Source organism: Mauremys reevesii, linkage group 13 (genome assembly GCF_016161935.1).
Source record: "Mauremys reevesii isolate NIE-2019 linkage group 13, ASM1616193v1, whole genome shotgun sequence".
Lineage (NCBI taxonomy): Eukaryota > Metazoa > Chordata > Testudines > Geoemydidae > Mauremys > Mauremys reevesii.
The window spans coordinates 41,609,592-41,665,518 of NC_052635.1; the positions used below are offsets into that span (position 1 = coordinate 41,609,592).

The window sequence follows — 55,927 nt, forward strand, 5'->3', positions numbered from 1 at the left end:
TAAGGGTTGGCAATACTTGATACAGTCCCAATTACTTAAAGAACAGGAGCACTTCTTTTGAAGTAAGTTACCTGCACAAAGTTAAGCACATGCATAAGGGATTGCAATATTAGGGCCTGAAGAGAGAGACAATATAAAAACTTGTGTGTATGTGCATGTGTATCTAAAACAGGAAATGATATATAAAAAATGTACAATCTGTACATAAGTATATATTTGGAAGAATGTAACAAATGTAAGAATATACAGTATATGTAGTTTGAGCATTTAGCACCCGTAAGAAAGTTAGAATGTTATACTGAATATTTGTAAGTGGGTAACACAAGAATAGGGCTATATAATAATGAAACATGCAGGTTTTATATAATATACATTCTTGTATTTGTATACATTTGACACATGAAAGACATAATACGCACAGTGTCATTATGCAATTAGGCAAGATATTTAATATATGCAAAATATTATACAGTGCATCGAAATACATGGAGTATGCAAAACTACACAAAGGTCATAAGAAACACAGACACATTGAAAGCAGGGTCTATAATATATACAAAGTGTGCAAAGTGTAGGACAGATAATAGATGCAGTGACATGTGAATATGCAGCACTCGATGTAAAACAGGCATCAGTGCAATCTAAGCAGACTTGCATGTAATAGGGTGTGTCACTTCCTACAAGCGTACCAGCAGCAACCAAGCTTGGGCCAGATTTCTCCTCCCTTATTTGCATAGGCACGCCCTCCTGGAACGCCATTGGCCAGCAGGCTCGCCAGTGACGGTCGGGCCTGTGCGTCCCGGGCCTGGCATCTCATTAGCATGTGCCCCGCCCCACCGGCACTGATTAGGCAGTTTGGGGGTTGCCAGAGCCTCGCCCGGCTTTCCGGTTGGCGGTCTGGGCTGTCACTCGGGGAACGCTGGGGGCCGCACTTCCGCCTTGGTGTCAGCGGGTCTGGGCCCGGGGCTGTTGCGGGACCAGGTGAGAGGAGGCGCCCGCGGCCTGCGCCCTGGCGGGGCCTCCGCAGCCGGGGCCCGGGTGGGACCGCGGGGAGGTAACTGAGCCTCCCGCCCGGGGAAAACAGGCCCCGCTCTGGGCTCCCTCAGCGCGGGGCAGGGACCCTCCGCCGCCCGGCCCCTGAGCGCGCCGCCTGGCGGGCGGGGGAGGGACCCCGGGCCTGGGGCGGAGACCCCCTCTCCCTGCGGGGGGCGTGGGGGAGACCCGCTACCCGGGGAAGGAGCCCGGCAGACGGGGAGCCCCTGGAGCAGCCCCAGGGGGAGGCCCGGATTAGTCAGTCGGGGTGAGGCCACTTGCTGCCGCGGGCAGATGGGGAGAAACGATCCCGAAAGGCGGTTGGAGGGCGGAGAGCCAGGTGCGCTGCCCGGGGAGCTGAGCCGTCACGCAGGAGAAACGGAGCTAGTCTGCGTGCTTCGGGGTGACGGGTCACTGCTTTCCCGTCCCGTCCCTGGCAGAAGGGGCTTCCTTCCTATAGCTGCTTATTGGTGGCTGGCTTAGGGCTCCATCTGTATAAGGCGGTAAAGCTGAACAAATAACGTTAGACCTAAATCGTATGGCTAGCCCCTTTTGCCCCTAATTTACATTGCCGAGATGCACTGAGTCTTACCACCATATGGGGCCATGTGTTTCACTACACATTCTTCTTTAAACTGGAAGGCTTCTAATCTGGAGGCGTTGGGAACAAGAACGGGCGGAAGGTGCTGAAGAACCTTTTGTAAGGAGAACAGCTGACATCCTATGTCAAGTGGGAACAGAGTTCCGTTCCTGTGTGACTTAGGGAAGGAGAGTAAGGCAGGGAAAAGAGCCTGCTCTGCTCCTATAATATGCAGAAGTGGAGCTTGGTTTCAGCATGATTCAGGAGCATCGGGGTGCAGATTGCCTCCTGCTTGAAGTTGTCTTCCCCCCCCAACTGTCACTCACAGTCCTTGTCAGTACATACCCCTTGATTCTCTATTATTCCAGCTTCCCCAGCATCCCCCTCTTGCAGAGCATCTGCAGAGTAGCAGGCAACCTGGAAAATAGTTGAAAAAGGCTGTTTTTATATTTCACAGAGGTTTGTGTGGCATGTTAATAAAAAAGTAAAGTATGTGGCCATTTGTCTAACATGGGTTTTAATCTTATTTATACTGTCTGTTCATGTAGCTTGTGAACTCCTTGAGGGTATGGTCTGTCTTCCTGCAACACTTACAGGCCTGAACTTGAGAACTGCATGCCTAGAAGCACATATGGTTTTGTGTGTGCCTGTGTCAGTCTTGCAGCACCAATGAATATCAGCAAATGTATGTATAATGCTAATAGATATTTTCTTGATTAAAACATGTTTTGTTTAAACCTTCAAGTAGCAGAAGTGAAGGGGACATTGATCTGCAGTGTATTTAGGATCAGAGTATCACTGTTTCATCTTTTCCCCTATCTGTCTTGCTCACACGTCTCCCTTTTTTCAGCGTTGTCTGCACCCCCAAGAAAAATGTTTCAGGGATACTGATTGCATGAATGGCTGTTTCTTTTACTGATCCTTGCAATAGTTGAGCACATCTACACTGTGGCATTCACATTGACACCTGGGGGCAGCCATATGCGTCACATCTTACAACTGTTCTGGGACTCCTGAAACACCACAGTGTGCTTGCTGGAAGCAGGAGTTTTTTTGGCAACTTCCAAATTTGAGGCATTGTGAGGCAGGGATAGTGATAGGAGGACTGGTTGAAGTAGCACTGAAGCACAAGGCATTATAAGCTGTTGTTTCTTACAGTGCCTTTTCATTTAGTGTAGACAGAGCCTTCCTCAAAATAATTATTCACTCAAGTTGTGTGAGTGACTCTTTGTAATGGTCTAATAGGAAATGTATTAACCTTTGTATCTTCTTGTTCACTTAAAGCAAAATAAAGTTTTATAGCTCCTGAATTTTAAATGAAGGTGTGCTGAACGTAATGGACAGTGAATCTGGGAAGACTGATGAGTTGTTCTCTGGGCTGTACAGTGAGAGAGTTGAGCAGAAACTGACGTGTAGCTGCCTTCTGACTCTTGAGGGAAGTTTCAGGGAAGCTGCCCATCAGCACACCTCAGTTGACTTAACTTCAAAAGGCAATCTGATGATGAATTCTGAAAAGGAAATATTGAAACAGCTGCTCTCAATACATATGGCATGTATTTCATGAAGCAGAAGACACTGTTTTTCCAAAATTAGTTCCTTGGACATGCCAATGCAATTTCATAAACAGATCGCAGAAGTTAAAGGCACAAAAAGCTAATTAGATTACAGATTCCATCCCTGGGGATAGCTGAAGAACAGTCATTATTCTGGAGTAATTTACTGTAGATTGGACTCCTAAAAGAGATGAAGGATGAGAGTCTTGAGACTGATCCAAAAGCTTAATTGTGTGCATTACTGGCTACATAAATGTACTTGGTTTAATTGTTGTAGCCATTCAGGGTTGCTTTCTTTGTTGGATATTTATACTTGTTTTCTTAGTTTCATACTTAAGAACAATTACCATGTTCTCATTAGCTTTCCACAACAGTTCAAAATAATTTCTTACCTTAGCTGGCAGCTTTTATAAATAAAACTATAATGCTACTTGCATGTCTCTCTTTTTTTTTTTCAAATGAATGTTGTACTTCATACTCATCAAACTAAATACAAAATAAGCTTCACAATATCTTTCATTTAGTGTCTCAAAGCACACTCAGCAATCTTTTTTAGCCTTAAGACATTGTATAGTATTTAAGTAGTTTTGCACAGATATAAATATATTCCATATAGATAACTGCTTGAAACCAGGATTTGCACATAAGTACTCTGAAGTTTTAAGTGAATAACTCATTTGCATTTGTCTTGTAAGGCAATTTGCCCTTGAACATACCAGTGTTACATCAAACTCCTTGTTATTTAAGACTTCCTATTATACGTCAGCATTCTTTTCTTGTCCTTCAGTCGATATTGATTTTGTCACCTGATTTATTAAAATACCTCTTGAAAAGAATTTTCTGCTCTAGATACTTAGACACCATAGTGTCACAGATTCTTAGTATGTTTGTTTACAATTCTTGTCATATTCTCTGCAAAATAACTAGTATGTGTGATTTTGCATTCTGTGTGTTTGCATTAATTATTATTTTTCCAAAACATGCGGTAAGTATACTTAGAAATCTGAATTACATTTGTAATTCAGAACAGCCAAGATTTTTTTTTTTTCTAAATTAAATGGGTTGATGACAAGCTTGTCACAGGAACTTCCTCATCTGGATGAAAGAAATGTGAAGTGTGAGCAATGAGAGAATTGGTAAATCTGCTTGTAGACAGAGTTTATTGGAAGATGCAGTATTTTGAATACTTTCTGGAGCATAATGTAAAAATTGATTGTAAATGAATGTAGGATTTTATACAAACATATCTTGTTTAAAATCTTCTGGCATGTATTGCTGTGGATTCTGCAGTGTAGGATATTGCCCTCAACCTTCACTCTTTTAAATAATTCATTTCCAGAAAGAGTGGGAGGACAGAATAGTTTTTCTTTGTATTCTAAAAGAGTCAACATAGCAAATTGTATGCTAAACAATTAGAATGTGTCAAATGGGGATTTAATATTGGTCTCAGATATGCTTTTAAAAATACACTGTGAGCCAGGTGTACAAAACTAATGTCTTAATTTTCAGGATTAATGAGGTATAAGAATAAACTGAGCCTGTTTTTTAAATTTGTTTAATCATACTTTTATTTTCCCTTTATTTTAGAAAACAAATCCCTGGCCTTGGCAAATTCTGCAAAGTATTTCAATATATTTTACTGTGTACAAGCATTTGATTTTATCACCTGCTATAAGTACTCCAGTAGGAGGTAAGATAACTAGGAATTCTAAAGTTGTCTAAAAATCTAATGGTGTTATAAGCTTATTTTTTGTCCCAAATTTTCAGTGGGTAGGAGACCACTTTCACCCACAAAATGTACGAGTTTGAGTACCTCCATTTTGTTGTATTTGCAGATACAGCAGTCACATGCACATGTGGCTAGTGGTGCATGCAGTTGCAGAAATGGGCATGCACTTCTAAATTTGGTCCTTTCCATATTATCGTTATCAATATTATAAATCTAGGAATCAAAGTTTCAGATGTTAGATATCTCTGTTGATGGTAATTGTGGTGTTTATTCAGTAGTATTGGTAAAGAGATATGTACTGAAGGGAGAGTTTTTTGTTTTGAACTGATTTTTTTTTTCTCGAGGTTTTTCTAGAAATTTTCAGAAATCAAGTGTTGCTAAACAATTGTTTATAGTAAAACGAGAGTGTTGTCTACTGTACCTCTAGAGTTACAAATGAAACTACAATACATTTGTTAGTGACTGAGTGTCAGGGTTATTGACACTGTTGCAAACTGGTTAGCCAATAAAGTGGACTAAAAGTAAGAGGAACGGCTTTTTTATTAAAATTTTATTATAAATAGAAAGATATCCTAGGTCAAGAAGTTAAACTTTCTTAATACTTTAATTCTTGAAGACCACAAACATATTAGACTGATTCCCGTTTACATAAACATCTGTGTTATGAATATTGCTTTTGAAGAGATGACACCATAGTAGAAACTCTGATTTTACTAATTTTCAGTAAGTTCTCATCGTGAAGCACTAAGTAATCTATCTGTAGGACTGTTTGCATGTGTTAGTGCTAGACAATTGGGTTCTGTCCCAGTAATTGCTGATGTGTATATAGAAGCGTGGTTGTTTACTGGTAGCACTTTGCACTATGTTGGTAAGTCGCTAGGGCTACAACAGCTGACTTTTTTTGTATCGTGGCTATTTTCATGATGCTTCAAGAGTAGGTCTCCATGGAAATGGCTGATAGTGGAGTACCTCGTACAGAACAAACGTATGATTGGATATATATATGAAGAGAATTGATGAGCAGTGGCATTATGCTTGATGAGATGCTTCTGGGTGCTGATGCCTATAAACTAAACCTGTAACTACGCTTTACTGTTCTGTGTTGTTTTCTGCCTTGCTGTTATATACAGTAACTGTTCCTGTAATCCTTAAACTTTAATGGTCAAGTAATGGCATTGGTCACAAAATGTTAAGTATGATTAGGCATGATGCCATGCTAGCAAAATATGTGAGCAAATGGGTATGTTGCTTTTCTCTTTTACTGAACATGCTAGAGTAAGTGGTATGCAAATGGTAAGAATTCAAAACCATCCCGTGGATTATTTGCCTGTTGCTAAGAGCTCAGGATTCTTGTGGGCTTACAGTGAGGTGCTTACGTACTGCCGCAAAATGGGTGGGTAGTCCTGCTATTATACCTCATGTACCAATTGCTTAATGCTGTTCTGCTTAGGATAAAAGATCTATTCTTCTTTTAAATTTGTCTTTTGAAAGCAAATTGTCCCCAAAATGGTCATTATGTAAATATAGCTCATTGATTCTTTTTTAAATTTTTTTTTAAACAGACATCATTATTATGACTCTTTCTTAGGGAGTTTTAGCTGACATGGAGAAGGAGGTTGGCAAACTTGGAGTTTTTTTGTACATTTTGGTGCATTTAAAAATATTGTGTTGTGTGTTTTTAAGAAAAAGCGTAAAGGAGGGACTCAGTGGCATATGAGATTAGTAAAGGTATATAAGTCTAGGGCAGGTTGGCGTTGAGACTGAACTGCCCTCTCACATCAGATATGGTCTCTGCATGTCAGTGTTGAATCACACTGATGACCTCACGAGTGTGTTGGTGAAACTTTCAGTGCCACTGACTGTGCTTTACGTTACTTGCTTCCATCTCTGTTTACAACAATCCAGCATCATTCACAGTTAGTGAATTAATTCTATTTCTGTTTTTTTTAAACTACTTTGTGTGTCGGGGGGGAAGACAATGTTCAGGCTCATTTCAGACTGTAGGATAATATTATAGTTAAGGATACGATCCATGGAAGTCACGGATTCCGTGACTTTACCAAACCTCCGTGATTTCTTCAGCTTCGGCTTTCAGCAGCTGCAGCCGGGGCTGTTTGCCCCGTCAGCTGGAGCTGGGGCTCTGCTGCTTCCCAGCGGTGAGGCTTGGACTGTCATTGCACCCCCCCCCATGGGGCTCCAGCTATCGTTCTCCTCTCTCCCCACCCCCCCAGTTATTTTTAGTAAAAGTCAGGCAGGTCACGGCTTGTCCGTGACTTTTACTAAAAGAAACTGAGACAAAATCTTAACCTTAATTATAGCCATACTTTTGAACAGATCTTTCAGCATTTAAATCCCCAGGTGAGGTGGGAATGGGAGGAAGGCATTGTATAACAATGCCAGCAGCATTTCTAGTGTTCCCTAAAGAGTCTCTACGAAGGGGAAGGGTAGTGTACTTGCTTTTATAAGTAAGGGTATGGCCACACTTGCAGGTGTGCAGCGCTGGGAGTTACAGCTGTCTTCGTACAGCTGTGTAGGGAAAGCGCTGGTGTGTGGCCACACTCACAGCTACCAGTGCTGCAGTGTGGCCACATTTGCAGTGGTGTTGGGAGTGGTGCATTATGGGCAGCTATCCCAGCGTTCAAGTGGCAGCAACGTGCTTTTCAAAAGAGGGGGGTGGGGTGGAGTGTGACAGGGAGCGTGGGGGAGAGAGAGAGAGTGGATTTTTGGAGCCGACACTGTGTATCAGCTCCCTGCCTTGCAAAATCTGAAAATTTCCCCGACCCCTCATTTACTCTTAACTGCAAACAGCCTGCAGACCAGATAAGCAGCTGCTCCAACGGACTCCCTTTCTCCCCCTCCCCGATGCTGTTTCTCTCCTCAAGCAAACACTCATCCCCCTGCCTGCCTCGTTCACAGCAAGGTAGTGGGTTATCTCAATTGATTGTTCACAGTCAGTTACAGATTGATCACAGCAAACAAGAGCTGTGTTGTTTTTTAGATAAGCAGCTCTCGGAGCCCCGAGTTCACAACAAAACAAAGAAAGGCATCATAACAAAACAAAGAGAGTAATTTAGTTAAAAGCATTCTGGGATATCTCCTAATACCCTGGAGGCCAATAACAGCGCTTGTGTGTGGCCACACTTGACGAGCAGCGCTGCATCACCAGCGCTGCACTAGTTACACCTCAAGCAGACCAGCTGTACAGCCAGCGCTGCAGCCAGGGAGTTGCAGCGCTGGATGTGCCTTGCAGGTGTGGACAGTTACTAAGTTGCAGCGCTGTAAAGCCTCCACCAGCGCTGCAACTCTCCAGTGTAGCCAAGCCCTAAGGCAGTCAGACAGGAGCTTTCACTAGACCATGCAAAGCCTTCAAGATAAAGATCATGGACTATATTCATTGCTTTATAAGAAACAAATAAACATCCCTTGCTGTAAAAGTTATGTGGGGAGTAATTTGGCTGTGGATTTGTGAACTAAATACAGACATTGGTTGAAGGTAAATACCTAGGAAAATCTTGCAAAGACTTGCATGATTTGTGACAGGATGAAACAAATTTAAATTTTAAGTTTTGTCAGTAGAAGTGGGAAGAAAAGACATCAAATTAAGGTTCTCTCTTGCCATACAAGGGAAATTCTTTATTAATATGACCTACAAGTGGCTCAGAGATAACACCACATGTACAGACACTAGGCTTGTTCTGATGGAATTTACTAGCCAACTCTTATTGTACCACTAACCCATTAGCAACCATTTCCCCCCAAAGGGTAATGCACAAGATAATTTCCTCTAGGAACCAATAAGGGACCATGAATTTTACAATTTAGTGAAGAAATGTGAGGTGTGTGTGTGTGTTTTTTTTTTTTTTTTTACAGGATCAGTAATGAGGGATTGGTTTATCTGTCTCATCTCTGTAAGTGTAACATATACATTGAAAATAGTGTTCACTAGGGGCTTTGTGAATATAAAAAACAAAGTAACATCATGGGCGTTAACATTTATTGGGGAGGGCAGTACAACACTACGTTATTTCTCAAGGGAAATCCATAGGGTAAGGTTAAAGTTAGCATAATCCCAATACAGTATGGCTTCAGATGGCAAAGGAGTAAAGGTGAATGTAAGGTTCAGAAACAACAGGGCAGCAATGTCTTCTGATGAAATATGACTGAAGGTCTGCATACCTAGGAGAGGAAAAATTGATCATAATATTTTGTATGGAAATAGCAACATTTACAAGTTGATAGAAAGATTTGAAATCCATTGGAGGGCTTCAGGAGATGCAGAAGTGCACCTTTGCTATACCTCCTGGAAATGAAAAGGTTGGACAATGTGTTTTATGGTTTGGAGGTCTCTGCTTTTGCACTGTGGCGAATCCTTGATTCTCTATTTGTGCATCAAGTTCATGCATCTTCTGTGTAACATCCTAACATGGTTGATGGTTGTCCGCTGTTTTTGGTGGTGCAAGGAACCAGGCAGTTCAACAGTGGGTTCATCATGAGGTATTTGTTTACATCAGAGCCTGCCCATAGCATCTGCCAGGTGTCTTCTGGGTTGAAGTTAGATGCAGAATAGCTTCTCCAGCTGCTCAGAATGGTTGGCTGGACTTAAGATGAGCGTGAGATGGGTGAACAAGGTTATTGTGGAGTGAGAGGTTTTGGCTGGCTTTCTTGTGCTTGTGCAGTGTTGCCATCTCTCACCGCATGGTTGGAGGAAGGATGTTTGCAAGGAGAATTTGGTAATGTGTGTCTTTGTAGATATATTTGGCTGACGTGTTGTACGCCAAACTTTCAGAGATTTATTAGCAGCGTCACCGCCACTCACCACATCAAGCATTCTAGAAATGAGATTGTGAACTAAATTATCAGTTTAATAATACACTCCATTTGTATGGCACTCAAAAATGAAGGGCCTGGAGTACCTAATCAACAATCATAACAAATCAGGTTGAAGATTAGATTTTTATAATAGAAATAAATGCACCCTTCAGAAAAGATTAAAAAATGGCAGAGGGCCAAAATTTCAGCTGGGCTTCACCTAAACCATCCCCCCCCCCCCCCCGAAACATACATAGAAAACACACAGAAGCACTTTACATTGCTCTCCATGTTGGACTTGCCTGTTTAATTTCTCCAGTGCAGATTATGGTTGAGAATGTTGTTGCAGTCAGACTTCGAGAGGAAACAAGTCTAACTTGCTGAATAATTCCTCTTTTTTGTGTTTCACTAGATATCTGCATTGCTGTTTTCTGGTTGAAAGAATAGTGAGAGTGTGATGATAGCAGCAGGCATTGAAATAGTCAGTTTTAATCGGTGAACTTGTAATGCTGTTTTACACCTAAGATTAATAGTTATTGAAGCTTTCATTTAGAGAGGAACACACTAGGTTTTGGCACTTTCAGGAGAGCTGTAAGAAACAGACATGAATATTTATTTCTATTCTTTGAAATCCAACTGGTATGCTTCGGTTGAAGTGGAATCTGCAGGAATTTGAACCCCGGCTGTCTTTCCAGGAATCCTGTTGTATGACTCTTATTCTTTGTTCTCCTGGTAGCCTTTATATTAACATGAAAAGTGTCCCTTGCAGTTGCACTTTATAAATATGGGTTGTCAGTTTGTGGTGGTGAAGATGCTTTTTAAGAGCAGTGTAACTCTCGTGGCATGTTTAGGCCAGCCAACGCTATTTGTAACTTTAAAGCCTGACCAAACTATTTCTGCTAAATTATCAGTTCGTTACTGTGGTGGCTTTTTGCTGCATTAACAAAGGGAGAAAGAAGTTTAAAAACAGAATATCTTTCCAGAGGTCACATGATTTTAGTAATAACTGACATAGTATTTATACAAAATAATGAGCCTTAACAGAACCTTTTCCACTGGCCTTTGTGATTTAAAGAGCAATTAAGTCTGTTTTCCTTATGTGATGTGCTCTACAAACAGGACACCACGATTATGTTCTAACTCAAAAGGTTGAATAAGAAAAAATACCTGTCTAAGAATTAATGTGACTTTTTAAACTTTTTTTAATGTTCTTTAAAAGTGGTTTGATCCTTATTTCTAAAAAGGAAAAAAGTACATTATCCAAACTTGGGATTAAATAAATGTGAAGTTATTCCCTAGAAAAGGGTAAGGCCCTGATCTTGCAACTTGTTTTGCATGGGCAGAGCCCTGCACTTTCACTTATGCCAGTTGATTTCAGTGGTCAGGCCTCTTGGAACCAGTTGCAATGCTAGAACCTATGTAATGGTTTTACAGTGCTTTGCTCAGAGGTACGTCCACAGGTACCCGGCTATGCCAAAGTGTACAAACTCCCAGATAAATTGCTGGAAATGCATTGCCATTTCAGTTGTGTACCTTGCTTTGATCAGTGGGAGTCAGGTAGTTTAAACCTTGCATCAACCTTTACAAATTTAATACTGAGTGGAGTTTGTGATCACATGACTAGTGTTTGGAATTTGATTTCAGTCCCCTAAGTGTTCTAATTTTTTAGTCACTTGGCACTAGAATTCTTATTTCAAGATTGGTGTTTGCATTACTAAACTGTGCTCTAGGGCACTTTGATATTTGTGATATCTTGTTTAACCTGTTTGTAGTTGGTTTTACAACACCATCAAAGCACAAGGCTTATTTAAGTGGGACCAAAACGGTAATCCTCTGATCAGAAGATACTATAACCTCCTGTAAACTTCTGGCAAACAGAGATGGAATCCATTCAATACTATGATGGTTTGCATGGGAAAGACCACATGACTGTCGCTAGCGTGGTCTTGTAAAAAGTGACATAAGCATCAAATTATTCCCACTCTGGTTTAGGAAATATGATACTGTTGAGATGTTCTGAACAGCTAGCCCATCACAGTATAATGAGAATAGGAACGAAGAGGAACTAAACCTCAGATCATTTAAAAGTAGTAAGTGTCTAAGCTAAATTCACAAAGGTGCCGAAAGGCCAGAATTCCCTGCTGCATATGGGTTATTGAACAGGCAATATTTAATATTGATATTGAATCTTTCAATTGAAAGGCTCCCAAAGTGCTTTAGAGCTGCTGTACATACTTATCATTCAGCCACCATTGGGAATGGACAGCAGCAATAAACGGAGTCACTGAACAACAGTGGGGGAGGGGAATTATTAGCATATGATACTGGTGGAAAACCCTACGTTTAAAACCTCTGTTTCTAAAGTGTCTAAACTCTTTTCTGAGGTCCCTCAAATCACCAGTTGCTAACCTGCTTAGCTTCAACTTTTGACTCTGAATAGTTTTGATTTTTGCAGCATTTAGCCTTGCCACCAGATAAAGTTGGATTCCTGTAATAGAACAGGAAGCTCATTCCAGCACTAGATAGGTGTTTGTGATGTCATTGGCTGCTGCATGGGAAGCAGAACCCAGGATTTGGCTTTGACAGGTAACCGAAGGGGGCAATGCCTTCCGAAAGGATCTGTAACTTCAGTCCAGCCATGGGTAGTTCTAGCTCTTTGGGCTCTAAACTTTTTTTTTTAAAATAACTTTATCAGCTTAACATTCCTCTTTACCCTATTCTTGGACCTGCTTCTCATTTGTACTGATGTAATGCCATCAAAAAGGGAACTGGATAAATTCATGGAGGTTAAGCCCATAAATGGCTATTAGCCAGGATGGGTAAGGAATGGTGTCCCTAGCCTCTGTTTGTCAGAGGATGGAGATGGATGGCAGGAGAGAGATCACTTGATCATTGCCTGTTAGGTTCACTCCCTCTGGGGCACCTGGCATTGGCCACTGTCGATAGACAGATACTGGGCTAGATGGACCTTTGGTCTGACCCGGTACGGCTGTTCTTATGTTCATTGACCTCAGTAGGGGTTACCCCTCCTTATCATGTTGTATCTGGATAAGAGGCTGTATTAGACTGTGCTTTGGCTTCAGCTTGCAGGCTTTGTTCTGAAAGATCCTTTTTGATTTTTTTGAGAGAGTAACACTGTATCAAACCATTAGTTTGACCTTGTTGTCTTGTCTTATCTGCTTTCTATTTCAAAACCGACCAAACCACTTCCCTACATATCTGGGCTCCAGTTCCCTTACTCATTATCAAGCTGTATCCCAGAAATTTGTTTTCATCAGTTTATTAACCCCGACAACATATTTGGCTATTAATTATGGCACCACAAAAATGAGACAGCTGGGAGCTGAGGAGAACAGGAATTGGAATGGCTTCTTGTGTGACCCTGGACAAGTTGCTTAATCTTCTTTTGCTTTGTACAATCAAGATTAAACCTAAGATTAAGACCCCGCAGAAGACTGTCAAGAGGGAGCCTGGGCAGAACAATTCAAAATGTCCTAGAGTTCAGTGGATGAGAGAATGCAGTGGAGTAGTGAAACCAAAAACTTTCTTGCTACTTTAAAAAAAAAAAAAAAAAAAAAGTTGTAGTTGGACAGCCCTGGAGGCTGAGATCCTATCTACTCAGAACAGGTAGAGCACACTGTTTCCTCTGTGGCATGTAGCTCACCCTTTGTTTCCATTCCATCCTTGGTTGTCAGCGAGGATTGTGATCTCAGTCTGGTTCTTGGTGGACAGTTGTCTAAATTTCTAATAATTGATTGCAAATAAATCCAATGACCCCCCCCAGCTTCCAATGACTATATCTCTGAACTGGATGCATACTTTTGACCTGGAGTTAAAAGGTGCTAAACCAGTATCTTGAGCCATCCAGTTCTTTCCCACAACATTTTTGTATTTTTCTTTTGCAGCTCTTTTTTTGAAGTCTTTGTTTTTGGTTGCACAGCAGGAGAGCTTGCTGTACTTGAAAGTCCTGTATGAAGTGTAAATGATGATCTCTCTATCTTGTTTTATTCCAGATAAACAGTAATTTCGTCTCAAGCTTGCAACTGAGGGATACTTCAGGCTTTCAATGTTGTTAATACACAAGACTGCTTTTTAAAGTGAGTCTGCTTTTCATAAAGTGTTACATAAAACTTCAGTCTGTTACTTAAACAATGAGTGAAAACTGGTCCAACCTTTGCTCCTGCTTGCAAATGCAACAAGATGGAAAAAACTTTGACTCACGATTTTTTTATACACTGACATTTATGTTGAAATACACATCACTACAACTTCTATATTGGCTCTAAATAACAGAATTCTCCTTCTTGCCTGTTCAACAGAACACAGACTGGGAGTGGGTAAGGGTAGAGGTGGACGTGCCATGTTTTCAGTGGGTAGAAGCCCTGTCTTGCACATGAAAATTAGCACAATTTATAAGTACAACTGCATGCCATTTAAAACTGGCATATTACACCGTATGTTTGCTGTCACTGTTCTAGGTACGCAGATTTTGTTTCTATGTAAAACAAGCACATACTTTTAACATGTTTAGCACAATGGCATACAACTCTGCTTTCAGTAGGTCATCATGAACATGGAGTGGATATGGCATATAGAATGTTTAGTTTGAAATTGAGATTTTTTTTTCCCCCTTTCTTTTCTGCTCTTGCTCACCCTGGTGTGTGCATGTGTATAATAAAAACTGGCTTTAGTGAAACATGTGTAGGCCACACAGTGGGAAATAACTAATTCAATGAACATTCTTAACAGTGTTTTTAATAAAATCTTTTTGGCCTTTTGAATATTTCTGTGTTCAATGGATGTAGGTAACTTCTTGAGTTAGGAATGTAATGCAAAACCTTTTAAGATATTGTCAACATGGAAAAGGAGGAGAATGGTCTGAGAGCTATGTCTTCTACAAACACTATATATTCAGATACAGGGAGAGAATATTCAGTGTAAACCACACTAAATAACAGACTGCTAAATTTACAGCAAAGAAACATATTCTCTCTTAGCGCACCCCCTTACCCTCAGAAAAACCAAAGGAACCCTTAGGGGGGTTGGTTGGGTATGACTACACAACAAAGAAAAACCTGCAGCTGGCCCATGCCAGCTGATGGACTTGCTGGGTTCGGTCTGTGGGGCTCTTTCATTGCTGTGTAGACTTCCACGTTCAGGCTGCAGCCCAGGCTCTAGGACCCTGAGGGGTGGGTGGGTCCTAGAGCCCAGGCTTTCTCAACTAGTTGTAATTCTCTCAAGGTTGATGCTTTCAAGTTCGTGGCCTACATTACTACAGTCTAGATGGGAAGCAACAAAGGCGTGTTTCACAGAGGACAGGTGGTCATCCACAAGGGCATTCTGGCCAGCTGGAGATGGCAGAAGTTGTTACTTGTAGATATGGCTATGTCAACAGTCGGTGTTGAACAGTTCAGAAAAACTCCTATGTTGCAGGCTGCCTTGATGAAATGTGGTTCTCTCTCTCTCATTAATGGACTCAAGGCATGTTTTCAATTGGGTTGTCTAAGGGTTAGATGACAATGGTAAATACATTGACACCTGTCTGTGGCAGATGTGACAATATCCTGCAACATTCTGGACAAACTCTATTGAATTATGTTAAATCTTATATTTTTAGGAATGCATTGTATTCAAATGCAAATCCTAGAAATATGGGCCTGGAAGGGACCTCAAAGTCATCAAGTTAAGCCCTTTGTGCTGCGGCAGGACCAAGGAAATCTAGACCATCCCTGACAGGTGTTTGGCCAACGTGTTTTTAAAAACCTCCAATGATGGGGATTCTGCATCCTTTTCTTCCTTGGAAGCCTATTCCAGATCTTAACTCTCTTATATTAGAAAGTTTTTCCTAATATCAACCCTAAATCTCCCTTGCTGCAGATTAAAACCATAACTTCTTGTCCTGGCTTCAGTGGACATGGAGACCAACTGATCTCTTCCTTTTTATAATGGCCCTTAACTTCTGTGTAAACTGTTAGCAGGTCCCCCTTTGGTGGTCTTTTCTCAAGACTAAACATGTCCAGATTTTTTTTTTTTAACCTCAGGTTCTGAGCTGAAGCACTGGTGAACTTGTGACCACAGGAGAAAGCCCTGTGTGGAGTTTGAAGGACTAATCGCCAACCAAAGCCCTTGTTGGAGTAGGGGAGTGATCTCTAAGTTTATTAGCATGCATGTAGGTTCTTTTATTGTTTTTAATCTATTTTCTTTGTAATGCTTTTAATAAAAGTTCTTTCTTAGAAAGAACTATGTGGTAATTTGTGACTGTGGCCGTAATAATGTGTACTAGCTCTGAGGAGAGAAACAAAGCAAGGCCTGCGTTTAGGCAGACTGTCTTTTGCTGGGAATATCATAGTATAGTCAGAGAGCTATGCTGCCTAGAAATACCCTGCTCAGAGTGGGGAGAGAGAGGCAGGTCTCCACCCAAGAGAGCTGTGGGCTGAGAAGCTGGGAGCCTAATGAGTGCTTTTGCTGGACCATAGAGGGGAAATTCAGGTGCAGTTGCCCTGAACTGTGGCACTGTTAGTGCTACTGCTTCCAATGTTGCTTCTGCTGGTAGTGAATTATGGCCAGGGTATTCTTGAAATATTGGTAGCTCTGCCATAGACTCGAGAGGGAGCATATTATCCTGTTCTTGTTTTAGCTGAGCCAAAGATATCTGAGCTGGTTCTTCATCTTGACCCATGAAGTTACACTAGAAAATAATCCTGAATGGTATCAGGGACAAATGCCCATATTTGGCTTATGTTAGCCTGCTACTCATTTTTCCCCTCCTCTAGGGCAGAACACTTATTGATTAGGTTAGAAGAAAATTTTTTTAAGTGTCCCTCTGATTTTTTTTTAAGTTAATATTTCTAGCTGTCTTGTTCCTCTATGTACCTTCTTGCACCTCCACAACACTGAAAGTGGGAATGGTTGCTGGGGGTGGAGTGTCTTTGTTTGAAAAGTGTGTGTGAGTCAGATGAGCAAGCTGGTAGCTGTGAGCAATTGATAACTAGTGGAGCTGAAGCAGGTATAAAGATCTATAACTGCACAGATTCTAGTAGTGCCCAGGAAAAAAGGAAGGAAACGTTAACCAACTGAGTTTGTTACTACATTCCTGTAGACATCTCAAGAGCAGCAGTGGCAAATAATCCTAGACTTGGGGTGAGGGACTGTAAATAAGAACTGTTGCTATGGGTGTATTACTTTTAAGGGCTGAGTGGAGGCTCTGAGCAATGATTATGGACAAGGGGCGGTGCTGAGACCAATACCAAGGCATATAACTCAGCAAAAAGAAGGGGAGTTCTGAGGAAGTTCTGGGAGAGAGAGACTTAAGTTCCTGGTTTTTGAAGTATGCCTACGCAACCCGGAGCACTGAGCCTCTGAGCCCAGGTCAATAGACTTGCATTGCCGGTCTTGTCTAGGGCTCTAAAAATAGCTGTGTAATGTTGCAGCTCAGGTTCTGAAGCCTAGGGAGGGGCTTCACAGCCCGTGCTGTCCGCACACCTATGTTCAGCATGGTAGCACAAGCCTGAGTCTGTTGACGTGGGCTCGGAGGCTTGCTGTCGTGGGCAGCCATTGGCGGTATAGATGTACTTGACCGATTGTGACTTAAGAACCTGCCTTGAAGTAATAACTTCAGTGAGCTATAGAATGGTACTAAACAAACTGGAATGTTCCTCTGTGGAAGTTCCTGTGTCTGAATGAAGAGCAGGAAGGTTGCGTTTGTATCGCGAGTTGCATGGTTTTTGTTTTGGAGGAAAAATTAAAGGGATTTGAAATGCAGCTGGAGTCACTTCAGCAAGAAGCTAAACTGGATAAGAAAAACAGAGCTATCCCAAGACATTACAGGTGAAGGATCAAATGGCAGTGGTTTTGTTAATCCAAGTGGAAGTGCCAGAGTTCGTTTCCCCCCAGAAAACTGCTCCTCTTGCAGGTGAAATGGGGTCTTTAGTGTCTGCGAATAGTCAGGACTTCTAGTTCTGTCTTTCTTGTATTATGTTGTTGTTGTTCAGTGCTAGTGTAATGTATTAACTTAGTGCATGTTTGATTAATTATTGAATCTTTAAGCCTTCAGTATTATGAAAACTGCATATAGTACAAAGTATCTGATTTTTCTGCTTGGGCTAAATTGAAACTGAACCAAGTGTAATGTTTTGGATACATAAATGCCGAGCAACTGAAATAAATCAAATCTAGCCTGTGCATCAAGTCTACCTGGTGGATTTCATACACCTATGATTTGTTTGCAGTGTGTTTAGCTGCACTGTATGTGAGAGAGCAGCATTATCTCTCTTCCTTATTCACTCTTGCCAAAAACAAAACCACCAGCTGGCTTTATCTTGGCTTGCAGCCAGTTGGTGCAAGAGTTGAGTCTGGCAGTGGCTGACACAACCGAGTGCCTGGACTGCGAATGACTTTCCAGGTCTCCAGAATGGAAATAGCTATGTGGTGCCATGCTTTTCTGCGGAGGTGACTTTCAGGGTTGATAGTCACTTTTCCCTCCCTGGCTCCACACAGAGTAGATCCTGGGTGGTAAGTGTGCTGATAATCTGTTTTGCCCTCTAAGAGGGCAAATTTTCCTCTACCAAACACTTTTGCCCTTTGCTGCTACTTGACTGCCCTGGCTTCCATCCGCGGTATGAGACCTAGCTTTGCTGCTGGCCTCATTTTAAATACAAATATAAGTAAATTCAAAAATAGTGGGTTTTGCAATTATTTTTCTTAGTATAAAGTCTCCAGTATAGACTGTAAAGCCAGTGGGCAGTATATAGTATAAATATATAGAAAATGATAGTGTGGATAAATTGTTCTGCCATTCCTTACAGTAGTAGATGAGGCTGTATTGCCCATCTTTGGAATGATTTGATTTTTTTGATTAAAGAAACCTATTTTGGATTTATATTCATTATCTCTTTCCCCCCCCACACTGTTATTAAATGCCAGTGGATATAAACATAAGGATTCAAGTGCCTAGGTTTTCACTTGTCAGGGATGGGGAAACTGGAGGATATGGATTTTGTAAGGTTTTTCCCCAAAATAAGCAATGTGAAAGCACTAATATTCTGTCTCCCCCCCCATCTTCTCAAATAGATCATCTAAAGTGTCTTGGTATTTATGAAGGAAGATTCCATTCTACAAAAATGTTTAATCTTTAAATCCAGCAAAATGATGCATTAGAGGAAGCCAAGTTGGCGGTTCAAAGATTTCATACTGAAGGATGAATAGTGAAGAGGAGTTCTTTGATGCCATTACGGGTGAGTAAAAGCCAAACTGCAAAATAAAATTAGTTTGTATGTGCTTGTGGCAAGCCAGAGTATAAAATCTGTTGTTAGGAAATCAAGCACCATCACCATTAATCTGTGAGGAAAACCATTTAAAGAGAAGAAAAGGGAATCCTTTTATTTCTGGTTTGAGCCTGGGAGGAACTTCTTAATGCTGTCTCTCCCTATAGCCTTGAATAAATCGTTTAGCCCCTCTGCCTCAGCTTCATGATCTGTAAAATGGGGATAAACTCACTAGACTGGTGAGGCTCAATGTTTGTAAAGCATTTTGAAAATGAAAACTGTTACGTAAGTGCTGAGTGTTGTTTTAACTTCAGTGGAGAACTTGTCCCACGGTGCTGAAGTGGAAAGTGTTTTCTAGTTAGAAATTCATTAATATAAAACAACACTCCTAGTGTAAGGAGCCAAAATCTTTGCTGTTCTGTGTTGCCCTCAGAAAAGCAAACATGAACCGCTTGACACCTGAGCATTGTGTGTCAGTACTTTCCTTTGAACTAATGAGGAACACTGGTTGTTTGTAATAACCTTACATGGTTTTAAAGGTGAACTGAAATGCTTTTAAAAAATAAATTTGTTTTAAAAAAACTTTTAAAGATCGCAAGGTATTAACCTCCAACTTCCTGAATGGTTTTTCAAATGTTGAGGAATGGGAAATATTGGAAGCTGGCTGACTCCGGTGATTTGCTCCCTCCTTGCTGGAAGTGTGGAGTCATGCATTGGACCTGAGAACCCCTCTAACCCTGTGCTTATCTTATTCTTATGCAAAAAGATGATGGGAGGGAGGAAAAAGTCTAGGCAAAGGAAGCTCCAGGTCTTGGGATATGTCTACAATACAGCAGCACAGCTGTGGTGTAGACGCTGCCTACATCAGTGGAAAGGGTTTTTCCATCTGTGTAGTTAATCCATCTCTCTGAGGAATGGTAGCTAAGTCAATGGAATAATTTTCCTGTTGACCTAGCTGTGTCTGCACCAGGAGTTAGGTCGATCTAACTGCATCATACAGGTCATGAAACTTTTCACAGCGCTGAGTGATGTAGCTAGGTCAATCTAATTTTTAAGCATAGGCCAGGCCTAGGCCCTTTAAAGGGATGAGGCCCCATTCCAGATCCAACTGTTTTTTTGTGTGGGCTTGGAATCACAGTGCTTTCAAAGTTGGCCTCTCATGATTCAGGGAGCTGCGGCTGTATGGCTTTTCCTGTTGTGGGTTTTGCTGCTTCCAGACCTCTTCTCTCACTGGCTGCTGTCTTTCCCTCCAGCACACTGTTCTGGCATAAGTTTCCCTGTCCTTAAATTTCTGGCATGGTTTAGATGGGGAGCCATGTTCAGTGCTGACTTTCTGTGGCAGGTTTTCCTGCTCCCCCTTCGGCCCCTAGTGTTATCTTACCAGTAGCAGACTGTCCTTCCCTTGCTGTCCTCTTTCCCCGTCTAGCCATGTGGTTTGTAGCATGCTGCTCTCTAAGGGTAACCTTCCAGCTTGCTAGTCTGGACTGCCTGTCCCAAACCCTGTAGAGCAGTGGTTCTCAGCCTGCAGGCCATTTGTGGCCCAGTTAGCACACAGCTGTGGCCCATGTGACATCCTCAGGGCCATACAAATTGTATGTGTGTGTATATATATTATTTTGGGTGGATGTGGTCCACATAAAACACAGAGAGCTGCATATGTGGCCCATAATGGTAAGTAGGTTGAGCACCACTGCTGTAGCGTATTGGAGTGAATCCCAGGACTTCTGTTTAGACCCACCTGCTGGTGTGGTGGTGTCTCACCAGTGTTTGGAACAGGCCCTAAGGCAGGAGTCCCCAAAGGGGTGCCCGCGGGGACATCTAAATGCACCCGCGTCCTGGCCAGCTGTCGAGTATCCGCCGAAATGCCGCCGAAAGCAGCATCCTCCACAGGCGTCACCGCCGAAATGCTGCCGAATTCGGCGGCGATGCCTCTGGATGACTCCGCTTGCCGCCGACAAGCAGCGTCATCCAGAGGCATCGCCGCTGAAATGCCGCCGAATTTCGGTGGCATTTCGGCAGATGCTCGACTGCTGCCACGGTCCTTCATCTGGTGCCCGCCAGACGAAAAACGTTGGGGACCACTGCCCTAAGGTCTTTCTGCAGTTGTCTACCTCACCTCTTTGTGCCTGCCCGTCTTTTTGTTGCTCCCAGCCCTGCAGAGTGTGCACCTGCCACAGGCTCCCCTTGTTGGGCCTCTTTAGGTTCTGGTGGGTCTTGATTCTAGCCAACCTATCAGGGTTCTTGGTTGGTCCACATGTCCCTGATTTAGATCTATATTCCAAGGAGTGCGTGGTCAGACTGATCTTGATAATTCTGTGGAGTGTCCAGTCTGAGATGAGTTTGAAGTGATCATTTCTGGATTCTGTGGGACCTGAGACCCTCAAAGCTGGATGCTCTTAGCAGAACCAGCAGTCTGCTCTTTCCATGGATATGCTCTTTCTCCACTGATCTTGCCACTAAAAGGGCAGATGTGACCTTCAGATGTACAGATGTCCATCTTGTAGACCACTGTGCTGCCTAAGAGGACCGGGATACACTTGAGTTCCTCAATAGCCCAAGTTATGTTGTCCTTCCTCCTCATATGAGGAACTAGTACCAAACTCACAGGAATCAAGAGCCTCTCTGCAATAGTGACTGTGACTCCTGCCTGTGTTTGTGTCTTATCTCCTCCCTGTGGACACTTGTTTTGTGCAAGAATGGATGCCAATCTGCTGGGGTGGGGAATCTACTTCTCTGTCTGTGGTTTTTCAGCGGGGGAACAGACTGTTCACCGGGGACCTGTGTGATTAAAACTGCGTGTTGCTCACTTGTCCTTGCATATTTTGAGAATTCCTCTTTGTGACACCTGTGTCCTGAGTCATCCTCACTAAGTGAATGGTTGTTGCACATGTGAGCAGGCATCAAGGAACCCAGAGCTTGTTACTTGGAGCACAAATTTTCTATCTTGTGTTTCTGGGTGGAGAATAGTTTCCTTGCATTCAGGGATGATATTAGGGAACTTTTATGCACATCAGTAGGATCCACATGGGCTAGTTAGTGCACAACACATTGGTGTGCATTAGAATTTACACCCCTGCTAGTGTAAACTAAAGCACCAGGTAGACAAGCCCAGAGATTCTTCAGGAAAATTATGCAGGTCAGGGAACGGGTTACTTTGATCACTCACTTCTTGCCTAGGTTACTGTGCTTGTTGGCTCTGTCAAGCTTGTCTTGGACTCATTAAGGACTTCTAGGCCATCTGGACCTGCTGTGGTGAGACTCTAGTCCCTTCATCAGTTCTGCCAGACTTCAGGTCAATGGATCAGATGTGTTGAGTGGAAGAATTGCCATAGAAAGACAAGAGTTCCTGGCTAGTTGCTGCAATGATTCCATCTTTGCCAAAAAGAATGGTCTTGTTGATAGGCTCTTACCTTTATTCCAAGGGTTAATCCTGAATACCATGAAATCTCCTTCAGCTGTCATGCAAGCACTAATCTCTCAGCCTGGCGTGTACCTGAACAGGTTGCTCTTCTCCTCTTACTGTTAATTGTTCAGCTTAAGTCATTTCTCTCTCTCTTTTTTATTTTTTTATTTTTTTGGGGGGGGTGGGGAGGAGGGACTGAAGCATCAGCTATTCAGTTGCTGGTTCATTCATGGTTTTTACCATCTGGATCTGACTATATCAGCACTTTCTGCCTCTGATTGTGCGTTCAAATTGTCTTGTGAAAGGTAAGCCCTGCCTCCTGTTGAAAGTGGCTCAATACAACCGCAGTCTGTAAAAACTTGTTTTCTTTCAAAGGATCGGGGAGTGGTGACCTCTGACAAAATACAGTTACCATAATTTGTATTTATCATGGTCTGCCATTCAGGTTCTCTCCCACCTGCCCTCTCTAGGTCTGAAGGCTCTTAATAGATTACATCATGAATTTGATTTTCTTCCTGTCTAGTGACTAGTACCTGGAGTTTAAGCTTAGGAAGCTGATGACTGATAAAAGGGGAGGTCTTATGTCGTACATACTCTGTGACTCATGGAATACTTTGCCTCCTTGCTTCCTGGTAGGTAGAGGTATAGCATAGTTTGAATGGGCTCATTTTCCTTTGCAGGATGGGGAAGAAGAGAACTATGAAAAACAGAATTACTGGTAAGTTATTTTTCTTTAAACTCTTGAAATGGATTAATTTATGACCGCGTCTAAATATATGTTGTATGAATGATTTTGGATCTACAGTTTTTTTTTAAAAGCATTTTGGTTCACCTTTAAAACATATAGTTTGGGAGTTGTGTTAGAGGATTAAGTTGATACTTTGCCACTGCTGCCTTCACAATCTTCTTATTTTTTCCCCTCCAAAACCCCACACCTGGTTTATACCTTACACCTTTTTACTACAGAATGACTATCCTGTAACTAATCTTTATCTGGTGAATGCCTCTATGTTTTGGAGGCATTACTTAGTGATGTCCAAAGAAGAGAGATTTCCTAGAATATATTCTTTCAAAAAGTCCCACTCAAATGTTGTTTATCATTCCCCTCTCAGTAACATGTTCTGGATTTTTTTAAAAAGCCACTTTTAGCTTCTTTAAGCAGTCCTACAAAGTCTTCTACTCCATTTTTAAAATTCAAAATTACATGCAGGGACAAAATTTGGCTAACAACTGTAAAACTTTCTCAGCTGACTTGCAGTAGATAAGCTTAACAGCTTCTGAGAACTGGTTTAGAGTACACATGGAGTCGTTGCCATATTTAATGATTACCTACCTGTGCTTCCTATTTTAAAATGTAGATAAAATTAAGTGAAAATAAACTCTTAAGAGAGCAGATTAACCTATTTCTGACATATTTAAGATAAGTTCTACCGGAGTTGGGGTTGAAGGTTTTTTGCCTGTCCTCAAAATTTGAATATATTTGTTTTGGTATTGTATAGTCATTGATGATGACCGGATGAAATTATATTTTGTTCTGTGTGTAATCACCCTTTCTGTCTGAACTAAATACATGTTGACGTATGAGAACAGCATGAGTGACTCATTTACTGAGGTGAAATAGAATGATTGGTATGTAGACACTGGGACACTCTTTCAGTTATTCTGAAATAATTATTCCCTCAAAGAAATTGCAAGGTTCTAGGCACAATCAAAGGTTATATAATTCCACAGTGAGATGCTTGTCTGATAATCATACCCTTGTAGACTGACTCAGCCTTTTATGGAGCTTTCAGGGTTTTTTTTAAAGGCATGTTTAACTCATTGGCAGTAGCTGGTAAGAATTATAGTATTCTATGAGATTTAACTACACTTTTTTTATTATAAATGAATGTCCCTTTTACTGTGGACTGGCTAATGATAAGCATGTGTTTGAGACAGGTGTTCCAAAGTAGTGTTTATTTTAATCATCTGTATGTTACATCTATTATTGTTCCCAGTTAAGTGTTAAATCCCATTGGGATGAGTTTGTCATTACATAATTACACACCTGGGAGATTGGGGTGTAGCAGAAGGGATTAATGAGTGACCTCATCCTCTGTGCCTTATGCTAATTATGAAATAATATCACACCACCGATACTTCCCTCTGCTTCTGAGATTGCTTAAAATTAGCATGCTGGGAATGTAATTTTTTTGTTTTAGAATTGTATAGCTTTCTGAAAGGAATTGCACTAATAGAATGAAAGCACTTCATGGGAGCTAAAAATACAACTTCTGCTTTAATAATATGAAAATAATAGCTCTCCCTTAGTTTATTAGTATTAAAACCCTTTTTTGTTGGACTAAACTCAGAGCAAGTTAAAAGCTGAATTACCCTTGTCCTAACCTGATTCTTATTCCGAAAGCCTGATCTAAAGTTAATTGGACTCTTTCTCATATAAGCAGGGTGAAGGTTGCCAGTGTCATATTAGTTCCGTCCGTGGTGGTGGTTTGTTGTTTTTAAATTTTGCGGGTGGAGTTGTGTTAGAGGATTACCTAAAAGAGACAAAAGAGGGAGGGGGAACATGAGAGAGGGTAGGAGTGAATAGCCATTTGGCATAGGGAAGAGAGGGCCAAGGGGGAAAACTGCAAAAAGCACTCTGGCATCAGTGCACTGCTTCTGCAGCTGCTCCTGCCAACTCCTGTCTCTGGCTGACTCCTCCATGCAGGTTTTTTAATCCTAGACCACGTGACTGGTGAAAGGAGACAGGGTGATGCGTGGGTTCTAGTTTTCATGATTGGTTTTCATCCCCAATGAGCTCCTGTTCTGGTGGCCCTAACTGGAGAAGGACATTTGATCAGTTATGTGTGCTCTTCTATTCACTGAAAAGGACAGATGCTTTAATCTTGAAAGCATTTGGGATGTGTGAGAGGTTCTGTTTATACTGATGCCCTAAATATCGATTAGTGAGTTGAAGGAAGTAAAAGTCTTGATAGGTGAAGCATTTCTGCTGGCAAACTTCCTGTAGAACAGGCTGTCATACAAATTCAGGAGTTCTATTTTGGGTGTTTTTATCTGACTTACATTTGTAGAGTATGGATCAATGGATGCACTTAAAGTGCCTTCATTTTTTATTTCCCTGTAAAATGGAGATCAACGTCCAGATTTCCCTCATTCTCATTTTTAGAGCACCTACTTTTCCCAATATCACAATTTAGAACCAAGTCTAAAAATGTCTTTAAAAAGACCTGTATAATTTACACTGCTTCATTGCACTTCCTTAAGCACTCTTTCAAAATTGTTACATCACAGCATCCTATATACCATGAATTTGTGAAATATTGCTGCAAATCGTGTGTGTGTGTTAGTGGATTCACTCCTGCAGTATGAGACATCTTGAGCCACAGCTGAGGATATGCCCCTTGGTAATAGATGTGGATGGCACCAAAGAGGTCGCATGCTTAGTCATAGAGGTTGGGCGTGAGGTGGGAACACATATTGGGGAATCTGGTCAATTTCCGTTCTGGTGTGATGGTTCTTGGGGTGCCCAGGACTAGGTCTGTGAGTCTTGTTACCCTCCTGCTTCTAGCGAGAGAGACTTGCTTGTGCATAACTAGGTGTCCGCTCCCTGATGCTACCAGCCCATCAGCCATCCAAACAATCTTCTCTGGGCTATGCTTTTCTTGTCATCTTACTAGATTTTAAAAAAATGTGTATTCCTTATTTCAGCATTTGTTTCTTTGTATCATTTCATTTTATAAAGAAACTGTACACAATAGACTTAAAAGTCAATTACGTATGTGCCAGTTCACTCTGACTTAGCAATGTCTGTCTATCGTCTCTTAGTAATAAAACTGTTTGTATAAATAGGTCATCTTCGCTTTTTGAAGACCTATGACAAAGTAGAATCATAGAAGAGTAGGACTGGAAGGGACCTCGAGAGGTCATCTAGTCCAGTCCCCTGCACTTAAGGCAGGACATGCAAAATCATGTAGTTGAACAAAATTATTATAATTGTACTTAAATTGCAGCTCTGAAGTAGGGAAGACTGTAGACTTAATCAGATTAGAAGCTATTGAGCAATTCACAGTATTATGTTTGGTAGGATGAAAAAATTGGTTGAAGGGGCTTGATACTAAAGTGATACATGGCTCTGTATGCTCTTGGAAACTAGATCATATAACAAAGGTTCTGGACTTGGTTATATTACATAGTAAAATGCATTGTGTATGTCTAGGTTTTTAAGGTAAGTGTGTATACTGCTAGTATATTACTAACAGGTGTGCAGTGTAAGCAGGTACTGTATGATGAGTCATAAAGTTCTTGAGAAAGTTACTGACTTTTATTTGTTGTATACAGGCTTTGATTCCGACAATTCTTCAGGAGACTTTTCAGAAACAAATCATAAAGTTGCAGAAATGCTTGATCTGGATCCACCCCAAAGTAATAGGACTGGAAAACATCATGGAGAGAGGCAGCTTCATGAGAATGGAATTAAGAAACACAGGTAGGTATGTCAGAGTGCATGCTAACCAGTAACGGAAACCTCTCCAGTAGATGCAGTTACAATTTCAGGGTAACTGTACCTGTATTTTACCCTTATGTGCTTGCTTGAGGGCACCCACTTAAAGGTTCTTGGCTCCCAACTGTCACCTCGCTTGTGCAGAGACCTGCATCTCGCTCCCTTTTGACTGGGGGTTTTTAAGGCTGCATGGCTCCCTGCCTTACACTGTGATATCCCCAGCAAGCCAGACTGCCTAAACAGGCCTATGCCTGCACATTTTTCTCTGTGAAGGCTATTACCAGTGTATTGCCTGCACTTACAAGTTACCGCACAGCTTCTTCTAAACAGTCACTTTTTTTATTCTTAAGCATTACAGAGAAAACATAATAAAACAAAAATTCCTACAAGCATGCTAAAAAACTTACCAGAGGTCACCCCCTAATTCCAACCTAGGGCTGGGTTTTCCCATCATTACAAGTTCATATCCGTCTTAGATCCAAAACAAAAACTCAGATTGGACAGGTTAGCTGCTGCTTTATACAGCTTCAGTCTTTGATCTTGGCCTTCTGTAATAGGTAATTAGCAGACAATGGCCCTTTCTTTGGCACATAGTTTTGAAAGGCTGGCTTTTTGCATCACCAAAGTTAGGAACTTTGCATTAACTTCTCCCTAGAGATTCACCAAGAAATCCACTTAACTCTTATTGTCCCAAAAGTCCATACTTGTCTGGCACATCTTCAGTATAGACTTTTGAACTCCTAGGTCTTGCATCTGTCACATCTCCCACCTAGAGAAGTTACATACAATCCAAGCCCACAGTAATACGTACATTTAATACAATAAGGTTTCTCAAGGATATTGTCGGATTTTGCCATACAGTATCTCTGACAAATGCTAATCACAGTGTCTGCTTTTATTGAGAACTCTGCCAGAGAACCTGTCACCTGCACCCCTCTCAACTCTTGGCATCTTTGGTTTTCTCCCCTTGTGTGCATCTGACCTCAGCCCTTTGCAACACATCCCAGTGGAAGAGGACACCTCTGGCCGTGCCTATTGATCAAGACTGAGTGGAATGTTAGGCATTTAGTTATCAGAACCTCTATGTAGAAGTGCTGATAGGTATCGTTGGGGTGGTCTGTGTGAAATTATTCAATAAGTCCATCTTTAAATTTAATAAAACAAAATAAACTGTTTGCAGTGTATTCAGATGAGGTATGTTATACAAAGCCCAGTGAGGGAGGGGTGTCCCTTAGCTTAGTTACAGAGAAAAGAAAGTCTTGCATCTCCTGGAACCAGTCCCCTGTGACCTTTTCCTGGTTACCCCCTTCCTTCTGTGTTGAGAGAGAGAGAGAGAGAGAGAGAGCTCTCTTTCCTCTCATGGCTCTGGAAACAAGTTTGCTCTCCTGTGTTCGAATTGACTACCCTGGACCGCTGCCCATCCCCATTTACCCCAAGTAGCCTTAAAGTAAATACACACAATAGGTGTTGGCATACATTTGCATTCCCCCATCCTGCAGGTGGTTGTTGAGGAAGGAGAAGGAAATCCTTTGACCACATTAAATAGCTGCCTTTCAAGAGCTTAACTTCTTGGCTCAAGTGCAGCATTTCACAGAGCACTTTGCCTGAATGTAACCAGTTGGTACAAGAGCCTTTCCGTTAGGCAGACTGGATCCTCAATATGTGTCCCTCTTACTCATCGTCCCTTATAAGAAAATAAAAATTGACAGACTCCAGAGCTTTTTCAGAGTACCACTTCAGCCCATATAATAATGGCTTTGATTGTCCCCTTCCCAAGGTCCATGCCTGAGCCATGTATGCTTCTTTCTGGAAGTCAGGTCAGATGCGCCTGCAGCAGTGTTCCATCCTCTTACGCTCTCTCCCCCCCTGCCTTGCCAAGGCACCAGGATCCATTGTGGGCTAGGGGGTGGCAGCTGTGCTGGCTAGGGAGGATTTGTTACCTTTTAGCTGTCCCTGTCAGGAATACCTAGAAAAGATGCTACAGTCCTACATTGTAGTGCTGTCTCAATTCTCTCCTGATGTGGAGGTTGCTGTGATTTTGAGGTGTGTCTGATAGTGGTTCTTCATTGGAGTTGTGTTGCCAGGGTTTTGGAGGGGGGTGTCCTCCAGGGAACTTACTCATTTCGGAGATGTGGGGCATCCCATTGATCTCTGGGGATTATGTGGCGGGGGCTACAGTACAATATGAAAGGTCTGGGGATGTTCATGGAGACTTTCTCCGAGATCTCCTTCAGGTCTTTCTATGGATGGGGGTGGGATGACCTGGCCCAGTGAAAGGTGGAATCTTATTTATTTTGTTAATCAGGGCATAGCTTCCTGGTATTTGTATCATGTTCATTAACCTGGTAACTGAACACATTATCATTGGGTTCCATCCTTTCCCTTTCTCTCCTGCCTGAGTTCCTCCCCTTAAAGCAGGATGATCCAAAGGACAGACTGTGTTCTCTTAGGTGTGTTTTGAAAGGAGGATTTTGTGTGTGTGTGTGTGTGTGTGTGTGTGTACATGCTACAAATAAAATATACTAGCTTAGGAGGCTACTTAGTTCACTGAATAGTTCAGTGTGCTGCAAGGCAGGATACCTGAGTTCTACTCCCAGCTTGGTCACTGTGTGACCTTTGGTAAGTCACTACACCTCCCTGCCTCCCTTGCCTCTTCGCAACGTGAGGCTTACCTTCCTTTGTAAGATGCTTTGAGATCTGTAGATGAAAAATTTGTTTTATATAAGGTCTTTGTTAATTATTCTAATGGCTTTTCCTCCCTACAGAACATCATTACCTGCACCAATGTTTTCTAGGAGTGATTTCAGTGTGTGGAGTATATTAAAAAAATGCATTGGACTGGTAAGTCACTCTCTGCAGTCAGAGGAGACCCAGCTTTGATTCCCCAGCATTCTTAGCAAAATGTTTATCTTAAAGGGAGGAAGATTAAGTTTGGAAGTACAAAAATGCAAAACCAAAGGCACCCAAACAATGGAGTATTCTGCTGGTACTGAAGAACTTGAAAGTGATGGTAGACAAAAGTGAAATTGACTAGTTTTATTGCTCAAGCTGAGAAATGCCAAAAGTAAGCAGCATAAATTAAAAAACTTTACAATTCTCTGTTCTCTGTAAGGTAAGATGGTGTTAATAATTTATGTCAAACTCTTTTTAACTTCTGACTTTTAATCTTAGTGTCCTTTAGTAAACTGAGGATTGATAAACACAATTTCTGAATAATACAGTATTTGACATTTTGTCAGAGCTGATCATATTGGCTTGAATAGATTCATTAAAGAAATATTTTCATTATCTGACCCAGTAGTTATGTATGTCGAACTGATAATTTCTTACCATTTTACAAGTAATGCCCTAAAAGACTACTTCAATCTTGTATTCAAACTTCTTCAAACTTACTGGTATATTCTTCAATTTGTATTCTTCAAACATGGGTTGAAGAATATAAAATTGCATAGCTCTACTTGTCATTACAACAGTTGTCAAAATATAATAATTTGGGGCTTTATTTTGGCTTTTGCATAGCTTAAGGGGATGTGATACACCAGGAAATTTCACTTTCAACTGAATGACGGAATAAGGGAATTTGTAATCTATCCTATGCCCTGTTTCTCTATTGAGAGAGTTCATGGTGTAAACTCAAGCTAGTGGGCATGATCTGAATTGGGTCACCTGATTATTTTTGACACTAAGGATTAAAGAACTCTAATTAGCAGTAGATACCATGTAAAGGACACTTGGTCTCCAATCTTAATGGTCAGTCACTAACATTTTCTTTAATCCTTTCAAAAATTTGCAGTCACTTATTGCAGTGCTTGCATCTTAATGGGAAGAGAAAATCCCTGTCTTATCAATGCACCTTTTTTTAAAAATGGCCTGTGTTTGTTTGGCTAGAAAGAGGCATTGGATAGCAAAAGAGCCTGGGGCTTGATACATCTGCTTGTTTGAAGCTCAAGCAATGGGTCTCTTCATATCAGCAGTAGAGCAGGGTGAAACTTATTTGGCGAATACTAAATTATCTGAAAAATGCATTTTTCAGGGCACCAAAACTATTTGCAAATTCAGCTCAAATTTAGTGAATCGTTTTGATTCAGCATTTTCTAAACCATTTTATTCCCATTTTCGTTTCATTGAGGAAAAACCAGGAAAAAATGTTTTTGTTTGAAATGAGCTGAGCTGAACTAAAAAAGTTTGGCCACCGAAGAGAAAAACCAGTGATTTTCTCAGCTCTAACTAGGAGGTAGACTAAGAAACACTGTTTAGCTTTGTTTGTAGGGCACTGATACAAATAGGGCCACTTAAAATTTGTGAAAACATCTTCAGTCCTGTTCCCTCCACAAACTTGAAGGTGTTTCAAAGTACAGTAGAGAATGTGTTGGTGGTTACAGCAATAATATTGGTTACATTTTTCAAGGGATCCAGTTTATTATGCTGTGAATGACTGGCTAATGCATCATCTGTTGGAAGGAAAGTTTAACCTCTTCTGCACCATCACAAGGCACTGAGTTGCAGTTACCATCTCTTTTTGGTTGCAGTGCTAGATAAGACTCCATTTGGAGCCCTTTATCAATACTCATTAGGCCTCTGCTGTACTTCTAATCTCTTCCAGCCATGGTACTTAGTGACCAGAACCAGGGGTCTGAGCTGGCCCTATCGTGTGTCAGTGAAGACCACTATTGCCAACCCACCCCAGCGGTCATCTTAGAAACTTGTTCTGGCCTGTTGGTAACCTAGGAGTGTGTCAAAGGGAATGACTTCTCCTTTTATCATCTAGGAGCTGTCTAAAATTACAATGCCTATTGTCTTCAATGAGCCACTGAGCTTCCTCCAGCGGATAACCGAATACATGGAACACATATACCTCATTCATAAAGCTAGCAGTCATGCGAACCCCCTGGAAAGAATGCAGGCAAGTGACATTTTCCATCTCCTCTTTGGCTTTAGAAAGGATTCTTCGTGTCCTCAAAGTCTCTCCTTTAAGATGGCATCCCATCTGATGAGAGGTGGGTATGGCACTCCGTGGACTGGTTATAGGAAATACAAGAATTGCCCTACAGGATCAGACTTATGGTCCATCTAGTCCAGTGGCTTGTCTCTGATAGTGGCCAGTACCAGGTGCTATGGAGGAGGATGAAAACACCCCTGCAGTAGGTATATACGTCACCTTGAGATGGTTGAAGGGGTCACTGCAGTGGGAGGAAGAGGAGGAGAGTACAGTCAGGAACTAAACATGCCCAGGCCATCACCTTTTTAATAGCTGTTTTTAAACTTGCACAAACCCGAGTATTTTAGTGAAGATCTGATTATGGCTTTGAACAGCCTCAAACAAATCCATTTGCTAACTGGCATTTTGAGAGTTTTTAAGAGTGGTGTGGTGGAGACAGACTTTATTTCCCATTCTTCTCTCCCACCCCAAACCCTACATACTTGGAGTGAGCGGAGTAAGTATTTGGTTAGTCACATGCTCAAAGATGTGTTGATGGTGGGTCTAAACTAGTGTACATCAGGGTTTAGGTGTTACTCTGGAACTCTGTTTCTATCTAAATGAAATGTAGAGAACAAGAAGCACATGGTAAACGGTGTATGGGCCTAAACTGTATGTATTTATCAATCTGTGTGATGCTACAGTTGTCCTTTATACCTGGCAGCAGGATGTATTAAATATAACAAAATGAAAACTGTGCTGCTTTGCCAGGGACGCTGGTGAAAATGACTTCTCTGTAGTGACGTTGGAAATGATACCTGGCTGCTGCTATGTTAAACTAGATTCCACTTCAGTCACTGGGCAAAAGAAGGGGAAGATGGGCAGAAAGGAGCAGTCCAGGTCTTTATTAGAGCTGCATGAAGAGGAACAGAGAGTAGTCAGTGTGATCTGGCAACATTTGCCAGAGAAAATGATTGCTTTTTGGAGTGAAATATATTCTCTCTCTCTCTCTCTCTCTCTCTCTCTCTCTCGCACACATATTACTTATCATAGATCATTATTCCTAGTGTGGGTCTGTCAGGATCTGAGAATGTGTTAACCTTAAGAAGCACACAGCAACTGCTCTGGCTGATTAAAAAATGACACACACTCTTGTGTTTGGGTGCATGTGGAGAAAGGGGGGAACCTCAGGGGTACAAGAAGAAGTTGGTAGAGTTTCTGAACATAGAGGGTTTTTAAAAATTGCTATCGCACATGTTTCAGTGGAACTCTCTCTGAAGACTGCATCCTGCTGTGTTTGTTTACAGGCTGTAGCTGCTTTTGCAGTTTCTGCAGTAGCTTCGCAGTGGGAGAGAACTGGCAAACCATTTAACCCTCTACTAGGAGAAACATATGAATTAATCAGGTGACACTGAATTCTTTTAAATGTAGTTGAAGAGGAGGGGTGGTCAGTAAATTGAACTGACTTCATGGCAAATTGAAAAATAGTTTATTCCCTAAGATAAAATCAGTTCACTCTGACCAGTCATATATCTCTATAGCCACAATTAGCTGAAAACCCCAGTGATCAATATGGAATCTGAGAAGATCGTGATTTTAGACTAAGAACTTTATTTCCATCTGTAGACTCATATTTTCTGAATTATACAAGGGCAGTGAAGTATATATTATATTCTTCCCAAGAGCCACTCTTGACCAGAGACTCTTAATTACTGTAGCAAGTGCCTTATTGATGACATAGTGTGAGAGTAGATTGAGACCCTTTCGTCTGGTCAATTGTCCTGTAAATCATATTTGAACCCAATTTCCCAGAGGTGGATTACTATTGCCCAGCAAGCTTTGGAATTGCCAGGAGTTGCCCAAGTGAAATTACTTCATATGCATTCCCAGACTGATAGTGCTCAGTTTGTGATGTAGTTTTCATGATGGGGGATGTGTGTAAGCATTTATTGATTGCCATACATTCACTATGGAGACTATGGGATCTGAGTTCAGGTTTGGGCTAAAAATCCTCAGGCATGTTTTTAAAAAATTGTGATCTGTCTTTTATTGCAATTTTAATAAGTCCCTTCTTGATAATGTTGACTACATAACTTTATTTATTTATTTATTTATTTATTTATTTTCCCCCACCTAGGGAGGATTTAGGCTTTAGGTTTATATCTGAACAGGTCAGTCACCACCCACCTGTTAGTGCATTTTATTCTGAAGGCCTCAATAAGGACTTTGTTTTTCATGGATCAATCTACCCCAAATTAAAGTTCTGGGGGAAGAGTGTAGAAGCAGAGCCCCGTGGAACAATTACTCTGGAGCTTCTAAAGTAAGTATAACCAAAACCTTTTTTCTCTGTTGGACATATATCCCTTATCTGTATTTAAAAAATAGTAAATGCTCTAAAGGACCATTTTATATATATATATATATATATATATATATATATAAAATAAATAAATAAATAGGGCCATGACTGCCTTGAAGAAGCATTCAACTAATTATGAAACTTTTTTTGGAGTGGGTGGAAGGAGGAGATACTAGGGATTTAAGCATGGGTTATTGCTCATCGGTTAATTCCAGGGCTTTGTTGGAAGGATGCCATGGTCTTGCAGCTGTAACAATTTGGCCCAATTTTATTCAAAGGCAATTGGCATTTCTTGAAACCAAATGCTATTTAAAATGACTTGTTCTTTAAATTTTGTTAGGTGCCTTTAAAAAAAAAAAAAGAACTACAGCTGAGATAATCGATGCCACGTTAATTTCATTGGGAATTTTGCCTCTAAATCCCCCAGGTGGTTTTGATAATGTCAACACTGTGTATATGTAAACTATATATAACTTCTCCAGAACAGATACTGTATGCCATGGTAAACCCCAGGAATTCAGGTGCATTTCTACCTACTGTTAGACATGACTCGTCTACTTGTGTACAGAGGCCTCTTTGTTGAAACTAAATCTCTATTTCTAGGTTACTCCCAGGTTCATGTCTGACTGTGAGAGCATATCTTTCGAAGGAAGTGATTTCATAAGTTGTTTTGTAGCATGGCCGAGCTATAATTAAATTTAAAAGGCCTCCTTAGACTTTTCTGTAAGGAATTAATGAGTGTACTGAGGATGATAGTGAAGTAAAAGTCATTCTGGAATTGAGCACTTTGAGGTGGTTTCATAAGAGCTCTCAAACAGATGTAGATTTAGAGAAGTGGTTCTGAAATCTGCTGCTTTTGTGAAACCTTTAAATAGACATTTGGTTTTAATAAGGTGGTAACTTGCTTACCTTATAACAGGTTAACTTCTATTGGAGATTCTTGTCTAAGTGTAACTCTATGCTCTTAGTTGAATTTCTGACACATACAATGATATCTGATCTTTCTGGGGAATATAAAACATGAGCTGCTTGGTATCTGAACTGTGTTGTGATGAAAACAGAGTAATTGGGCAGCTTGCCTCTGTACCCCAATTCCTTGGTATGTAGATAAATTATTTTAATACATTTTAAAATGTAGACTACAAACATTCAACCAAAATAAAAGCTAGTAATGGGAAAAAATTGCCTTTATTCAGAAAAGTGTTTCATTAACCTCTTGTGGTTTGATCAGTCAAAAGAGCAAGTTGACGTTCTGTGCCATTCACTTCAAGGTTTTTTTAGGGTTCTGAACTGTTCAATGCTGAACTTGTCCTGTGAACACACTAGGCTCTCTATTGATCTAACCAGACCCGTAAGCATACCAGCAGTATTGTGCAAGGATTCATTAGAAACAAATGTGTTTAATAAACTCCGCTGTAAGTAAACATACATGCTGCTTTTGTGTTAGTCATGACTACACTTTCAAAACATCCGTAGTTTGATTAGCAGCCACCTTTCACCAACCCAAATATTAAATTACATTTCAAGTGGTAAACTAGGACAGGTGAGTGTTGCTTCAATTTGTTATATTTGTGGGCCATACAAATGTTGTCATCCCAAAAACCGCAGGATGAATAGAAATATTAAAGTGCTCTAATTTCTTATGCCACGTGAGCCTTGTATGAAAATGCAACTATTGTTCTAAAATTCAGTGGGAGACAGTTTGTCACTAAAGGAGTCAAACTTTAAGGCTGTGTCTATTCAGTACTGAAAAATGACAGACCAGTCAGATACATTTAAGCAAAGTTTTGTTCAGTCACTTCTTGATATAAAGTGAAGGTTAGAAAGTGGTTGGTGCTTTAATTGTTTGCTCTTGCTGCCATTATATCAAAATATTTTTTTTTGTGTGTGTTCTCTGTGTAAACAGAATTGAGAGAGAGAAGTTTGACTTACAATATTACTAAAATGTCTTAATTACTTACAGTGTTAAATCCAGACAGTATTTGCTTCATCAGTGTTGAAAGAGGGATAAAAGATGACCTAATGGCAGAAATATGACTTGGCCAAGCCAGTGAAAATAGGAATCCAGTTGTTGACAGATTAACAGTTTGACCATTTTTAGAAACATATTTTGGGGGGGGGGGGACTCGAGTCAACAAACACTGTCTTTGTAAAGTTGGTGCTACAGAGCATGTTTGATACAAAACTAAGCTGAGAATTTTAGAGCTAGGATTTTTTTCTTCAGAGTAACTCGTAGTAAAAAAAAAATAGGGATGAAGTGGAAAGATTTAATTAAGGATTAAATTAGATTGTGAACATAGTTTAAAAAAGACTGAAAATAGTGTCATGGACTCAGTGACAAAAATCCGTCCCCCCCCCCCCCCCCGATAATGAGCTGGCATTCTATTCAAGTATAAACCCTACACAAGAAGGTTATTTTTCTGGTGTCAGTAATTGCATAGCTTGTAGAATCAGGGAGGTATGAGCTCTAGTGACTAATGACAAAACTCCTACTGACTTCTGTGAAAGCAGGTGCAGGCTTCAAGGGTCCCTACATGTTGTTAGGGCTTTTTTTTTTTTTTTTTTAGGGGAAAGATTGCAATGATTTTTTTTCCAGTTCATTCCACCAGAACTCATTTAAGATAAAGGGCCTGATGTGTCCCATCCCTCCTCCCCTCCGCCCCCAACTGGTAACTCTTTACCTGCAGAGCCCGTTGATTTCCACATCTCTGAAACTAGGCCCAAAAGCATTTACCATCACATGCTTGTGTGGAAACCTATCTGAGTGGGTTGGTCTGCCTAGTTCCTAGTGGAGAGGTGTCCATGTCTCTATCAAAACTGGTCATGACCAGTATCCTTGATGGCAGCCTCAGCAGAGATGTTCATATTAAATAGTCATGAAGAGGGAACTACTTTCTTGTCTTTCAGAGTGGTCTCTCTGGGTCATGGCTGTGGCCTGTGATGGGGCTACTTGGGGAAGGTTACAGTGCGGCTTCCTGTGGCTGAATAGACTTCAGTGTCTAGGGCTGTCAGTGAAAACCCTCTTGTGAGCATCAGATTCTCTTAAAATATTAAAAATGTCTTGGTTGCTACTGATGCCCTGCTCTAGAGCGCATGTTATCAAAGGGCACACATTTGTAGATTCCATAGGCAATTTCCTCTTTTTTTTTCTCAATCTCTCTCTTTTAAATCACTTATTAATGTCTAGTGAGATTCAGATAGAACACACTGCCTTGGTTACAAAGAAAGTCTGTATACTTTAAAAAAATAAATAAATAAAGGTAAGTAGATACTGTTCAGTGGGGTACTAAGTGTTCCACCCCACTACAAGATTCAGGGCAAATTAGAGTTTAATGCTGTTTCACCTTCTATCCTTAATTCAAAAAGTGGATTTAGTTTCCTGGCATCTGACTTCACTTTTCTGGCTTCTTTCACAGACATAATGAAGCTTACACGTGGACAAACCCAACCTGTTGTGTACATAACATAATTATAGGTAAACTGTGGATAGAACAGTATGGAACAATAGAAATTGTAAATCACAGGTAATATTACTCATTATGAAGCTATGAGCATTGGCCATTACAGAGACTGATAAATGGTAATCACAGATCCAAAAGCCTTCCCCCTTGTAATGAATCATGTAGGTCCAAAATGTTCTCTCTTGTTGATCTGCTGAAAACTGTCTAAATTATTTATTCTTCTCAACTGGTTAAGTAGTTTCTTGTGTTTGAAACAAATATCAAAACAGTGATATCACATGATTATGCAGAAGTCTGGATGGGATACAGAATCTTTCAACTCCAGGTCACCGGTTCAAACCCCACACAGTTGATAATGAATTGCCATTTAATGGCTCTGCAGTGAATTATGTGTAACGTGCAACACATCATAAATCACCATCACACTAGTCAATAATGGGCACAGTTATTTCAGTTTCCTGAATTTAGGCCAGGAATCCTGGCTTGACGTCTGGCTGTAACGTAATTTGGCAGTAGCACTTGAGTGCACATTTACAGTGCGAGCTACCTTTTAGTAGCTTTGTCAGCTTCATGTGATTAGCTCACCATAAAGGTATTGATAGAGATATAAGAAGAAATACCCTGGGTAGGGGGACAGTCCTATATTCCTTTTCCTGTTAACTCCTAGTGACTCCAGTGAGTTTTATATGCACACTTTATGCAGAAATCCCCATTAAAGTCTTCATTTGGTTTTTACAAGCTCTCAGTATTACCTCTTATGCCTGTCTTAGAATAAAAAAGAGTAACAAAGACTTCCAATAATCCAGTGGCTTTTACTACCTGATTTCTAATCAGGTAGTAAGTGATTTCATCAGGTCTAAGTGATTTCATTAAATAGTGTTAGTTTCATTTTAGTAAAGTAAATACATTCGTGAACACCGCACTTCAGACGTTTAGAGGCTGGGTTTCTAAATGGTACACTTGTTCCCTTTACAGTACTGGAGATAAATGTATCCTTAATTTTAAACCATGTGGACTGTTTGGGAAAGAGCTTCACAGAGTAGAGGGTCACGTTCAGGACAAAAAGTAAGTAGAAAGTCTCTGTCTGTCTTTACTATATGGGCACCTAGTACTTTCTTTATAGCACTAGCTTGTTGGATTGACACATACTCGACGTGACTGCTAAACTTTTACATTGGTACAGACTCCTCCCATTCTCGTTCATTTCTATTTTCTGGGTCAGCATGACACTTACAAGTTTTAGAGTGAGCATTTCAGTCACTATTAGCAAAGTTTTAATGCCTTTTGCACCTTGGACTTTAGTGCAGCAATCTGGATTTAAAGGAGACGTATCCAGAGAAAACACAGAGAATAATACAATTGCTGACTCTGTCCTTTCCTTAGTTAAGGTATTAGGACTTCTAGTCTTCATTTAAAAATATTTATCAAAAAATGCTAACAGCTGTATCCCCAAACGCAACCTGTTATATAGCTCTTAGTCTTTATACACCAAAATATCAGCTTTATTGCTTCTATAATCAGTTTAATGGAAAATAGCAGAGGACTGAATACCATAAATGTTGGGATAAACTGAAATGTTCATCTTTACATGTATGTTCTGATAAATGGCTTCCCAGAAGTTTGTAGTAATCGGGGGGGGGGGGGGGAGGAACAGGAAAACCTGAATATAATCTGGATTAAATCATGCTGATTTTAATTTAGTTTAGAAGTTATAGAAATTGGGCAGCAAAAATAAATCTCCTTTACTCTATAAATAGCAAGAAGAAGCTCTCTGTGATCTATGGCAAATGGACAGAATGCTTGTGGTGTGTCAGTCCTGCCACATATGATACTTCTAAAAAGAATGAAAAAAGAGGTGGTGACCAGAAGAAAATGAAGCCGGTAAGGTTTTAGTATAATTGTTCAGGAGAGAGCTGGTGTTGCTATATGTCGCCCATTTGAAGGAAGCATCTTCAGAAAAGCACAAATTTCTTGTTAGAAGAACATCAGTTTATGTGGTTGTGGTGAACTGATAGCCGTAATGGTGGATATTTTTCATAACTAGGGCCCTGATACCAGGAAGTAATGAGTGCTCTGAACTCCCATTGACTTCAGTGAAGGTTGAGGGCATTCAGCATCTCACAGGGATTGGTCATGGAGATTGGGGTTGATATTTGGTGATTATTGTTGTTGAGATTGAGTTACATCTTACTGTGCTAGTAAGGAAGATGGCAGTATTGCCAACCTCAAGCATTTAAAAATCTGCACGAAAAATCATGTGAGATTTTAAAAGATTGGCTTTTTATTTCCCTTCTGTGTTTTGAGCCTTTAGGGTTCATGTTGCAGAGAAGAGCTTAAAAATGAGGGCTATAAGGTTTTTAAAGAATCAAATTAGTCTTCCCTTTCTGAAGAAGTTGCATTTAGAAGGGGAGTTGCCCAACAGGAAGCCAATGGAAAGCATTCACAAGGATTTTTTTTTTTTTTTAGAGAGGAATCTTGAAAAGTAAGCTTGGGCTTGATTTGAATTCAGAATACCATCTATTACACAAACTGAAGCATATCAAACCAAGCAACACATTACTGGATTAAATACATGTACGTCATCTAGATAGACACAATTTCTTGTTTGTTTTTTTAATTGTGTGACATTTTCAGCTAGGTTGTCAATGCACTGGACTTCCCTATTGATGGTCATTATTATTTTTCAGGTAATTATTATCTCTCAGGGATGAAGTCCTTTTGACCTCTCTGCAATTTAGCTCTGGAAGGCCCAATTCACAGTGATTCCACTATAGAGGGGACTGGTGGCAAGAAGTGAGAGTTCAGAGTGCAGGGTTGAAGGTGGGCCAGGGGAGGAATGATGTGGTGGTGGTGGTGGGGGGGGTGACCCAATGATCCATGACTTGTATAAATCTACTGGACACAGACAGTATCTGGGGCAAGGTCACACTGGATGAGCTACATCTATAGCTGAAAGATGGTGGTGGCAGAGATTGTGGTTAAGTTGCACACATCCTGTTTTCAGATTTGGGAGGAAGAATATTTCCTCACTGCAGATTGCAAAGCCGATTTATTCAGATGTCACCCTGGGAGTGTGAATTTCATTTGTACTGTGTGAAAGATGCAGTGCTGCAATCTTACATTTTTGTAGCCAGATTTTTCTTGGCTGTAAGTTTTTGGTTGACTGTTGCTGGTGGCTTGTGAGACTTGCGTACAGTTAGGGGGGGAGGGATAGTTCAGTGGTTTGAGCATCGGTCTGCTAAACCCAGGTTGTGAGTTCAGTCTTTGAAGGGGCCACTTGGGGCAAAATCAGTACTTGGTCCTGCTAGTGAAGGCAGGGGGCTGGACTCAATGACCTTTCGGGGTCCCTTCCAGTTCTATGAGATAGGTATAGCTCCATATAGTTAAATTTTTAAATGGGTGAAAATTTATAATACCATTCCTGAATGTCTTTAGTGTTTGATATTGAAATAATGGCACTACCTCTGACAGTACAAACTTACCCCCTCTATCATGTTATAAGGCAGTAGAGTATTTTAATTACAATTTGGCCAGCAGATGAGGTCTGTCTGATTGGTGGTTTCCCGGAACCTGCAATCATACCATTTCCAATTCTAAATGGAAAAAAATAAAATATCTGGACAAAGGAAAGAGGAAACAGCCTGTCTTTCTGTATTTTACTCTTGCTTTTCAAAAAATTAAAACATTCTTTATGGTAATGAAACAAAATTCCATGCAATGTCACCTTCTCCAAAGGAAAGGATCCTTTTAAGGATCATCACTGTTGGGTTTTATGCCTTCTGTTTAGGGAGCCATCGAGCTACCGGATATGGTAGGGGTTATGCACAAGCAGCATATATAATACACCCTGTGTTTTAACGATTGAAAAACTGATGGGCCAGCTTCACTTTAGACTAAGAACATTTTGTTTTCCACTGCATTTTACACTTCACGAAGCCTGGTTCTTTTTCAATCTTTCTAATCTCGTCCTGAGAGGAACTGTTAAATTTTGTTCCTAGAATATCTGAAATTAGGTTCCTTAATTCTGTTGGAATAAGGTATTAATTTTTTTACCACCTCTTTGTAGATTGTAAGAGATGATGGGACTTCTTCAATCCGTTTTATACTGGTAGAGCAGTGGCTGTGTAGGCAAATGCAACAGCTGTATGCACCTCAACAGTACCTGTCTGTCTTGTATGGAGAGTGGGAATATTGGTTAGAATCCTGGAAAAGTTCTCAATTTTATTTTTTTTAAAGCATCATGAAATCTTTAATGACCTCTAGGCAGCCAGCAAAGATGACGGAAAGAACCAGCGTTGCACTGTATTAAGCATGAGTCCTGGTGTAAAATGATGGCTTGTTTTAGATTGATTTAGGTAAAGAAAGAAGCAGTCAGAGGGTCTAAAATATTGGACTCTTGAAATTATGTGCTTGGTGTTCTTCACTGAGGCATAAGGAACATTAGCATATCAGCTTGCTAACCAACCCTCAGAATCTGGTATGTGACTACACAAGACTCAGGAGTACAGATGTCTTACGACTTATTGCTTACCTAGTGCTCCCTCTGTATGCACCACTTTACATAACAGCGTAAGGCTATGTCTACACTGCACAGGAGAGTATGTACGCAGCCTCCCTGCATGGGTTTAAATAGCAGTGTAGATGGTGAAGCCTGGCTTAGGTAAATAGAGTACAAACGTGCCTGAGGGTGTGGGTTTGTACCCAAGTACAACATGGCTCTCTAGGACCCATGTCCTACATGGCTTCCTGTCTACACTGCTGTTTTTAGTGTCCTCCTGCCTCCCTGCTGCTGGAGCCTTTCCCTGCTGCAGGAAAAGGCTCTTGTGCGAGGAAGGGCTCAGCCAATGCCCTGCTGATGGAGCCTTTCCCCACAGCAGGGAAGAACTGTGGCAGCTGCTGCCTCCCTGCTGCCAGAGTTTTCCTCACTGCAGTGAAAGGTTCTGGAAGTTCGTAGCTGCTGAAGCTTTTCTCTGCTGCCTCCTTCCCTCCCCCCACCAACCTGCGCTAGAGCCTTTCACTGACACATGTAGCTACACACTGTGGTGTGAAGGCAGCTGGCTTTTCACTGTGGCCTGTAGCTACACATACCCTACACGCTGCCGAAAGTGGTGTGTAGTGTGGATATAGGGATGGATGCATTACCACAGCAGAAGAGCTAATAATTGAAGACAGGAAAAATGGGATATGGGTCGAGAAAAGGGAGGGTGAAGTAAACAAGAAAGAAAATACATGAATGCTGATAACAGAAGGTGCTTTTGCTAGATAGAAAATAGGTGCTGTTCCAAGCACAGTAGGTAGCGTGGAAGAAGGCATGAAGTTGAGAGTAGGAGGAGATGAAGGGGCAGTATGGAGGATGAAGAAAAGCATAAATGAGGAGGAAGAGGAAAGGAGAGCAGAGATACAGGTGGGGTGAGATAATGGAAGGTCTTGAATTTGATAGAATTTCTAATGTCCTCTCCAGAGAATGCGAGGCAGAAGAGCTGTATGTAATTTTTCTCTATTCCACTATCAATTATTGTGTTTTTGTTTCAGAGCGAAGAGGCTGGGAATGATGAGGCCGATGATATGCCAGAGATCCAAGAGACTGTGCAAGTCGTACCAGGCAGTAAGCTGCTTTGGAGAATAAATTCTAGACCACCAAACTCATCACAGGTGACTAGTTCAATAAATTAGAAAACTCTGGTCATGGTGGCTTTTCCAAGAACATTATCGTAATGGACAAGGGTAACTCATCTTAGGTACACGGTATTCTTATGGGTAGGGCCCTACCCAATTCACGGTCCGTTATGGTTAATTTCACGGTCAAAGGATTTTAAAAATCTGAAGTTTCATGATTTCAGCTATTTAAACCTGAAATTTGACGGTGTTGTAACTGTAGGAATCCTGACCCAAAAAGGAGTTGTGGGGAGGGGGGTTGTAAGGTTAGTAGGGAGGGTTGCGGTACTGTTAGTCTTTTTTGCGCTGCTGCCTGCAAAGCTGGGCCCTCAGTCAGCAGCAGCCGCCACTCTCTGGCTGCTTAGATCTGAAGGCAGCAGCGCTGAAGTAGGGGTGGCATGGTATGGTATTGCCACCCTTACTTCTGCACTGCTGCTGGCAGGGTGCTGCCTCCAGAGCTGGGTGCCTGGCCAGCAGCTGCCACTCTGGCCACCCAGCTCTGAAGGCAGCGCAGAAGTAAGGGTGGCAATGCCACGACCCCCCTAAAATAATTGTGACCCTCCCTGCAATTCCTTTTTGGGCCAGGACTCCCAATTTGAGAAACGCTGGTCTCCCCTGTGAAAACCCTGTAGTATAGGGTAAAAGCATACGAAAGACCAGATTTCATGGCCTGTGACACGTTTTTAATGGCTGTGAATTTGGTAGGGCCCTACTTATAGGTAGACTTGAAAAACACCCAGAAAATCATCCTTTGATATGAGGGGAAAATAGGCAAGTTTCTTTTAGAGAATATGTCTGTTTTGTGTGTCCTTTTCAATAAATGATAAAAACGATAACCTTGAGACAGCTCAGAATCAGAGAACCTAGGAGCAACAAGCTTTCTTGATCCTCTGTAGCAAGGACTCTTCAATCACTGCAGTATCATGTTTTTATTTGCCTGAGTCCACAGCACAATTAAAGGTGGTATTTTCAAAAGTGCTCAGCATTAGCCAACCCTGCTCTTACTACAGTCAGTGAGAGCAGATTTGGTTCAATAAGTGCTTTTGAAAATCGCATTGTGACAGCCCGGGAAAGGGAATCAAATTACTGTGATTTAAAAAAAACCAAACTTTACTATATATGTATTATATTTATTCTGTCTTAAGATGTACAATTTCACCAGTTTTGCTGTGAGTCTCAATGAGCTGGAAACGGGCATGGAAGAAGTTTTAGCTCCCACTGATTGTCGTCTACGTCCAGATATCAGAGGCATGGAAAATGGAGAGCTGGGTATGTGTATTTGCTAGAGATTGGGTATTTGTTAATTCTGTCTCTTTACACCCCTCCACTCCCTGACCTTAGGGAAGATGGAAGAGAACTGGTTTGGGGTGAGGTGGCTATCCTAAGGTTTTTACCCACCTCTTAATTCTGGGCAATAATTGTATTTCCAGGGTAACTTTGTTTTTATCTCCACAGTGTGATCGATCATGAATGTTACTCCCTCCAGAACAGTGTACATGACTGTTCTTGCCAGCAGAGTCTGGCAGTGTAAGAGGCCAAGGTAGATTCTGAATACAGATATCCTATGTTACAGCACAATTGGAAGCATATACTGGGAAACTGGTCAGAAAGTTTCTCTGTTGCCCTGGAGTTTGCTTGGAAAAATATGTAGAGTGGAATAACAAGAATGCATCGTGTACTGCTTCTGACTGTATCCAGTTTGAGTCCTTACCCCATCCAGTAGTGTTTCTGACAAATGAAATACCAAGTTTAGGTTTCCCAGTATGTTTGTTTGGATCATCCACTCTTCTGATGTGCTGCTGCCTAGAAGGGGTCAGAGGTGACTGTTTTGGTTTAAAGAGAATGTGAACAACAAATGCTTTCCTGTGCTTACAGTGAATTCAATTTTATTTCTCTCCAGCCTTTCCCATGTTTTGTTCTTTTTGTCTTTATTTTGCAATGTAACCGGTTCCTATTTAAATGTTTGTTAGATCTGGCTAGCAAAGAAAAAGAGAGACTAGAAGAGAAACAAAGAGCCGCTCGTAAAGAACGTGCAAAAGACGAAGTGGAATGGAGGACAAGGTAACTATTAGAGGAGGGGAAGAAAGTTGGGCATGTAGTTAAGGTTAGCGAATGGGTTGGTTTTACTGTTTGATTCCTCTTTGCACTACAGAAAAATTTATAGTGTCGCTTAAAGCCCTTGTGGGGAAAGGGCATTTGAAAAATGCAATATGAAGTCAAAATTGTAGATTTCATCCCAAAGTACCCATACTGCTGTAAATAAATTGAGGCAGAAACTTGTCACAAGCACACCAAGGGAGTGCCAAAGACTTTTGCCTACTGGGGTTGGCCTTTTTACTACAGGACAAAGAAAACCTTGGGAATATCCCAAAGTAGTTGTTTTAAGAGAGGGAGATTCTTGTGGAAGGTGGTGTTCAGTGGATATTTCCCTGAGTAGTACTGCCAGCACCAAAAAAAAAAAAAAGCAGCCATCCCAAGGATAGACGGGGCCAACCAAATGGTGTCCAACACACATCACCCAATGGTGCAGATTGTTACTGGGAAACAAATTGCTGTAAAGAACATGTAACCCAAATGGCTATCTCCTAAAATAACCAAATGCCAAAAAATACTAATACAATACTTTAAAATTCTAAAGCAGTTTTCATCCCTAGGTAACTTTAAAGTTCTTTACAAAGGTGGGGTAAGTAGGGCTCAGAGAGGAAGTAACTTGCTGAAGGTCACATGGTGACTCTGATGCATTCTTGGGAACAGAATGGAGATCTCCTGGCTCCCACTCATCAATTCACTCTGTTAATGTCCTTGTAATACATAAACACTTCAGTTACATTTTAAATAGTAAACAAAAACCACTGGAAAATCTTTAATTGAAAAAGAATCAAGATTTTATATGGCCACAGAAAAGAAGCTTATAACGAAGGTTAAGAATACATCTGTGTAAGGAAGAAAAGGAACATTTGGATTATGATGATTACTATTTAGGCATGTTTTAGTGTAGTAACCGGCATAAGCACTGAAAGATTTGGGTGGTATTTACTTTTCCTACTGTTAACCCACAATCAAGTCTTAGTTGTGGAAAGGTATTACTTTTCAGATCGGAAAATGATTTACCTAACTATTGGATAGTGCAGCACCACCTTTTTCTTGTTCAGTAAAGAAATACTTGTTAAAAATTACAACAAAAAATAGAAGTATCTTGAAATACAGTGCATCTGTTATTATATTGGTCTGAGTCAAAATCTTGCCTTACAGGCCCATCGGAAAAAGAAACCTGGCTATTCTTGCACTTTTTTTTGTAGTAAGCAGATAAAATTAAATTCTGAAGCAACAGGAGGAGATTCTCAAAGGCAGAAAGAGCAGTTAAGCACCCAACTCCCATTGAAACTCAGTGGGAAATGGTGCCTAATTCCCGTTCATACCTTTGAAAATCTCTTCTAGAGCAGTGGTTTTCAACCTCTGTTCAATTTGCAGACCCCTAAAAAATTTCAAATGGCAGTGGGGACCTGTAACGGGGTCAGGACTCACCACGGCTGGCACCTCCTGCTGGTTGCTCCGGGAATTAGCTCTTGTCAACTATGGAGCACCCGTTGCAAGTGGGGTCTCGCCTGTTGTCTGCTCTGCTGATTTGGGAACCACCTTGCTCCCCACTCAGTGGTGTCTGCTTCAAGACACTGCCCTCTGGCAGCACCCACTACTCCATTCTCACCCCCTTCTGGGGGTGTGGGTGTAGGGGGTGGTAAAACGACAGTCTTTTGACTTGCACCTGCCTCAATGGCCAACCACAATCCCAAAGTCTAGCCCCTCACCTCAGGGCAAGTTGCAGTCTGTCTCGGCCACACTACTCTGTGGCCAGGTGCAGTGCAAGTGGGGAATGGGGGGACCCAGGCCCACCCGCTACTCTGGGTCCCAACCCAGGGACCCTCTAGCAACAGCCTCTCTGCCCTCCTTCTCTCCCCTCTTGTCTGATTATCTTCCCTGGGCTGCTTCCCCTTAGGCCCCTTGCGCCTTCTCAGCCCTTCTAGTCAGGGACCACAGCCTGGGAGGTAATGGGCTGGAGTTCTCCTCTGCTCCCCTGAGCCTGCCCAGCACTGCTGTGTCCAAGGTGTTACCTCCTTACCTCAGGAGCCAGTCCTCCTCCCTTGCTAGTCAGGGAGAGACTGCCCTTTCCTTTGCTAGGCAGCCTTTATATAGGGCATAGCCTGGCCCTGATTAGCTGCCTCTTTCTTTGCCCTGATTGGCTCTTCACAGGCCTTTGCTGATTGGCTGCTGGTCTGCACAGCCTCTCTGGCCTGTTCCAGCCCTTCTTCTCATGGAGTGGGGCAGCTGCCCCACTATAGGACCCCTTCGGAAATCTTGGATCAGAGGTTGAAAACCACTCTTCTATGGTAATGACAACCTTTGGTGGACATGTTAGACGTAGTCTGCGGACCCCCTGGGCTCTGCACACCACAGGTTGAGAACCACTGTTCTAGAGAACATACAATTGATTTAAACTATTGCTACCAATTAATACACAGAACAGCTTAAACTTGAGGTTCTACTGATATGCTGTACAAAATGCAGCTATACAGAACAGAACTGTTTTTCCTCTGTGTGAACACTGTTAAAAGAGGAAGAATATTTTATGCCAAAACTGACTTGGCAATTTAAAATATAAAGAATGTTGATGTTTAGATTTTTCCCTTTGATGAACTGGGACAGGAATCATAAAACCAGGACTATAAGGTCAAGAAGAAAGGGTGGGAGGGATAGCTCAGTGGTTTGAGCATTGGCCTGCTAAACGCAGGGTTGTGAGTTCAGTCGTTGAGGGGGCCATTTAGGGAACTGGGATAAAAATCTGTCTGGGGATTGGTCCTGCTTTGAGCAGGGGGTTGGACTAGATGACCTTCTGAGGTCCCTTCCAACCCTAATCTTCTATGATTCTATGAAGAATGGAGTAAGGTCTTTGATAAACATAAGTTAAGAACTAGATTTCCCCCCCCTCCCCCCAAAAATCTAATGGGAAAGAATAGGTTAGATTGAGAAATTCAGGTGCCTTTTTACACTTGTTTGTAAAAGAAGCAAAAAATGGTTTTCCCCTTTAATACACGTTTCCTTACCCACTTCATTTGCTTTTCACAGATGGTTTCATCAAGGCAATAACCCATACATTGGAACTTCAGACTGGTTATATTCAGGCGGATACTTTGACAGAAATTTCTCAGACTGTCCAGATATATATTGAAATCTCTGAACCCATCACTCCATCTCATCTGGACATCTAGTTGTTAAATTTCAATCTACGCCAGTTATTCTGGCTTTGTTAATAGCAAAAAACAGCTTTTCTAAAGTAAATTTTAATGAAAATTGTATCATTCACCAATCAAGGATTTGTCATTAATTTTGATGGCCAAATATTTAAATGCTGTTGCATCCTTTCCATAAAGCTTTCATCTGAAATCATCATGTTTTCACTAAGTTTTAAAAGGGACTTCGGTTGTCTTTTTTCTCTTTTTTTTTTTTAATTTTTTTTTTATTTTTGGTCAACGGTATGCTGTAGCCAATAGAGTTTACAGCACCCTTTTAATTCTATAACTGAGGAAAAAATAGCAGTGATATCCTTGTTACTTCACTCAGTACAGCATTAAAGAATCTAACTATCCAGAACTTGGAACAATGCTAAATTAGTACGGTACAAACATGATCAAATCGAGCAGAGTCAGCATTCCCTATGAAGAGATGTATGTGACGTTTTCAAATGGTAAGCAGAGCTGAAGAGATTGGCGCTCCGGGTCTATCTCAGTACAATTCAGTAATTCAAAGGCTTGAAAAAAAACACAAAACACAGAATGTTAGGCTTACTGCAGTTTGAAAAACTGCTACTCTGAATTGTCTCTGTCTTTGGGCTCTGTGAGCATTACTTAAACTATATACCTATGATAACAAGTACATAAAACCTTGTGTGTTGGGGGATGGGAAGGGTGCATTAACAAACATCTGCTTTTAAAAATTAAAATGTTACTCTTAAAATACAGAAAGCTTCAGAGAGATTTGTAGAAACATAGAAGTTGTGGTTACAGCGTAAGATAAAGATATTGGATATTGCTTGCTACCACTAGGAGGCTTGGGTCTCCAGCACTACTTTAAGCAGCTTAGGCACTGTTTATGCTTCTAGACTGACTTTTCTTTGGAAGCACTCAGTATATATCCACAGATGGTCTTATTTGTTTTTAGTTTTTTTTTTTTTTGTGCATGTTCTAAAGCATTACTGGTAACATCTGGTTGTATGTTCTTAAAAACAACAACAAAAAAAACCCAATCCGTTTAAAGCTAAGTGGTGTTAACAAAAGTTATTTTAAAACTGGTATTAGATATAATCTCTGTAACCACTTGCGGTCATAGAAAATAGATTTATTTTTGTTGGCATATAAATGTTGGAATGATTTGCTCTGCAAATCAGTTGACGATATCTATAAATGTATGGAGTTAATTGTTAAAGTGGTACATTTCTGAGAATGGGAGGGGGCTTAAACAATTAGGTTTAGAAATTAAACCAGTTTTAATAGTTGCTCATTCTTTTATGAAAGCTCTCAATTTAGTAACCAATAGAAACTGGCAGTGTTGCTGGTAAGTTTACAGTCATTCAGAGATTGCTGATATTAAACACCAACATTTCTTTGAGTATTCATGAAAGAATCAGTCTGATTTCCAAATGCATTTGAGGATGTGTACTTGTGAGGTCATCCAAAGACTAGGTTTTGAAGTGCATTTACCAGCTAGAAGAAAAATAAACAAAATCCAAGAGAAACATATTTCTTTTATGTGAAATTATGCACCCAAAGATGGGAGATATTTGATATTTGTTGCATTTTGTTCATTTTTCCAGTGAAGAAGGTAAGCTGTGAAGGTTCAAAGCAATTAAGGCACAACTCTGAAATAAATTCATGTCACTGTATCCTGTTGTCAGCAATCAACTTTGTTGACCTTGAAGTCTCTTGGACATGCAGGCTAGTCTTGATGATATTGTTTATATTGGTGTGCTAGAGAAAAAAATATTCACTCCTGATTTAGGTACATTGGCAATTCTGATTTTTTATAAGGCATAACTAATGCATATGGACAACTTAAACTACTTCCGAGCAGCTTTTTTGTAAAATTAAACCTAAAAGATTAATATTTCACATACTTTAAGCCCCTTCAATTTTCTTGCAAGTAGATGTTAACATAAGGAGCACTGTACTCAGCTATCAGTGAAAACAGTGAAGGATTCAAGTTTTAAGCCATTTTTGTAATGTTTCATGAATAAAACTTGTTTAAGCTAAATACTTAAGTTTGTTCATTGTTACAGTGCTGCTTTAATGCACATACATATAAATAGAAAGTCACCAGAATGAAAAAATGCTATAGTAATATGATTGATTTTTAAAAATCCTATTTATAAATAAGATGTACAGGTGGGAAATCTTTTAATTCTGAATCACAGCTTAAGTTCAGTAGGTCTAAAAATATTTCCATTATGCAAAAATCAGTTTTTTATTTGAAAAAGGCTATAGAGGCACACTTAATCCAAACTGTATTGTATCAGTCTTTATAAAATAAACACAAGAAAAATGTCACCCACTACTATTACCCACATTGCATAGATCTGTTACTTTGGCATTTTTCCTAATTCTAAATCAAAGTCCAACAACTTCTATTTTTCCCCCCCATGGCATGTTAATTTTCCTAAAAATCCCAAGTGAATTCCATCTTTGTTTGTTCTTTGTTGGCTTATTAAGGCTGTATCCAAAGTATTTACAAAATGCTTCCTCACTACTGATGGTTAGCGTACATTTCACTAGCCACCTGATACCTAATGTTATATTTTGATTATTTGTGTCTCAGTGAAAAACATTAATAGCTCTTTAAATGAAAAACTCACCTATGTAGTTTTACTTCTTAAAAAACATTAACTAAACTTTGCACCTTTTTAAAAGAATGTCACTTTTATAACTTGATTAAACACTGACTGTATGTAAAATAACTGTATGTTGATATGTGTTCATACATCTACATAGTTTTTTTTTTAAAGGAAACTACAATAGATTAAACACACTTCAGGCCTATACATTGTGTAAAAGATGTTTGAAGTGTGACTTTCTCAATAGAGCAACTATTTTTGTGGGGAGGAAAAGTCATAAATTATCTCGGCTGATCATTTTCCTTTGTATCTACGTTGATACTTATTGGAGACATATGATTTGAATTAGAACTTTCATCCCTACAAACACAGCTTTGTGTCTGTTTGAACATGCAGTGGACTCAATTCTTTGACATCAGGCTGTTGCTAGGAAAAACATAGATGTCGAAAATATAGGTATCACAAATATACTGAAAATGACTGTAGGAAGAAATGATCTGAAAAAGAACAAATTAGTTATTTAAACACTTTTTTTTGGAAACTCAAACAGGATTCCTTCCCCCCAACCCCCTAAAAAAGGATGTGGGTCTGTCAGATATGTTTTGAATGTTGTTCCCCACAATGGAGGTCCCACCATTGGGTTTTTTAAAACATGTAAACACTAAGTGGAGGGGACAGTATGGAACTCTCCGAAAAAGGTAAATTAATCTTTTGGTAAAATTTTAAATTCACACAAGTGAAACTCTTAAGTTTATAGCCACTGCATAGCATCTAGCTTGGTCATTTTGAGGATACTCCATACTGTAGATATGTGACAACTCTTTGGGATATTGGACCTCTGTAATTCCTGGGGCCCAGATTATGGAATTATATTCCAAAGTAAGTAGAAAAACCACCGAAATTATTAGCAATGGTGTCCCATTTGAACACAGTTTAAAATTCTCAATAAATTAAGAGGTGATGGCTGAAAGGTATATTTTCTTCAACACTTTGCAGTCTTGTTTTGTTTTACTTTTCAAGGATTTTTCCTAAATCCTAAAATGGTTATAAAAGACTTCGGATCACTAATTTTTAAATACTAATAGTCTGTGATAAAATGGTTTGTATCTGTAACCATCTGTACAGTACACATGCCTGATGTATTTCTTCATAAATGTAGTCCTTATCTCTCATGTTCAGTGTACTCAATGTATCTTAATGTTAAAAATAGTCCACACACTAAACATGCTTTAACACTACATAATTTGATAATATACTGTAACTTTGCCTCTCTGAAAACACACCTGTAGTTTGGGTCCATTGTATAATAAAGCAATATTTAAATTTATGTAAATCTAAATGGGTCTATCATAGAATATTCATTTTTGGTATGTTTTGTAGCATGAAAAAATTAAAACGTGCTTATACCCAGAATTCCAGTCCACTTTGATTATACTTTTATGAAGCTGCTTTTCTTTTGCCTTACTCAGTTGCTGTATTCCTATTGATTAAATATTTACACACTGTGTTTGCCTTATCCATGTTGCATGAAAATATCAAATAATAAAAATGATTTAGTGAAATGGATTTATTTTTATAATATTTAACAACAGTCAGTACCCATCTATAACAATCAATCATATTTAGCTTTTCAGATAAGTCTGTACAGATTTGTGGACATAAATGTTAAACTGTAAATCTGAATAAAGGTCATTTTGAAGAAGACATGCAATGTTTGGTATTAAATATTTTTTTAGGAGTCTGAAATGTTTTCCTGTCAGCAAAAAAAAATCTTGATTTAGTGCAAGCAATTGTCTTGAAGTGTGACATTGTCTCAAGAATTACTGCCTAGTAAATGGCTTGTTTTCTTCTATAGTTTTATATGCTGAGGATATGACTGAAATCTGTCTGGTGGCAAGAGTGATTATGTCTCAGCCTAGGAGGTAGCAGAGAACTTCTCTGGGCAAGGAACTGCACCGTCCTACTGGAAGAGTTTTCAACTGCATCATCTTTGATTCAAGTCTGCATTCTTCTCTTGATTACAGCTACTGTCTGTATCATAGACACTTCACAAACCCATGCTGCCTTGTATTGTTCACTGAGCTCTCAGCTAGGTTAAGTGGATTCTTTGACGGGAGAAATGGTAGCTCTCACAAGCTGAATCAAGAACAGATCACTGTTCACTAGAAACCCGTCTCCCTCCCCCAATGCTGACTGTCCATTTACAATTACTTCAAGGTTGATCTGCTGGTTTTTAAATCCACTTACTGTGCTACACTGATTTTTTTTATGCTAATTTTTAATCAAAATGACATGCCAGTACTAAATCAAATGTTTTACAGAAATCTAATATATTACAATTGCCTTTACAGAGCAAATGTATCCTCTCATAAAAAATAAAGTTTTATGAGACCTATGTTCAATAAAACAATGAAGAATTTCACTAATTATGCTGCTACCCTTTAAAAACTGTCCTGAATCAGCCTTTTTGTGGTTTTTTTGCCTGGGATCTGTCAGGTTAACAGGTCTATAAGTAAGCAAGCAGTCCTGTTTACGCTTTTTTTAAATATTGGCAAAATATTAGCAGTAACTACTATTGTTTAAATATTTATCTGCAGGACTGATTAACATCCCCCAAGTTACTTTGGAGTAGAAAGCATTTAATCACTATAAACTGCAGGCAAACATCTAGCTTCTTTCCAAATACAGAACAAATATTTAACACTTCTGCCTTTTGTATATCGTAACTGACAATTTTGATGTCCCTGTCTAGTAACAGATCTATACTATGCTATGTATTTCTTATTCTTGAAATAGTAAGAAAATTCCTTAATGTTCTTACATCTATTGCCCATAGATTTCAATATCTTTAACTTCCCTTATCAATTGGGAACAATGACTATAAGTTAGCAATCATGAAACTGCCATCACTTTCCCCCTTTTCACTTATTTTAGTGCTGCTTCCATGTCTCTTAACCAGGACTAGTTTTTAAAAAATGGAAAGACCCTGTTTTGTGATTTCATATTGTTACAGGTCCCCTACCTCCAGAACCAAAATATTCTTAAACCTCTCAATTTGTATTCATGTTGTTTTATTTAACTTCTCTTCTCAATCAATTTGGCTCAATTCTTTTTGGTGTCATGAAATTCTGACCCTCAGTTTAAAGTGCCTTTTTATGGAGAAATGCCCTGAAGGAGAGGATAAGCATTTAAATACTTGAGGAGCATGGGATGATCGAGTGAAGGAAATGGAAAGGAGATCAATAGATGAGGTATTATATAAAAACCTCACCCACCTTGTGTCTCTAGGTATTTATATAGTACTTTAAAAAAAATGCTCAGTAGTGATAGCTGGACCTCATGCTTTGTCTTGGCCATAATGCTTAACTGCACTTAGCCTTGAGGTGGAGCAAAACAGGAATCAGATTGCTCAGTCCCATTAGGTGAGATTCTTCACACCCTTCCTCAGACTTCTGCTTTTCTGCACTGGAACAGGTATTGCCTAGTTTATTGTGTGTTCTCTTGCTCCATTAAGAGTGTTGACTACAGCTCCCAGAAGTGCCTGCACTGTAATGTCTTCCCTTGCCACAAGTCCATGTTGGGCAGGGTCTGCAAAGGAGTAATGTAGAAGGACTGTGTTCTGTTAGCAAATGATGCAGTTTCTGCATAAAATGTTCCTTTGTGTCAAAAAACCGTCTGCTCTGTGTTGCTCTATGCAGCGGAAACATGGAGGACCAACAAGAAGATAGAAAGTCGGCTTCGGGGCTTTGAAGGAAGGTGTCTTAGGCGAATTCTTAACATACATTGGCCGCAGCGTATCACCAATGTTGAAGTGAGCCGATTAACGGGCATCAACAAGGACCATTGAAGAGGAAATGAAAGGTATGGGAATGAAGTGGGATGAAATCTGCTGTCTCGCTCAAGAACAAAATGACTGGAGGAGAGTGGTTGGCGCCTTATGCTCCACAGGGAGTGAAGAAGAAGAATGGACACAAAGATAAACCAAAGGGATGGAGGAAGATATGGGACTTAGTCCAAAGTGCCTGTGTGTTTTCTTTTAATAAATGTTGCTTGGTAGGTAGTGGTTGTATTGTGATAATGCGTCCAGGCCCCAAGGCCTCAGCGTGCTAGGCCTAAAGCGTTTACAATCTAAGTAGCCCTTTGGCTAGGCCACCACCTCAAGGCACTTGGTTGATGCCTGGGGCCCCATTGTGCTGTGCTAACTTGGAGCACTCCCTTGCTCATGGCGGAGCCTCCATCCTGCCCAGAGCATCCGCCCTCCTTGTGGGCGATCCTGGGTAGGAACTAGCGCGCCACGCGCATCTCGTATCCCAGCCTTGGCCGTGCGTGGCAATGGGGCAGCTGGGCTCTGCCCCCACCGCCCCGGGGAGGGGCTTGCCCCCTGGTGGTGAGGCTCCAGGCCTGGAGGTGGAGGCAGCAGCGGCGGCCTAGGGTGGGGGCCTGTCGCAGTGGGGCGACTCTCGCACTCCCCCGTCCTCCAGGGGAGCTGGGCCCTGCACGATGGCCTGGCCCAAGCTGCTCCACGTGCCCCCCAGGGGCCAGGGCAGATGGGCCACTCCACAGGCACCCGGGGCTGCTCCTCCCTGCGCGCCGGATGGATGGGCTGCCCCAAGCAGTTCCATTGAGGGGCTGCGCCAACCCCGCAGGAGTGAGTGGGCCGCTCCACAGACACTTCTATTGGGGCCTACCCCCCCCCCCCCCCCAGCTCCGGGCAGATGAACCACTCCACACTCAGTTCCATTCGGTGCCAGTAGGGGCTGCTCCGCCCCGCACGCCTGAGGCTCG

General features: G+C 40.8%; 1 protein-coding gene across 9 annotated transcripts; it reads left to right on the forward strand.

Moving 5' to 3' along the window:
* Positions 1-806: 806 nt before the first annotated feature.
* OSBPL2 (oxysterol binding protein like 2) lies at positions 807-52,848 on the forward strand. 9 transcript variants are annotated; one of them, XM_039498407.1, is made up of 19 exons: positions 814-981; positions 2,161-2,297; positions 4,753-4,855; positions 13,717-13,800; positions 15,745-15,872; positions 18,773-18,936; positions 23,050-23,087; positions 26,708-26,855; positions 29,636-29,711; positions 31,639-31,773; positions 33,096-33,193; positions 33,926-34,108; positions 37,564-37,671; positions 38,584-38,673; positions 39,366-39,489; positions 43,141-43,260; positions 44,409-44,532; positions 45,234-45,324; positions 48,385-52,848. In XM_039498407.1, the coding sequence occupies exons 7-19, from the start codon at positions 23,051-23,053 to the stop codon at positions 48,485-48,487; spliced, it is 1,437 nt and encodes a 478-aa protein (XP_039354341.1). In that variant the 5' UTR covers positions 814-981; positions 2,161-2,297; positions 4,753-4,855; positions 13,717-13,800; positions 15,745-15,872; positions 18,773-18,936; position 23,050; the 3' UTR covers positions 48,488-52,848. The 9 variants fall into 9 exon arrangements, with proteins under 9 accessions (XP_039354338.1, XP_039354339.1, XP_039354342.1 ...); XM_039498404.1 differs by lacking the exon at positions 23,050-23,087 and having other exon boundaries at positions 807-981; XM_039498406.1 differs by lacking the exon at positions 23,050-23,087 and having other exon boundaries at positions 972-1,054.
* The last annotated feature ends 3,079 nt before the right edge of the window (positions 52,849-55,927 follow it).

Excerpts from the sequence above, each read along its gene's own strand:
- OSBPL2 (XM_039498404.1), top strand. The coding sequence starts at position 18,900 with ATGAATAGTGAAGAGGAGTTCTTTGATGCCATTACGG. Across the intron at positions 26,856-29,635 it reads AATGGAATTAAGAAACACAG|AACATCATTACCTGCACCAA; the intron begins GTAGGTATGTCA and ends TCCTCCCTACAG. Across the intron at positions 29,712-31,638 it reads TAAAAAAATGCATTGGACTG|GAGCTGTCTAAAATTACAAT; the intron begins GTAAGTCACTCT and ends TTTATCATCTAG.